Genomic DNA, 72,089 nt, shown 5'->3' with positions numbered 1-72,089 from the left:
GAAGTGTTCAATGTGGTCTGGCTAGGTTTGGTTAAATAATATTTTCAGAAACCATTCTCTGTAGTAAAATCAAATGGAACTTAAATCAAGAAATTTTTTATGCTGGTGAGAGAAGAATTGATAAATTAGGGGAGAATGAAGCAACCCAGAGATTAGTCGAAAGCCAACTTTAATTCTCCTCTCACAGGACAAATGGAGCTGTAGTTTACTGGGATCTGGAGCCCTGAGGTCACTGTCAGAGAAACTGTCAGAAGCAGAGATAGATAGAATTGCCTGCTTTTTCTCTCTTCTTCTCCTATGTTCCTTCAGTGCCTTCTGTTGGCTTAACTTGAATAGAAACCAGTAACTGGGTCTATCACTTTCCTTGCTACACACAGAAAAGCAAAGAAAAGTTAGAAGTGGATACGAGGCAAAGATACAAGAACTGACACGTTGGAGTTAAATTCAGCATTTATGTCCCACTTACCTTTTAACCCACACCGCTCTTCCTAACACCAAGTCCTCTGTAGGTTCTGCCTCTTAACAGACATCTCTAACATTCTTTTTAAGCCCATCTCAGACCTTGCCTTGTCCATCACAGTTTCAAGCAGTGATTACATTCTCTTAAAAAACCCTAAAGAAAACATATACTCTGCTATTCAACTTACAGTTACAAATCACTTTCTTAGTTTTTAAATTATCTTCTGTTTAACTTTCCCAGGTCAGTTAAAACTACTGTGAAGACAAAGTTTATGTCATAGATAATAATACCTAGAAGAGATGACAGTTTGAATATTTAGAGCATTATGGGGTTTAAAAAACTGTCATTATAAAATATTTGTTTTCTGGAAAGTGTCAGGGCTGAAATTAAAGGCTGACCTTTCGCACACAATGGCAAATTAATATTCATGGGGTTTTTGGTGCTTCAGTTTGTTAATTGTGAAGATATGCCTCTGACTTGGCAAGTTTCATTTCCTATTGTGCTAATACTATAAAGGTACAAAGCACTGCTCAAACGTAACACTAGGTTTCTTCTTTAATTTTAATTTTATTCATTCCATACAATGAATAAAGTTAATCAGCTGGCAAAAGAAGTTCTCGGAAGGATCCATAATGTAGAATCCTATGACCTAGATAAGGAGCCATTAGAAACCATAGGACAGCTCAATACCCAGGGAGGAATCATTGGAACAAATTTTTTAAAGCCAATATATTGCTTATCTTGAGAAAAGGGAGTGATAATTACATTCACAAAGACATAGAAATTGATATATTAGATTGTACCCCTAGTTTACCAAGTACAAAGTTCACTTTATTAAACGGAATGCTAAAAGGCAAGAGAAAGGCCTTCTTAACTGGGATGCTCTGTTTCACTTTAGTATCTATCTATGTCTCTGCCTTGTATAAATTAGCCAAATGTTTCTGGAACCCATTATATAGCCTACCAAGACATAGTTTGCTGTATTGTTTCCATAAGTTTATTATCCATTATTCAAGGTCGTATTTCCTCTATAAAGCAAAACAAATACACTGTCTAGAAAGACTGGGCTGCCAGATTCAAAAGATGCCAGTTTCCTTTCTTAGCTTCCCGCTTCATCTCTTCACTGTTTTCATGGGTCCTTTTTATAGGAGCTGTTGGTAAATCAAATTGATCTATTACTCTTTTCCTTTCAAGTCTATTCTTATTTTGTTTTGATGCACCAGCTGGTAATTTGAGCAGCAGCCATCAGTTAAATAATGCAAAACATGAGGCTGAATATAGAATGTTAGTCAAATTTCAGTGTACATATTTACTGATTTATTTATGAATGCTTTAAAGGTTGATAAATTCTGGCTTAAAACTTTTTGCAGGGTTATATATACAACTTTGTCTATTTACACTGTTAGTAATGGGAAAATTAGTGTTAGACTGGGAAACACAATGAAAAGGACCAGTTGTGAGAGGAAATCAAGCATTTATATGTAGCCAAGCAAAGAAAGGAAAAAACAGCCAAACCAATTAGTCCAGTTGGCTAATGCTCTTTTTAATGAGTGATCTGGGCAGCTGCACTGTTAGCTTGGGGGGCATAATCTAATGCAGATTGGGTTGAACTTTCTCAATTACGCTGAGTAATTCCAGCATGCTACATTTTATTTAAGATGATTGTGGCCTTAGTCTCCTATACCTAACTCTGGTTTTATATCCAATTGTGTATTAGTAATAGTTTGGTGTGATTATGTCTAAATAGTTAATACCATATCCTTGAATTATCCTTGATAATACCATATCCTTGCCAAAGTATTGGCAAGGAGGGCTAAAGCCTCTTTAAGGTATGTATCTATATATTTCAAAGGTGATTTGTGTAAGTTACTTACTTTTAAGAACTAAGATGGCTTAGTTGACATAGAGGAAGAATTTATTGGTTGAATTATTGAAATAAGTATTAATGTTACTTTAGGTTTGAAAAATATTCAGTCTCATTATATGATGTGAATAGAGTTATCTGCAATCACAGATGGAACTGGGGTCAAAATGAAATTCCACACCTCTGAGAACTTTGAATTCTTCTACTTGAGTCTTAATATTGAAGCTTCTCAAAATTAATCAGAATATATTAGAATATAATTATGTAGCAATCCTTTATCCAGAAAGTTCAAATGCAAATATTGCCTCTTTGCTGAGTACAGAGATTGGTTAGGTAAGAGAATTGCATTTTAACTGAGAGTACTATATTCTTACTCATTTATTCAAATTAGTGTAATTATTATCTAACTAATTAGCTGGAAACATGACTTATTCTATTATTCACTAAATGTGAAAATTCTTCCCAGTAAAAAGAACTGTAAGTGAAAAAAAAAATTATCTAGAGACTCTATAAAACTACTGATAGAAAGCTGATAATACCAACTTTATTTTAGGAATACTTTTAGTTAAGTAAAATGGCAAAAATGGAAATGGGTGGATTTTACCATTGGTGAGTTATTTAGAGGAATGTTGTTTTGATGTGAGGAAGCAGAGGTGAATATATAGCATTCTATGCTTGTCTTCACAGAAACCATTGAATTGATTTGTTGATATTGGGAGATGATACTTTATAAATACCAGACTGTTGTATTATACCTTTAAATACTATTACTATGTAGCAGCAGCACTAAAGAATTAAAAATACTTAATTAGAAATAAGAGCTCATAACACGAGGACATAAGTCATTAAGTATTAAACTCTGTTAGGCATTTTAAGAGAAAAGAAGAAGAATAAAACAGGGCCATGTGTTTTCATTCTGTAGCATATATATCTATTGTGTTGGAAATTTCTTTCAATTTATAATAAGTCCTGGGAAGTTTTATATTAAATCATATTTCCAAATGTGGGAAGAATTATTTCATATGAACACAAAAGGTGTCCTAACTTGTAAATAGCAAAAACAAGTGAGCTTTGTATTAAGATCATGAGCCCATTTTTCATGATTTATAAAAAGATAACTGTATGTGAGGATGACCACTTTATTCCCTTATATCCAAATCTTTGCTTGATTTAAAACCTTACAGTGTGATCCATGGACTTAGATGTGTCATAAAGTATTTTGTAAGACATATACATCTTACGCTAAAACAGATACCTTCTGTTTTCTGTGAGTTAAATAAGAATCTGAATATCTGAATATTCTCTACATTTCAAATAAGAAACATGTTTTATATAAAGCATGATAGAAGAACTTAAACAGTTGACACAAAATTTCAAACTAAAAGTTGGCATTAATATTAGTTATGTTACGAATACCTCATATTTGTGAATTAAAATGTATCAAATTAGTCTTCTCTGGACAGCCAAAAACAGAAGAGAAATATGAATGTGTGTGCCACAAAGGAACATTTGAGAAGAAAGTGAAGCCATCCACAGACACACACATATATTAATAATGTGTGTATGTATGTATAATACAGTTGAATAGTATAGTTGCATATAATATGTATACACATAGTGTATATGTAACTAAAATATATATAAGTAGATATAGTTATATATAATTAGATGCTGGTGTATACTTTACACATAAATGATCTACACAGGTGTGCAACTGTATACACACATTTGCATAACCACTTTCACCATCAAGATACGGAGTATTTCCTTCACTCTGAAAATTTCCCCATGCTTCTTTGTAGTCCCCTTCCGCTTCTCTCACCACTGGTAACTGCTGATTTCTTTTCTGTTAGAATTTTGCTTTTTCCAGAATGTACTTGGCCTTTTGAATCTGGATTTTTTTTTCACTTAGCATAATGCTTCACTGATTCATGCAGGTCGTTTCTTGTGTCGGGAGCCTTTTCCTTTCATTGTGGAGTAGGAGTCATTAGATGGATGCACCACAGCTTGTTCAGTCATTAACCAGTTGATGGGCATTTCCATTGTTTCCAGTTTTAGGTAGTTCTGACTGAAGCTATTATTATAAACAATTTGCAGAAAGCTTTCTGTGTGGATGTATGTTTTCAGTTGTCCAGCCGTGGGAAACTGTTCTCCACAGTGGTGTACCAGTTTGTATCCCCACCAGTCGCTCATGGTAATTCCAGTATCCTTGGTACCCTCCACCAACAGTTGATACTCTCTTTTTTCTAAGTATTTCAGTGCTCTATAATGCTATCTCCTTGTGACTTTAATTAGAAATTTCCCATGAAGACATAATGTTGAGTATCTTTTCATGGGGATATTTGTTATCCATGTCTCTGCTTGAGGAACATGTTTTGCTTGTTTTAAATATTGAGTTTTAGTTTTTCTGTTCTTACTGCTTGAGATGTTCTGGGCTTAAATTATTTATCTTATGGGTATTTTTAAAATATTTATCCTCGTAGGTTTTAATTTTCTTAAGCGTTTCTTTGAAAGAGCCAATATTTTCTTAGTACACAGAAAGTATGAGCCATAAAAGAAAACTGATAACTTGAACATATGTTGACAGTACAAAACTCACTACTTTCTTTCTCTGATAAGTATTTTATTTATTTATTTATTTATTTTAAAAGATTTTATTTATTTATTTGACAGAGAGAGATCACAAGTAGGCAGAGAGTCAGGCAGAGAGAGAGAGAGGAGGAAGCAGGCTCCCTGCTGAGCAGAGAGCCTGATGCAGGGCTCGATCCCAGGACCCTGAGATCATGACCTGAGCTGAAGGCAGAGGCTTAACCCACTGAGCCACCCAGACATCCCTCTAATAAGTCTTAAAACCAGATAGTTCAAGTCTCCCAACTTTGTTCTTTTCAAAATTGTCCTGTTACAGATCTATTATTTTCTAGTATAAGTTTGAGAATTAGCTTTTTTCTGAAACAAAATTAACAGTCAAATACTGTTTGGGATCAGTTGGGGGATGAATTGGCATCTTAATACTTAGTCATCTAGTTCATGAACAAGTTACATGTTAGAAAATTCAAAAAAAGGAAGAAAGCATCATGTACCCATGCATTAGCTTACTGTGTTTTATCTTCATTCTTTTTATTTCTTCTTTTATTATTTCCTTAGTCTTTAGAGAACTATTTTTAAGCATCTGTCTACAGTAGGTCTAATGGTCCTGAATGTGCTTGGTTTTCCTTTAATTAAGAATGGTTTAGTTTCCCTTTTATCCTGGAGTATATTTTTTTAATTAGGATATAGGTTTCTGAATCGGCAGGTTTTGTATTTTGCTCTTTGGCTCTTTTGAAGTGTTGTACTACCTCCTTAGTGCCCTCATGGCTTCTGAATGAAAATCCAGTGCCATTCAAAAATGTTTTCAGCTTTTGGTCATGTATCGCTTCTCTCTCACTGCTGTCAAGATTTCTTTACCTTTCCTCAGGTTTCAAAAGTTTGAGTCTATGTCTTGATTTGAGTATCTTTGGAGTTATCATAAGGTTTTGCTCAGCTTTTAAAAATTGGTAGTATTTTGGGCACCTGGGTGGCTCAGTTGGTTGGGCAACTGCCTTTGGCTCAGGTCATGATCCTGGAGTCTTGGGATTGAGTCCCACATATGGCTTCCTGCTCAGCAGGGAGTCTGCTTCTCCCTTTGACCTTTGACCTTCTCTTCTTTTATGCTCTCTCTCTCTCAAGTAAATAAATAAAATCTTTTACAAAGTAAAACAAGGGGCACCTGGGTGGCTCAGTGGGTTAAAGCCTCTGCCTTCAGCTCAGGTCATGATCCCAGGGTCCTGGGATCGAGCCCCGCATCGGGCTCTTTGCTCAGCAGGGAGCCTGATTCCTCCCATCTCTCTCTGCCTACTTGTAATCTCTGTCTGTCAAATAAAATAAATAAAATCTTTAAAAATAAAATAAAAAAAATAAAAATTAAAAAAAAAGTAAAACAAAAAAAAATTGGTTGTATTTTATCTTTGGATTTGGAATGATTTCACTTATTTGTGGATTTGGAATGTTTTTATCCATTGTTTCTTCTAGTACTTTTACAGCCCCACCTTCTTTCTCCTTTCCTTATGGGATTCCTGCGACATGAATGTTAAATATTTTGTTACAGTTCTACATGCCCCTCAGGCTCTGTGTTTTTGTTTTTGGTTTTTGTCTGTTGTTCCCACTGGGTAATTTCTACTTTTTAATCATCGGGTTCATGTATTCTTTTTCTGTCTCCACCATTGAGCCTGTCCATTGAGATTTTGATTAAGCAGTTGTATATGTTAGTTCTAAAATATCCATTAAGATCTTTGTTTTCCATTTCTTTGCTGAGACTCACTCCTCATTTGTTTAAGCATACTTGTAATTGCTTAAGACGTTTCTGGAATGGCTGCTTTAAAATTTCTGTCTAATATTTTTAACATGGCTGTCATCTCTAAACTGTCATCTTTCAATAGTTTTTTGGGTTTTTGCTTATTTTTTGAGCTCTTCCTGGTTTTGTTATGAGTGATTTTCTACAAGGACCTGGAGTGTTGTTGTAAGAGACTCTGCATCTTAATCAAACCTTTTGTCTTAGCTTGCTTCCTTTGACACTGTCTGGCTGGGGAAGGAGAGGTTATCCCATTAATTCATTAATACTAAATGCTGCTAGGATTCCAGGTTTTCCTCAGAGCCTCGGCCGAGACCTGAGATGGGTTCTCCTTGTCACTCCAGATAGGGGCTCCAAGTCCTTATATGTTTTCTGCTTCTACCTTCAGAAAGGAGGCGACTCTTTAACACCCAGCAGGGATGATACTCCTTGGCTCCCTATTGAGCATTCTCTAACACCATCTTGCCCATGGAGTTGAGGCACCTAGTTATAACTTGGTCTAGGTTCCCTTCTTGCTTTTTGCTGATATGGCTGTTGATGGGTCTGCAATATTTTGTGTGGTGTTTGACTAAAGTAGAGTGGTTGGTTATTGTCTACAGTCTTCTATCTTGAAATTTTTCTTGACCCTTTCCTGATTCTTTGACTAGAAAAATAGGTTGGGGGAGGTTTGTTTGTTTGTTGTATGTCCAGTTTATCTTCCTGAAGCAGTAATACCTAGGGATTATTTTAAACCAGTATAATTAATAATTATATCTATTTTTAATATCAGAATGTTGCTTTTATTTTATATATATATGCATAAATACATATATATGTATGTATATGTATATATATATATATGTATATATATATATATATAATACATATATGGAAAAATGCTGGATCTATGTCAAATACACATATGCCTTTGAAGTTCAGTGAAATAAATACATACTCAATTCTGTGCAATATCACCATGAGCCTTAAGCCTCATACAGTGGAACTTTTAATATTATGACTGATATCTGGGCCTAATATTTCTGTCAATGATTTCAAGATACTTGCGACTGAGTTATCAGTATTGACTTTACCATGTTGTCTTATGTTTCTTGGTGACCATGTTTCTCAGATCTAGGCAATTATGTAACTATTGAGTTTCAAATGTTCCACTTTCCTACTTTCCCACTTACGTATTACTTTCTTATGACTGGCTATTATGGCTACTGAGTACCTATTAATTATCTGTTGCTGAAACCAGAATTTTAATCCTCCTGGGTTGAAGCTCTATTTTCCAGTGACCCCAGAGCCTATCACTATTAATAGATTATCTATCCATCATACTGGCTTTGTGTTTACTTTCTGCAATTTTTAGTTGTAGAAATAGAAAAATTTGAATAATTTACATTAACATAAGCTAAAATCACTGAGTAAAATACAGTTAATAAATATCATAAGGGTTAAAATTTTCCCTAATTTTGTAACTAGTGATTTTTAAAAATTTTTCTGCATATAGATGAAGAGTTTTGCATGTAACTCCTGAATTAGTAAACATTAAAATATAGACTGTTAGGCCAAAAGGACTTCAGACATTGATCATTTTACAGATGAGAAAATTAAAGCCCACAATGGATACATAACAAACAAATAAATGACTGGTATTAGATTCATTCAAACAAAAAATTGATTAATACTAGAGTCTGAAGTTTAGGCCTTTAGACTCTCAGGCTGTTTGTATTGTTTTTGTTTTACTTTGCCTTAAAAGAAATGATTATTTTTAGAAATCAAGATACCAATCTAAACTAGCAGTTGTCAGTTCATATTATGAGATTATTAATTAGAGGCTTTAAAATTTATCTTTCTCTTATAACTACACAGGTGATGACTGCTTACAAATAGGACTTCCAGTTACCCAGAGACACCTTTCTTTTAGTGAGATCTAAGCTCCTCCTTCACAGATGGTGGTGTGACAGCATTCCTTGTCAGATGGAATTTGGCCTAACTTCAACATTGGCCTCTGCTTTCCTGTGAACCACTCCTCATCCCATCCCACATGTGATTTTCCTCCTCTAGTTCATTATAAAAGCCATTTAGCTCTTTTCCTATCACTCATTGTCTCCTAGAGACAAGCTCCGTGGAACTCATTTTCATTCATCATCATTTTTCCTACCTAGAATTAGATAAGCTCTGATACTTTACTATTAGCTATTTTTAATATTAGGGGTGATACACTAATAATGGCATATTTTTTCCACTACTGGGGTATAGCAATAATTGAAACAGTTCTTTCCAGAAAATACTCGTTTAGACAGCTGGGTTTTTGCTTTGAAAGCTTTCCTTTTGGTTTGGAAATTGAAGCCAAATTTCTTCCAAGTTCTTTTTGTTTATGCATCCAGTAATAACCCACCTTCATTAATGTAATCTTTCTTCCCTTATCTGATATGCATCTGTTTGCAGGATTTTTCAGACCACTTGAAGAAGAGCTTCTGTATACAATATATTTAAATATGCTCATTTTAGGAAAGTATTCAACTTATTGTATATGGTAATTACATAATAGATGTACATTTCAGTTATAATGGTTACTATATAGGGCACTTTTAAAATGCTGTTTCAAGTACTTTTACTAATGGCTTGGTTGATTTAACCTAAGTTTCTGAAAATTCCAGTGTGTAAACAGATACATGCAGATCCTCCTCTGTAGATATAAAAAATGTACTTAAATAAGATAAAAGTAGTATTTTGAAGTTGTTAGCTAAACGTGAATTGGACTAAAGATGCATACTAAGAAGGCAAGTTATGAATTTATATGAAAGCAAGCCAGAAACCAAATGAACTAGAATAGTTAAGCAATTTTGGAAAAATATAATCGAGGAATCACTCTACCACTTTCAGAACTTAGGAAACTATGGGAACTAAGACTGCGCAGAATTGGTGGAGATAGAGACCCATAGATCAGGAAGAATAGAGAACCCAGAAATAGACCAACACAAAAATGCCCAAATTGATGTTTGACAGAGTTGCAAAAGCAACTAACATGGAGATTGAATGGTCTTTTCAGTAAATGGTGCTTGAATAAATGGATATTAATAGACAAAGTAAATTTTGGTCAATACCCCAGACATTACACAACATTTATCTCAAAATGGATCATAGACTTAAAAATAAAATGTTAAAACTATAAAATTTTATAAGAAAACATAGGAAATAATCTTTGGGTACTAGATCTTCATAAAGATATCTTGCCATGGTGCTAAAAGTACGAGCCATAAAAAGAAGATTTTACACATTAGACTTTATCAAAGTTAAAAATTTCTGTCATGCAAAGACTTTATAAAGATGAAAAGGTAAGTGTGAACTAGGAGAAAATTTTTGGTGACCACAGGTCTGACAAATGACTTTTTCCAGAATATATAAGAAAGCTCAAAATTAAACAATAAGAATAAAATGAATATTCCACTTATAAAGTGGACAAAACGATCAGAGAGACATTTGATGGAATTGGATATATAGATATCAAGTAAATATGTAAAAAGGATTGAATGTCACTAGCTATCAGGGAAATGCAAATCAAGAACCACAACGAGGTTAAAGTGGGTTAACCTCGCTAAAGTGGGTTATCAGTGGGTTAAAGCCTCTGCCTTCAGCTCAGGTGATGATCCCAGAGTCCTGGGATTGAGCCCTGCACAGGGCTCTCAGCTCAGCAGGGAGCCTGCTTCTTCCTCTCTCTCTCTCTCTGCCTGCCTCTCTGCCAGCTTGTGATCTCTGTGCGTCAAATAAATAAATAAAATCTTAAAAAAAAAAAAAGAAAAAAAAGAACCACATTGAAAGTCACTACATACCTATCAGAAGAGCAAAGATTAAAAAATAGTTATAATACCAAATGCCAACAAGGATGCAAAGAAATTGGATCACTTTTATATTACTGGCTGGAATGTAAAATGGTATAGCTTTTCTGGAAAAAAAGTTTGACACTTAGACAACATACTAATCATACACTTACCATATGACTCTACATTTATCTTGGGCATTTATTCCAGAGAAATAAAACAGTTCACACAAAAATCTCTATATGATTTCCACAGCTTTTTTGGTAATAGGTAAAAGCTGAAAAGAACTGAAATATTTTACAGTAGGAGGATGATTAAATCAACTCTGGTATACCCATACCATAGAATATGACTCAGTAATAAAAAAGAATGAACTATTGATAAATGTAACAACATGGGTCTCAAGGATATGGGTGAGTGAAAAAAGGTTTATATAACATATGACTCAGTTATGTAACTTTCTTGAAATGACAAAATAGGTATCGAGAACAAATTCTTAGTTACATAGGCTTAGGAATGGGAAAGTAGGGGGAAGTTGGTGGGACTGGACAGAGTTAACATTAGGGAGATCAGATAATTCTGTACTTTGTGATGCTTACATAAATTTACCCATGTGACACATTGTACTGATTTTCTAGTTTTTTATGTTGTTGCTATAGTTAGATAAGATGGAACCATTACTGGAAATAAGGTGAAACATACATGGGATCTTCCTGTACTGTCCTTGGAGCTTCTTGTGAATCTAAAATTATTTCAAATTCTGATACTTAAAATTTAGCTAGATTTGAAATCCAGGAATTTTTTTTTTTTACAGTACACCATAAACAAGTGGAGTTTGTTTTCAAAGCCCTTGATATATTTTCATTTGCATTCATTTAGAATTTTTTCTTACTCTTTATTTGCAGATACATAAATTTGAAACTATCATTATATTACCTGTGGTTATCGAATACTACTTTGTCTCAAAATAACACTCTCTTGGAGCCCTTTGTTTCCTAATTTTTATTAGACTGATTTCTCTCTTGGCTTGTAACATTATTATTATTATTTTTTTTAAATTTACTTGACAGACAGAGATCACAAGTAGGCAGAGAGGCAGGCAGAGAGAGAGGAAGGAAAGCAGGCTCCTGCTGAACAGAGAGCCCAATGCCGGGCTCAATCCCAGAACCCTGGGATCATGACCTGAGCCGGAAAGCAGAGGCTTAACCCACTGAGCCACCCAGGCGCCCCATGGCTTGTAACATTATTGAATCTGGGGATTCTCTTCAACATTTTCTTGGATGCATTAAATGTTTTTGCATACCATTTATTTACTCCTGTTTTCAGTTCACTTTTTAATTAATAAAATATATTCTCGAGTTACTTTAAAAAGGGGATTATGAGAGAAAAAATTTAAGAAAGTATAGCATGTAAAGAGAAATCTTTTATCTGCCCTAATAATTGATTAGGGAATCTGTGGGAATTTTAACTAGTCTACATTAATCATATTTATCCTCAAAAACTCTGGAAGTGTTTCAGGACTTCTGATTATTTGTATTACTGAATTTCACTTATGATGAAAAGTATGCTTTTTTTTTCTAATTCTTAACTTCAGCATCCAGTAGACCACCCATTTATTATTTGTTTGATAATATCCTGTCATTTTGTTCCCTTTTTAATTGTGTGTTGACCATTACATACTACTCATGACATTGCTTCTGTCTGAATTTTTAGAGAAGTCTCTCACTTCATGTGTGATAAACCCTTCCCTCTATCTAGTCAGTATTTTAATTTGCATATCATATTTTTACACTTCTTAAAAACACTTTTCTGCTGTATTTTCCCTTTTTTTTTCTTGGAAAATTCTTATTTTCTGTAGATCTAGTATCTAATTTTAATTTGAATGCCTTTGAAGACAGTAGTTAAGTTGTTGTTGTTGACGTTTTATTCTTTTACTGGAAATACCATTTCTTCTTCTTCTTTTTTTTTTTTTTTTTTTTGGTCCAGGAGAAGTTTGCATCCTGTTTTATCTCCAACATCCTCTGAAATAAGACCTTTCTTTAAAAAATGGTTAATTGTTAAAAACCTACTCACACTTTAGACTGAGACACTTGTCTGAGATACTTCTGTGTATAGACGCAATTTGTTTATAGCAAGAATCTGGTTGTTAGACTTCTAGCAATCAAATCTCTGAAAATTAGGTTTTCTCTGATGTAATGGTGGATTAATTTCTAAGCCACCAATGTGGCCTCCATCTTCACATGGCTTACTCCTCTGTAACTGTGTCTTCTCTTTTTATAAGAATATTCCTTAGTGGATTTGGGGCCCAGTCAGACAATCAAGGATGACCTCATCTGAGGATAATTAACCTCATCTGCAAAGGTCCTTTTTCCAAATGAGGACAAATGCACAGATTCTGTATGCAGAACTTTACTTGCTCCAGGCAACATAAACTCATCCTTTCAAGACAATTGACTGAGATTGAGATAGTTTTCTGTTTTTCTAAAGAGAAAAATTCACTTTTTGATCTGAGCTTTGATGAGAAATGCTCTTGTTCCCATGATTTAACTGTTCATATAGACACTTCAATTTCCTCTTCTCAGCGTTTCCTCTCGAGTATGCTCTCGGTTCCATCTGCCATCCTTGAGACTGAAGCTACTCGTGCATCCCAGCCTTTGGGTCAGTATTCTTGTCCCTGTGCCCCACTCAAGTAGTTTCATGACTGTAGCTTCCTTCCTCATGTTCATCCGTCTGTGTTCCTCCATCTTCACTCTCTTCTCCAGAAAATATTCAAAGTTGGAAGTTTAATATGTTTGCTGTTTTTTAATGGATGAAAATTTCAATTTTTAAAAATATACAAACTATTATTTATTTGGGCTCTCAGGAAATAGGGATAATAATGCTTAATCTGTTTAGGACACATCAACTTTCTAAGCCTCAGTGTCATCTTCTATGAAATACAAATTAAAAATCACCTTAACAGATTAAAAATAGTCATTACTATTTGAAGATTAAGTGCTGTAGTGCATATGGAAGACTGTCCTACATCAGGAAGTATTTGATAAATATTGGCTGTTTTAGAAAAGAAATCTTTATGCAGATACTTAGAGAATTAGTAAATTAGTTGAAAATTTTTTAAAGAAATCTATTCACCTAGATCTCATAATTGATCATTCCTTTATTTCACTTCATTAAAAAAAAGAAAATATTAATTATTAGGGACAGTTTTTTTCCCACTCATTTGCTACTGGAACATAAACTAAAATGCAAGTATTTTTCTGTCTTTAATTCCAACACAGCATAGCATTAATTTCCTGGAACTCGCCAATTTAGCATTTCTCATTTCCCATCCCCTCAACTTTGAAGGGCATATACATTAATACATGAATATAATTTGTGTAGTTCTTCTTTTTTAAATTTTTCATGAATTAATCAGCTCAAAGGGAAAGTATTTGTGCAGATCATACCACTTGATACTTAAAAATTCATAACTACAAGCTGGCTTTTGAAAGACAGCCATAATTTAGTGTTATGCTTGAATAAATTACATAGCATTCAAGAAATGTTATTCTTATCATTTTAAAAATTAGGCAATTAAAGTTCCCCCTAAGGAAAAAAAAAAAGTTGATCTGTATACTGAAGTTAATTAAAATGTAAAGTTATAATCTTTTCACTCTGCTTGACAGGAAGTTACTTCAAATCTGAATCTATAGAAGTCATGTCAGAGGAATAAAAGTAATTATTGTCCTGTATTAACCAGTAGATTTTGGAATATATCTGTCTTTGAGAGAGAGATGAGAATGTATTTTGCTTTTTTCCTGTTTCCATAATAACAGTCCATAGCACAAGGTAGGCACTCAAAATATGATTATAATTTAGTACTATTTACCATCAAACTTTAGTCAAATTAATTGCAGGAAAAGTGTGTCCTTCATAAAGCAATAAAACTAAGACAGTATGTATATGTATATATAAATACATGTCAAAACTGAAATTATGTACATACCATTATTTAGCTTTGCTATGAGTATAGTACTTTTCCCCTCATATTTGTTTTCCAAGTAACAATTATTTATTAAGTCATATTAAATAAGACTCAAAGTACTTAGCATAAGATAATACCCAAAAGAGAAAAAGTCACCTTTCATCTATTTAAAGAGACTGACACTTCATTATACAGGAAGGACTTGGTAAAACCTAAGTATCCAGCAATTTGGTTAAATGAAATAAAGCAATCCTGTTAAACAAATTATGTTCACTATTAAAGTACACCATACATATATCTATTTAGTGTCATGGGACATATTTGATTGATTCGGTTACAAGTATTAAGTTAGTAAAACAATGCATATAGTACGTTGACAGTTTTGGTGAAGGAAATAGCAAAACACCATGCTCTGAAATGTTAGTACTTCTTTACCTTTTGTAGGAAGTATTTGTATTTTAAGGTATTTTTCTGCATTCCATTATTTCTTTAATTCACATTACTTTTATGTGTTTCTTTTTTTAATATGTTGGATAGCTGAACACATTACTTTTAAAATTATGTAAAATTAAAAAATTGTATTCAAAAAACCAATTCTAGGTTTAATTGCTGAATGAGTAAATTTAGGTTAGTTCAATTAAATTGTTAAGAATAATAGGAGCCATTAGCATTAATTTGAAAACAATTTATGTTTTATCATGTGAGTGTCTGCACTGCTAAGCACACTTACAAAATATGCCTTTGAATATGTCATTCTGGTACATGCGTAATAACATGACTACTTTCATGAGAAGCACCTTGATGTGGAAACACTTTGATAAAAAATTAGGTCAGTTCTGTTGAACTTCTTATTAAAATTTTTTAATTATAAAAGAATGTGCTAAACGGATACTTGCATTACATCTATGATTACCACCTAAATCACTGATTCCCATGCCTACATGTTGGGGATGAGTAGAGCACAGAAATGGAATGTTTTAGTTACACTGAAAAAACACTACTTTGATAGAAAAAATAATAATTGTGTGTTTTAATCCTCCAATATAAAATTCCATGATGGAATAACAGTGACTAGACTTACTATATGAAATCACTAGGAAAAAAAAAAAAAGTACAGAATATATGAAGCAACCATCTCCAAGTTGTGAAGCAACAGCTTTTTATATCCTCAAGAGATGGTTAATAAAAAAGAACCTACAGAAGTCACGGCTTTCTCATGAAGGTATATATCTAGCTGCAAAGCAGGGAGTATGAAAACAAGCAGAACATGATGTCTTGCTAAATTAGGGAGTTGAGGAGAGACACTGAGTCTGAGATTGAAGTGGCCAGACAGAGTTCCGAAAGTACAGGGGAAAGGCTCCAAATCTGAGTTGAGTGGTCTCCTCAATCTTTCCTGAATAGTTAGTCAGTGTGTAGGATGAACTATAAGTATGGCACACAGAGCTGGGAATCATCAGAGTTCTCACCAGCCAAAATATATAATCCTCTTTGAGCAATTAGGGTGTTTACTGCCTACTCCAGAAGGTAGCATAATGCTGTGACTAAACCATTAATAGAGTAAATGCTATGACAAATTTCCTCTTTAGGACAAGTTCTGAATGAATCAAACTGAATCACAAGTAACTTAATTGTCCACCAGAGCATAGTTTAATTCATTCAGGTAAGAAAATTCAGATACTTAACGATGTAAATCTAAAATCACGAGGTATGCCAAAAAGCAGAAAAGTATGGTCCAGGACAGAAGAAAGATCAGTCAGTAAAAACTGCTACCGAATTGAGAAAGATGACATAGAACATAGAAGACAGGGTGCTAGAATAGCTATTTTAATTACATTTATGTTTTTTTTTTAAGATTTTATTTATTTATTTGAGAAAGAGACAGTGAGAGAGAGCATGAGCAAGGAGAAGTTCAGAGGGAGAAGCAGATTCCCCGTGGAGCTGGGAGCCTGAGTTGGGACTCGATCCGGGAAGTCCAGGATCATGACCTGAGCTGAAGGCAGCCGTCCAACCAACTGAGCCACCCAGGCATCCCAACTACATTTAAGTTTTAAAGGAAAAAATGAATATATGATAACTAGGATATATTTAAGAAGCAAATTAATTTTGTGGAATTGAAAAATATAATATATGAACTAGAAATTAATAAAATAGAAATAATGGCAGTTTGGATATACTAATCACAACAATATTTATTCATAACCAGATCTCTGATAATGAGTGTTATGGAGAAAAATCTTATAAGTATCTAGAAGAAAAAGATACTTGGAAAGAAGGAATGCAGACTTCTCATTAAAAAAGTATAAGCCAGAGGTGTCTGGGAGGCTTAGTGGGTTAAAGCCTTTGCTTTTGGCTCAGGTCATGATCCCAGGGTCCTGGGATCGAGCCCTGCATCGGGCTTTCTGCTCAGCGGGGAGCCTGCTTCCCTTCCTCTCTCTCTGCCTGCCTCTTTGCCTACTCATGATCTCTGTCAAATAAATAAATAATATCTTTTTTTAAAAAAAGTATAAGCCAGAAAAAAAATTAGGAACATTATCTTAAGTGGGAGAGGGGTAGAGGGAGAGGGAAGAAAAGAGAGACTCTTAAGTAGGCTCCATGCCTAGCATGGAATCTGACATGGGGCTTGATCTCAAAACCCTGAGACCTGAGCTTAAATCAAGAGTTGGACACTTAACCAACTGAACCACCCAGGCACTCCAAGAAACATTTATAAAACATTGAAATTAGGGATGCTTGGGTGGCTCAGTCAGTTGGGCGTCTGCCTTCCACTGGGGTCATGATCTGAGCATCCTGGGATCCAGTCCCATGTCAGGCTTCTTGCTTATATAGGAGCCTGCTTCTTCCTCTGCCCCTCCCCCTGCTTATGCTCTTTCTCTCTCTCTCTCTTTCTCACTCTCAAATAAATAAATAAAATCTTCTTAAAAAATTGAAATTAGCAGTTAAGTTAGAATTCAGTATCATATGAAAATATCTTTTATTAAAAAAATGCAGGGGCACCTGGATGGCTCAGTCAGTGGAACATGTGATTTTTAATCTTGAGGTTGTGGGTTTTAGCCCCACATTGGGTGCAAAGATAACTTAAAATATATATATATTTTTTTAATTCAGAAATTCAGAAAAACAAAAACTAGCAATATTAATGAAAGTTCTTCAAGCAGATAGCAATAATAGTTGAGAACTTGGAGCTGTATGAAAAAATGGAGGAAAAAAAAGAAAAAAGTTAAATCAAGAATTTCAAATTTTAAAATTCTGCTTAAAATGCAATTGACTAAGACAAAGCAAGAATACATTAATAGTATGTTTAACATATATAGAAGTTCAGTATATGACAACGGTACTTTAGAGGATGGAAAAGGAGTAAAGGAAGTTATGTTATTGTATGGTTATGCCAATATGCATTACATGATGGAATATTATCTAAGTGGAGACCTTTCTTTTTTTTTTTAATATTTTATTTAGTTTTTTTATTTTTCAGTGAGAGAGAGAGAGCACGCAGACAAGCAGGCAGAAGCAGAGAGAGAAGCAGGCTCCCTGCCAAGCAAGGAGCCCGATGTGGGACTCGATCCCAGGACCCTGGGATCATGACCCAAGTAAAAGGCAGCAGCTCAATCAACTGAGCCACCCAGGTGTCCCTAAGTGGAAAGCTTTCTTATAAACCTCAGAGCAATTCCTGAAGAAAGGAGTGAGGATATACAGCTAATAATAAGTTAACCTAGAAAGGTTGTTTTAAAAATCCTTAATCAAAAAGAAGGCAGAAAAGGAGGGGGTAAAAAAAAATTAAAGGATTGGACAAATAAGATGCATACAGGCATACCTTGTTTCATTGCACTTTGCAGATACTGTGTGTTTTTCACAAATTGGAAATTTGTGGCAGCCCTATGTCCCTCAAGTCTGTTGGTGCATTTTCAACAGTATTTGCTCACTTTGTATCTCTGTGCCATTTTGATAATTTTTTTAAAGATTTATTTATTTATTTGAGATAAAGAGTAAGAGCATGAGCAGGGAGACAGAGGGAGAGGGAGAAACAGACTCCCCACTGTGGAGGGAGTCCAATATTGGGCTCAATCCCAGGACCCTGAGATCATGACCAAAGCGATAGGCAGCTGCTCAATCAACTAAGCCACTCAGGAGCCCCATATTTTGATAAGTCTTAAAATATTTCACACTTTTTCAGAATATTTGTTATGCTCTGTTATCAGTGCTCTTTAAAATATTACCATTGTAGTTGTTTTGGGGCACCACAGACCATGCCCACACAGGACAGCAATGTAATTGGTACATATTGTATGTGTTCTGACTGCTCTATCAGTGGGCTGTTCACCTGTCTCTCTCCCTTTCCTCCTGCTTCTCTGTACCCAGAGGCACAACCATATTAAAATTTAGCCAGTTAATTATACTACAGTGGCCTCTAAGTGTCCAGGTAAAAGGAAGAGTCTTACCTTCTTACTTTATTTTTTAAAATTATCTATCTCTCTATGTATCTATTAACATATAATGTATTATTTGTTTCAGGGGTATAGGTCTGTGAATCATTAGTCTTATCCAATTCATAGCTCTCATCATAGCACATACGCTCCCAAATGTCCATCACTCAGCCACCATATCCTTCTTCCCCCAAACCCCCAGCAACCCTCAGTTTGTTTGCTAAGATTAAGAGTCTCTTAAGGTTTCTCTCCCTCCTTAGTCCAATCTGGTTTCATTTTTCCTTCCCTTCCCCCCATGACCCCCCACCCTGCCTCTCAAATTCCTCATATCAGACAGATCATATGATAATTTTCTTTTTCTCTGATTGACTTACTTCACTTTTAGTTTTTTTTTTTGTCCTGGAAGTTTTTTATCTTCCCTTCTATTTTCAATGATAGCTTAGCTGGATATAGTATTCTTGGCTGCATATTTTTTTCATTTAGGGTCTTTGTGGATAGTCTGCTGACAATCTAATTCTACCATTGTAGGTTACAGACCTCTTGTCCTGAGCTGCTTTCAGGACTTTCTCTTTGTCATTGAAACTTGTAAGTTTTAATATTAGATGATGATGGGGTGTTGACTTATTTTTATTGATTTTGAGGGTGGTTCTCTGTGCCTCCTGGATTTTGGTGCTTGTTCCCTTCCCCAAATTAGGGAAGTTTCTGCTATAGTTTGCTCCAAAATACCTCACCCGCCCCTTCTTCTTCTTTTGGGATCCCAATTTTTCCAATATTATTTTGTCTTATGGTGTCACTTGTATCTCAAATTCTCCCCTCATGGTCCAGTAGTTGTTTATCTCTTTCTTCTCAGTTCTTTATTCTTCATCATTTGGTCTTCTATATCACTAATTATCTCTTCTTCTTCATTTGTCTTAGTGGTGAGAGTGTCCATTTTTTATTGCACCTCATTAATAGCTTTTTTTATTTCAACTTGGTTAGATTTTCATTCTTTAATTTCTCCATAATGGGTTTTTATTTCTCCAGAAAGGGATTCTCTAGTATCTTCTATTCTATGCTTTTTTTCAAGTCCAGCTAGCAACTTGATAATCATCATCCTGAACTCTGGTTCTGACATCTTGCTAATGTCTGTACTGATTAGGTCCCTAGCCATTGGTACTGCCTCCTGTTCTTTCTTCTGGGTGAGTTTTTCCACCTTGTCATTTTATTTAGATTAGAATAGATGAATGATAAAACAAAATACCAAAATGGTAGCAGTGACCCCAGAAAAAAATATACAGTAACCAAGTCAGACCCAAATCTGGGAGGAGATGATAGGAAGGAATAAAATATATATACATATGTGTGTGTTTGTGCATGTGTGTGTTTGTGTGTGTGTGTAGTTATTTATTCACACTGGTGAATAAAACAGAGCCACACACTTGATTTTGGATGTATTTTGGTCTGTTAGAAAGAAAAACATATATCTACAAAAATAAGGGTAAACCCGATGAAGGGATGGAATATGACTATAAAGACGAAAATTTAAAAAAGATTCTAAAAATGAATTGATAGGAATTTGGTTGAAAAAAGAGGGAAGAAAAGGAAAAGGAGAGACTGTGATTAGGCTGGAGACTAGAACAAAGCCATATGCTAGATTGAGGGTGTATTTTGATCTGTTAGAAGAAACTATAGCCCAAAGTTTTAAAGAGAAACTTAACTGTATAAAAAAAAATGTTAAATACAATGAAGGGATAGAATATGACCACAACAATGAAAATTTTAAAATATTTTAAAAGTATTAATAAAATAGTTTAAAAGTTTAAAATAGGAAAGAGGGAAATTTTTGAAAAATAAGAAAAAAATAAAATTAAGAAAGTTTAACTTTGAATGACTAAAGAATCAGGGTGAAAGAAGCCCTGAATCCTATGTGTTTCAACCCCCTAGCTCTGGAGTTCTGCAGTTATCATTGATCACTGAACTCGGTCTTGGCTGGATGTTCTTGTTGATCTTCTGGGGGAGGGACCTGTTGCAGTGATTCTCAAGTGTCTTTGCCCAAGGCAGAATTGCTCTGTCCTTTCCAGGGGCCAGGGTAAGTAATCTGCTAGAATTTTCTCTTGGTAGCTTTTATTCCCTGAAATATTTCCATACAGCTTTGAGGACAAGAAGAAAATGGTAGTCTCCCAGTCTCTGGCCTCAGAGGAGCCAGGAGCTCAGGGCCCCACCCCTCAGTGCACCCTCAGAAAAAAAGAGTCAATCACTCCTCTGTCCCTGGTCTCTGGCCACACTCCAACCTTAACCAGCCTATTACTAAGCATTTCTATCTCTGGCACAGGAGTCTCCCAACCCATCAGATTCCTGCTGCATGCTCCCACATCATTCCTCCTGGTAGAGAAAGCATGGGTTCTCCCTGGATCTTCTACTTGTTCAGTCCCTGCTCAAAGGGCAGTGGCCCGACAGTGCCTTGGATCATGATTTAAAGTAACCCTGAGCTGAGAGCCCTGTCCTTTGCCCTGTCTCTGCATCTAGCTTCTCTGCTCCAATACCTGAGAGGTTTGCCACACCTAAGCACCCCTGGTCTTTTTGTGATGCCAGGGGTCCTGAGACCACAGTGCCCCAGCGGGGGCTCCAGCCCCTGCTTAGCTTCTGGAGTGATGTCTCTCAGTGGAGCAGACTTCTAAAAATTCTGATTTTGTGCTCTGCTGCTCTACCACTTGCCAGGAGCCAGCCCCTCCCTCCTGCGGTCTCTCTTCCCATATATCGCCATGGATTCACTTCTCATGTCCTACCTTCCAGAAAATGGTGGTTTTTGTGTTCCTAGAATTGTTGCTATTCTTCTCTTTGTTCTCCTATTGAGTTTGTATGTATTTAGAATTGCTTGATAACTATCTACTGAACTCCTGGGACCTGATGATATTTAGGTCTCTTTCTTCTCTGCAATCTTGCTCCTCCTCCACATCTCTTACTTTAAATCAAAGCTAGCAATGATTAAAGTTAGCTATGGAGGCATATTGAAAGCCAAGACAGGCCAAAAGCTAGGTCTCCTATACAAAATATTTGGCTAAGTTGTGAATGCAAAGGAAAAGTTCTTGAAGAAAATTAAAAGTGGTTTCCTAGTCAACACACAGTTAAGAAAGCAAAATAGCCTTACTACTGATGTGGAGAAAGTTTGAGCAGTCTGAATATAAGATCAAACTAGCCCTGACATTGTCTCATACCAAATTTATTGCAGAGCTAGGCCCTAGCTATCTTCACTCCTATGAAGAGAGGTGAGGAAGTGGCAGAAGAAGTATCTATAGCTAGGTTAAACCAAAACATCCAAGGTGAGGTAACAAGTTATCTAGAAGATAGAGCTAAGATAATTAATGAAGGTAACTAAACTAAAACAACAGATTTTCTGTGTAATAAAACAGTTTTATTCAGAAGAACACACCATCTAGGACTTTGATAGCTAGAGAGGAACATTCAATGCCTGGCATCAGAAGACAGGCTGACTCTCTAGTTGGGAAGTAATGCAGTTGGTGACTTCAAGTTGAAGCCAATGCTCATTTGTCATTCCAAAAATTCTAGGATCCTTAAAAAGCATACTAAATCTACTTTGTAGATTGAAGATGTAGACTGTACTCTGTAAATGTAGATCAACAAAGGCTAAATAACAGCACATCTCTTTATAGTATAGTTTACTGAATAATTTAAAACCTAATCTTGGAACCCATTGGTCAGAAAAAAAGATTCCTTTCAAAATACCCCTGCTTATTGACTATGTACCTCATCACCCAAGAGCTCTGGATGGAGGTGGATAAGATTCATGTTGTTCTCATGACTGTTAACACAACATCCATTCTGTAGCCCATGGATCAAAGAGTAATTTCCACTTTCAAGTCTTAATATTTACAAAATACATCTTGTAGTCTATAGCTACCATAGATTGTGATTCCTCTGATGGATCTTGAAAACCATCTGGGAAGGAGTCACCATTCTAGATACCATTCAGAGCATTCATAATTCAGGCACTGGGGTGGCTCAGTCAGTTAAGTGTCTCTGAATTCTGCTTGTCTCATGATCCCAGAGTCCTGGGATGGAGTCCAGTGTCAGACTCTCTGCTCCACAGGGAGTCTACTTCTCCCTCCTCCTTCCCTCCCACTCATTCTCTCAATCTCTCTCTCTCTCTCTCTCTCTCTCTCAAAAATAAATAAATAAAATCTAAAAAAAAAATTTCCTTATAATTCAACAATGGCACTACTGGGCATTTACCCAAAGAATACAAAAAACAGTAATTCCAAGGGAATGCTTGTATCGCAGTGCTTATATCAGGAATATCTGCAGTAGCCAAATTATGGAAACAGCCGAAGTATCCATTGATTGATGAATGGATAAAGAAGAGGAAGTAAATATACACAATGAAATATTACTCAGCCAGAAAAAAAAAGAATAAAATCTTGCCATTTGCAAGGATACAGATGGAGCTAGAGAGTATTAAGTGAAATGAATCAAATACCATATGATTTCATTCATATGTGGAATTTAAGAAACAAAACAAATGAGCAAAGGGGGGAAAAAGGCAAATCAAGAAAGAGACTCATAACTATGGAGAACAATCTGATAGTTATAGAAGCGAGATGGGTGGGATAATGGGTGAAATAAATGATGGAGATTAAGGGGTGCATTTGTGATGAGCACCAGGTATTGTATGGGAATGCTAAATTGCTATATTGTGCACCTGAAACTAATATTCCACTGTTTGTTAATTAATTAGAAATAAAAACTTTGTAAAAAAAATCTAGAAGATGAAGATTTGTGACTATGATAAGCTTTATGACCCAAGCCTGAAACATCTATGTTTTGAGCACTAGAATATTTCTTCCGAGTCAGATTATTACTCTAAGACAGGATACAAAATAGGGTTTCAAAAGAGCTTCATCCATTTAGAGGAAACTCCAGTTGAGAGCGGCTACTTCAGAATTCAGCTGTCATTATGCAGTTAGGCAGTATTGAATGCCTTACTCTAAATTGTGTTTCCAGACTTTTATGTCTGTTTTATTTTCTTTCATTTATATATGCTTTGCCCTTTTTCTATATTAAATTGGCAATACACACATAAATCTAAACATTTATATTTTATATGCCTACCTGTTGGAGTCCATGAATTCACCTTAATGTCAGATTGATATGATCAGTCTTGTTGACTTTTCAAGTACATATCAGGAAATTTCTCAAAGGATCCAACTCTAAAACCAGTCCTTTAATATTTAGATGAGAATGAACACAAAGATTTTCAAGCTATTCTTGAAATAATATAATACCTTGTTTTAAACAAAAAATTGAACAATGCATTTGTAACTATTTGAACTCCTACTCATTATCTATTTCGAATAGTCGATCCAAATTTATATGAAATGTTTTCATTCACTCATCTAATGGTTTGATTATATGAAAAAGCAGTTGAATGTTTTAATGTAGCAATCCTAAATTATAAATATAGTCATAAATTCAACAACACAATCATTTATGGGATAATTATAATCATTTTAGAAAACACAATAACTTTTCACTACATTAAGTAAATAATTAAAAATCCTCATTTGTGAAATTTGTTATGGTTTGTGATCATAACAACAGTTTATGACATGGACATTGTCATTATTTTTAATAGCTAAAATTATTCTACTTACAACTTTCATTCCCTTTTATTGCAAAACATCTTTATCATAGAAAATGTTCAGATATAATCTATTTAAATTGCTTATCAGGTTATATATTTTCAAACATTTTAATCTTACCATTGTTGTGGCAATCAAGCCTAGCAAATTTCTTTCTTAGATACAGTGTTTTATGTATTCCTATTTTGATCATGAAAGTACTTCTACAGTAATAATTTAGTTCTTTTTCAGATGCACTCTTCATTATCATAGCCACATTTTTCCCATGAAGTATTTTCTCTTTCATTATTTAAGAACATTTTTTTTTCCCTTTGGGGTATCTTAAGTTCAGTAAACATTAGTATATAAATTTCTCATTATAGCTAACTAGGTCAACTTCATAATTACTCACTTTAATCCAACAGAAGTTTTTTTTTTTTTTTTTTAATTTTTTTCTGGAACAGGCTATGAGAGGTATACTTGTGCCTCCTAAACTAGCACAGTTTTATAAATATTGGTGCTTTGGTCTCTATTTAATCAATATCTCTGACTTTTGTGTAGATAGAATAGATAACCATTTTGATATCCTTCTGATTATTCTGTTTTAAAATAGGTTTTCATTCTGTGCAGGCAATTATCATGAATACTTCATTTGTGATTAACATTTTAAAATCAAAAGTAAGGATTTATTCTATTATATGATAGTGTCCTTTGCATAAAACAATCTGTAGAAAGCTATGAAACTATGCAACTGAATGATGAACAGGAGGAAATCAGTCTTTGAATTTAAACAATTGATGTTGATTCACAATAAGAGTAATCAATTGAAATATATATTCCATTTCTTCTCTCTTTATATGTATCTAAGCTGTAGCATTTTTTTTTCTGTAAAGATCACACAGTATTTTAAACTTTGGGTGCCACATGTAGTCTCTGTTCTATTCATTAAAAAAGTCTTTAAAAATGTAAAAATCATTCTTACACAGAGAGTAATTGAAAAGTAATGCATGTGGCTTAGCCTATTAGCAATAGCTTGCCAAACCCTGGTCTAAATACCACAAGAATAGCCAGATTATTTCATATCTTATCATATGCTTTGTATTCAGGTATATCAAAAGTAGATATAACAAACCCTCTACATGAGGTCCAATGTACCAGTATGCTATGGCCAGAGTTAAACCATGGATAGGGTCCACAGTTGAGACACCAACATGAGATATATACACATATATATACCATATATATATATAATGTATTACATATCATTGTATTACTGTGGGAAGCAGTAATATATATAAACAGAAATACATAAAATATATATAAATATATATAAAAAGTATGTAAATAAGTCTGCAATAGATTATTCAGCTATGGCAACATTTCCATGTAATTCATTTGAATATTGACATATGTAGATGATAAGAATCATTAGTTATGTGAGAATGTCTACATTAACATCCTGGGTTGTTAATAAAAAACAACAGAATACCTGTATCAGACTTAAATATATGCCAGAGACATATCTGCATGTGTAAAATGGAGGTGTTAGTTTCCCTTTGAAGATTAGTGGAGATAATGTAAAGAAAAGTCATTCAACACAAAGCCTTACTTGCATACTGTAGATAATTGAAAAATATCAATTTTGCTTTTCTTCTAATAAAAGTAAAATCTTGATGGTATGAGTTTAATATCCAAGTAAATCATTTTTGTTGAGTTTTATGTAATAAAACTTTAATGTTCTTCTTTTACATGCAAATTTATATAATGCTGAAATATTTGCAAAATGTTCTTTGATTAGTTACTGGAATTTGTTGTTGTTGTTACTGGCATTTTAAACCAGAGTCAAATAACCATTGATCCTTCTATTTTAGGAATAATGTCAAATACATCCTACCAGTGCACCAAAAGAAGTACTTACTAAAGGCTTCAGTCTATCCATTTGAATACATATACATAGACCTGCTTTTGATGAGAAATCTAAGGCTGGTGCATGTTGTCAGTGAACCATTACAGCTAATATTCTGTAATAAAAGAACAATAATATACAGGCACAACATACACATACTGAAGACAACAGGAGGAGTAGAAGGAGCACAAGAAATAGAAAGAGGGGAAAGAGAAGGAGAAGAAGATCCAATAGCCAGGCAACATTATTAAATTTTGCATAAATAAACATTCAAATAATGGGCCAATCTTAAGCTGAACATACCAAGAAAGTCTTAATGAAGGCAGTGAACTGAATTTGGGCCTTGGGTGGGGGGGGAATACCTAAGAGGAACATTAGCCTGTAAATGCAGATTGGAAAGCATAAGGAGAAACTACTACAAAGAAAATGTGTGTGGCAGCAACAGGGTGATGAGTAAAGAAACCTACCAGGCTTTCAAAGATGGGAATTTAAGAAGGGAATCATGGAAAAATTAAGATTCTGCTGTCATTCTAAAACATGAAGGGTTTGAAGTACTAGTGATGAAGACCAGACTTTTTTTTTTCCCACATGTTCTAGGAAATCATTAGGGAAAAGAAAGAAATCTTTATGTGTAGACTGATGGAAGTTCCCTGGCATACTAACAATAGTAGAAAATCAATTCTAACTTATTTCTGATTTCAACTGAAATGTGTTAGGATTATATAAATTTGGATAAGCTAAATTTGGGACACCAATAACCTTTAAAATGTCCTGGGTTTCAAATAACAATGTTAGCCATTGCCAACCATTAGTCATCTGAAGCTCTTCTCTGCATCCTGCTCACTGTGGGTTCAGATAGAGCAGCCAGTTTATAACATTGCTCTTCACTCTAGCAGAACTTGAAGATGAAGACATATTTTGTTAAGACCACTCATAAAGATCACTTTCTACCCTTGTGGTTACCAAATATTGGCTCATTCTTTTTCCTTCAAGTGAGAGAGACTCACCCTCCCCCCAAGTGAACCAGTCTAAAGGTTTCATACAAGAATGGAATCAAGTTGAAATATGAGGTCTCTTGTAATAGGTGGTAGTTTCTAAATTTGGGGCTGTTAAATAACAAAAATTCTACAGAGTGAATTTTAAAGATCTAATCAGCTTCTAATAATCAGTTCCTAAACCAGGCAACAACCCTTTCTGGCAAGTACAGGGGAGTTCCAAAGGGCTACAGAAGAAGAAAGGTTTTCAAAGGGAGACAGGGCATGGTAAAAGAAATGATTTGTGGAATATCCACTGTTTTCGGCAAGGTTACCCTCCTAAAGGGGAATGGAAGGCAACCTATTAGCAGGAAATTATCATGTTGACTAGCTAAAGGTAACATTTCTGTGGGATTGAAACTACGGTTAGGTATAAAGTCTTGGTTTATTGACTTGGAGCCTTAAACTAAGTGACACCATTTTGGACCTGTGGTATTTTTAACAGAAATAAAGCTGTGCTCCTGGTTTGGAGAGCTAGAAATAACAGAGTATGTTAATTGTCCTTTAGATACTCAATTGTATGATATTGGAACAGGAACTATATAACCACAAAAATATTCTCATTCAGAAATGGGAAGAAGGGCAGACGCTGACAGTCATTTTCTTTTCAGCAATTCTAAGATCACACTTAGTAGATCAATTCAGGGCACTTCACTCCAGCTTTAGTGCACTTCACTCCAGCTTTATTGTTAGACTTAAATTCTATTCCCTGGGAATATTTTCACTCCTTGTTGGAAATTTGACTGGCATTGTGTTGAATGTGTGGGTCAAGTTGGGAAGGACAGATATCTTGACAATTCTGATGTTCATTCCATAAATGTGGACTATTTATCACCATTTAGTTCCTTTTTATTTGTTTGTTTATCAGAACTGTAGCTTGCTCATGTGGATCTTGTATATATTTTGTCAGATTTATATCTATTTGACTTTTGGCAGTCCAATATAAGTAGTAATATTCTTTAGTTTCAAATTCTACTTGTTCATTTATGGTATATAGGAAAGTAAATACCTATTTTTTATATTAACTTTGTATTCTGTCTCCTTGTTGTAGTCCTATATTAGTTCCAAGAGGGTTTCCTTGAAGTTATTTTGGAGTTTTTGTTTGGACGTTAATGTCACCACAACCAAAGCCAGTTTTATTTCCTCCTTCCAAATGTGTTTCCCATTTATTTCCTGTTCTTGTCTTATTGCATTAGTTTGGATTTCCAGTATGATGTTGAAAAGCAATGGTGAGAGGGGACATCTTTGCCTTGTTGCTCATCCTAGGAGGAAAGCTTTGTGTTTCTCATCATTAAGTATTATAATGTTAGTTGGAAATTTTTTGTAGATATTCCTTATTTCTACTTTGCTAAGTAAGAGTTTTTATATCAGAATTACTTAAAAGTTTTATCATTAATAAGTGGATTTTGTCAAATAATTTTTCTTTAGTCTATTTATGTAATGGATTACATAAATGGATTTTTAAATGTTAAATTATCTTTGCATAGCTGAGATAAATCCCAGTTAGTTGTGATGTATAATTCTTTTTAGTGTTGGATTCGATTTGCCAGTATTTTGTTGAGGAGTTTTACATCTATGTTCATAAGAGATGTTATTCTGTATTTTTCTTATTATCTCTTTATATGGCATTTCACTATTCAGGTAATTCTGGCCTTATAGAATAAGTTAGGAAGTATTTCCTTTGCTTCTATATTCTGGAAGAGATTGTAGAGGGTTGGTATAATTTCTAACGAGTTTTAGAAGAATTCACCAGTGAACGCATCTGGGCTTGGTGCTTCTTGTTTCAGAAGGTCATTTATCATTGACTCAATTTCTCTAATAGATATAATCCTATTAATAATTCTGTTTTTTCTATTGTGAGTTTTGGCAGATGTGTCTTTAAAGGAAATCATCTATTTCATATGGATTATTAGATTTCTGGCCATGAAGTTAATAGTTTAATTTCTGTGACTTACTATAAATAGTTTCTAATTCTGTATCTTTAAACTCTTTGATCTTCCATTTCTAGTGTCTAATCTACCATTAATCCTACCCAGAACTTTTTATTTTATTTATTTATTTATTTATTTGTCAGAGAGAGAGAGGGAGAGAGAGCGAGTACAGTACAGGCGGACAGAATGGTAGGCAGAGGGAGAAGCAGGCTCCCTGCTGAGCAAGGAGCCCGATGCAGGACTCGATCCCAGGACGCTGGGATCATGACCTGAGCCGAAGGCAGCTGCTTAACCAACTGAGCCACCCAGGCGTCCCTACCCAGAACTTTTTAAAGTTTTGATAATAAGTTGGATAATTTCTAATTTTTCATTTATCTTACATCATGCTTACATTTTCTCTTCTTAGCCAGAAGTATCTTGGCTGTATAAGAACCATATTATATCCTTGTTTGCTAGTTGCTGTTTTTTGGTTCCATCATTTTTTTTTAAGATTTTATTTATTTATTTGACAGATGAAGATCACAAGTAGGCAGAGAGGCAGGCAGAGAGAGAGGAGGAAGCAGGCTCCCTGCTGAGCAAAGAGCCCGATGTGGAGTTCGATCCCAGGACCCTGGGATCATGACCCCAGCCGAAGGCAGAGGCTTTAACCCACTGAGCCACCCAGGCACCCCGGTTCCATCATTTATGGAATTTCTGGGTCTTTATATTTATTAATTTTCTTCCCATTTATGGATTAAATTTTCCTCTTTCTGTGAATGCCTGGTGATATTGGACACTAGATATTGTGATTTCTGTTATGGGTTTCTGGATTTGTTTTTGCTTCACATCATTTTGGATTTTGTTCTTGCATACAGTTTTACTATTTTCAGATAAATGTTACCATTTCACATCTTACTTTTAATATTTGTATGGCATGTTTAGAGTAGCCTACAGTGGAGCCTTAATTTAACCTCAAATAAGATAGTAATCTTCTGATAGTGAAGACTGAACTTCCACTCTAGAGAAAGCAAAGACTTGATGGAGAATAAATAAGTCACCTATGTTTAGCAATATCACATGTGTAATGCTTAAATTTCAACCTTGGAAACTAAATTTTATCCAACTGGCATTAAAAAATCAGGAATACTGGGAGGGGAATCATATGTTTGATGGAAGCATGAACTATAATTATAACTTTATTTGAAATTTTGCCTGTTAGCAATGATCAGAAAATGGTTGAGATAGTAGCAGAGAAAATCTATGAGGTTGATAGCAACTTTGGAAAGATCAAGGAAAATTATACTGTTAATGGATTATATAAATTTACTTCAAGCAATCCTAGGAGTGAGGGGAAAAATGCAAAGCTTTTAAAAAAAAAGTCTATTACTCTGTTAGTGGGCTGATTTTCCAATACAAATAAAGAAAGGTTCTGCTTTCAGTTTCTGTTAAGGTGGAAGCTCAGCAAATGAAATTACAATGCTACCTGGAGATAAAGCTTTAATATTGATAGGTTGCTTGTGTCCTACAGCAAAATAAAAACTAGCATGTAACAATGCTGTTTTCAGTATTTGGCAATATTGTGCTGTTTTTTAACTGGCAATTGGGAAATATATTTTTACCCACTAATAAATTATTATTGTCTTACATGGAGATCTGATACACATTATTGATATGAAGCCCATTTCTGTGTCATAAACTTTACTGTTCTAGGGACATGGTTTGTGACTTTATGGAAACCATCAAATTAGTATCCATAAGTGCTGATGGTTACATTTTTCCCTCGGTCTCTTTGAAAAGGACATCAATTAAATTTGATTAACTCATTTATATGAAAATAAAATTTGTGTTTAAAAAAAGGATCATATAACAACTGACTTGATCGTAATCCATTTAATTTACTTCATCATCATTCCATTTCTCATTAATTTAATCAATATCCATCATTTTGCCAATAACAAATGTAATTGCCTATTTCATAAAAAAATTGATACATGCTTTAGAGTTGGACTGGAAGAAATTTGAATAATTGAAACAGTATAAAAATGAAAACAATACTGTGAAAGTAAGAGTGGGTAGATAATTGATTGCAACCATAGTTTCTTTGGTAGTGTAATTAATGCTAAGTATGCTGAATCTCCAGCTTCTATTAATTAGTAACTATTTTTTTAAGATTTATTTATTTTAGAGAAAGAGAGCTATAGTAATAAGTGGGAGGGGCAGGGAGAGAGAATCTTAAGCAGACTCTCCCCTAAGCATGGAGCCAGATATGGGACTCAATCTTAGGACCCTGAGATCATGAACTGAACTGAAAACCAAGAGCTGGACACTCAGCTGACTGTGCTACCCGAGCAGCCATAAATGATAATATGCTCAGCCCACTACAGAATGAATTCATGTTACCAGGTTTGGTAATATAAATACATTTTTAAATACCTAACTTTTGTTTGTTTCAAGTATATTTAAATTCTAGTTAGTTAGTTAGTGATGCCTGGGTGTCTCAGTTCCTTAAGCGACTGCCTTCACCTTGGGTCACTTTCCCAGGATCCTGGGATTGAGCCCTGCATGGGGCTCACAGCTCAGTGGGACCATGCTTTCTCCTCTGCCTCTGCCCCTTCTCCCTGCTCATGCTTGCTTTCTCTCTCTCTCTCTCTGACAAATAAATAAAATCTTAAAAAAAAAAAATTCTAGGGAGCCTGGGTGGCTCAGTGGGTTAAGCCGCTGCCTTCGGCTCAGGTCATGATCTCAGGGTCCTGAGATAGAGTCCCACATCGGGCTCTCTGCTCAGCAGGGAGCCTGCTTCCCTCTCTCTCTCTCTCTGCCTGCCTCTCTCTCCGTCTACTTGTGATCTCTCTCTGTCAAATAAATAAATAAAATCTTAAAAAAAAATTCTAGTTAGTTAACATTTAGGATAATACTGGTTTCAGGAATAGAATTTAGTGATCCATGACTTAGATTTCACACCCAGTGCTCATCACAACAAGTGTCCTACTTAATATCCATCATGCATTTAACCTATTCCTCACCTACCTCCCTTCCAGCAACCCTCATTCTCTCTCAGTTAAGTCTCTTACATTTTACTTCCCTCTTTTCTCCACCCCCCATGATCATCTGTTTTATTTCTTAAAGTCCATATATGAGTGAAGTCATATGGTATTTGTCTTTCTCTGACTGTTTTGCTTAGCATAATACACTCTAGCATCATCCATGTCATTCAAATGGCAAGACCTCATTCCTTTTAATAGCTGTGTAATAGTACATTGTATATATTTACCACTTCTTCTTACCCATTCATCAGTCAATGGACATTTGGGCTCTTCCCATAATTTGTGGTGTTGATAATGCTGCTATAAACATCAGGGTGTATGTGTCCTTTAGAATCAGTATTTTTTATCCTTTGGGTAAATACCTGCTAGTGCAAAAGCTGAATTATAGGGCAGTTCTGTTTTTTAACTTTTTGAGGAACCTCCATAAAATTTGTCAGCACGGCTGCAGCAGTTTGTATTCCCACCAACAGTGTAAGAGGGTTTCTATTTCTCTGCATCCTCACCAATATCTATTGTTTGCTATGTTGTTCATTATAGTCATTGTGACAGGTATGAGTGGTATCTCATTGAGGTTTCAATTTGTATTTCCCTGATGATCAATGAAGTTAAGCATGTTTTCATGTGTCTGTTAGCCATCTCTATGTCTTCTTTGTTAAAATGTCTGTTCATGTCTTCTGGCCATTTTTTAACTGGATTATTTGTTTTTGGGGTGTTGAGTTTGATAAATTCTTCATAGATTTTGGATACTAACCCTTTGTCAGGTATGTCACTTACAAATACCTTCTCCCATTCCAAAGGTTGTCTCTGAGTTTGCTGATTATTTCCTTCACTGTGCAGAAGCCTTTTATCTTGATGAAACCTTTTATCTTGCTATTGTTTCCCTTGATTCTGGAGATGTATATAATAAGAATTTGCTATGGCTGATGTCAAAGAGGTTGCTACCTGTGTTCTATCTCCTTTACTTTCTCACATTTAGGTTTTTTTATCCATTTTGAATTTATTTTTGTGTATGGTGTAAGAAAGTGGTCCAATTTCATTCTTCTGGATGGGACTGTCCAATTTTCCCAGCACCATTTGTTGAAGAGACTGTCTTTCTTTCCACTGAATATCATCTCCTGCTGTGTTGAAGATTAATTTGACCATAGCTGTGGGTACAGTTCTGGATTGTCTATTCTGTTCCATTGTTCTACATGTCTGTTTTTGTGCCTGTACCATACTGTCTTGAGGACTACAACTTTGTAATATAGCTTGGAGTCTGGAATTCTGATGCTTCTAGCTTTGCTTTTCTTTTTCAGGATTGCTTTTGGTACTTGAGGTCTTTTTTTTTTTTTCCTTTCCTTTTTTTTTTTAGGATTGTTTTAGCTCTGTGGAAAATGCTGTAGGTATTTTGATAGGGGTTGCATTAAATGTGTAGGTTGCCTAGGGTAGTATGGACATTTTCACAATATTTGTTCTTCCAACTTGGGAGTACCCAAGTATATAAATCAGTTAATAACAAAGATAGACTCACTGATAGTAATATAATACCAGTAGCATACTTTAACACCCCACTTACAGCAATGAATAAATCACCTAAACAGGAAATAACAAGGAAACAATGGCTTTGAATGATACACTGGACCTGATGGACTTAACAGATATATTCAGAATATAGCAATCTAGAGCAGCAGAATATACATTCTTTTAAAGTGCACATTCACCAGAATGGACCACATATTTGGTCACAAATCAGGACTCAACAAGTACAAAAAGACTGAGATCATACCATGTATATTTTCTGCCCATAATGCTGTGAAACTTGAAGTCATTCACAAGAAAAAATTGGAAAAGACCACGATTTTATGTGGTTAAAGAACATCCTACTAAAGAATAAATACCTAATTTTATAGAGTGCCATTGTAGTGGAAATAGTCTGTCATTTCTCAACTTGAAAATCTGAGGAATGTCACTTAATCAACATTTAGCTAAAAAAGTCTTAAATGCAGCAACATTACTCCTTTATTTCCTTTAAATACTTTCATCATACAGATTCTATTACTGTATTAATAGATTGACTATACCAACTTTTATGAAAAGGAATACATTTTTTAAAAATCAGAACAGGAACAAGAAATGGTCAGTATATGCCCTCCATCAAAATTATAAGCAGTTGAGTTAATTCATTGACGGTCATCACTGTGTACAGGCTTAGAATGTATAATAGTTAATTTGTATGCCTAATTTTCTTTCAGCAATAGTGACCTTATAGAATGAGTTAAGAAGTGTCATCTATTTTCTAAAAGGATATGTCAATATTTGTTCTTTAAAAAATATATATGTATATGGTGGTGGCTATCCAGTGGTCTGAGCAATGAAATTTTAAAGTATGAATTTGGTATCTTTTTGTTATGGATCTATGCAGACTTTTTTCTTTTTGAATCAGGGTTAGAAATTTCTAGAAATGTTAATTTGTTGACATAAAATTATTCATCATATTCCCTTTTAATGACTAGTAAGCTTTACATAGCAATTGGTGTCCTCTTATAGTCCTACAGCCCTCATATAGTCCTACATTAAAATGCAACAGCTAGTTAGGAAAACTGACAGTTCCATATAGTTATGCAGTAAATCTACCATAGAGTCCAGAAATTCCACTTTTAGTAATCTAGGGAAGAGACATTAAACCATATAATCACACAAAGTCTGCATGTGACTGTTGATAGCAGCATTATTCATACTAGTTAAAATCTGGAAGTAAGGCAAATACCCATTAACTGGTGAATAGATAAATTTCTCCACTGAGATACTATTCAATAATACAGACTAACAAGCTCCTGATACATACTTTAATATATATGTACCTTGAAAGCCATGTGCTAAGGAAAAGAAGCTAGTTGCAAAAGATGATATGCTGTATGATTTTATTTCCATGAACAAATCAAAGAGGTAAATTAATTATGGCAAATAGCACATCAGTTGTTTCCTCTGGATTGAGGAGAGGAAACAGTAGAAATTGACAATAACCAATCTCCAGGGAATTTTAGAGGATAGCAAAAATTTTAAAGCTGGATTATTTGGTTATATACAACCATACAAATTTACAAAAAGCCATGAATGCTCCCAATTAGTAAATTTTATGGAATGTAAAATTTACCTCAGTGAAGCTCTAAAAAAAAATTGAATTGGTGGTCTAAATTCCAATTCTGGAATCCTTTGCTCTGTTGTATTCCGATGGAGTGATGGGACTCTTGGATTGAGCACGATGCTAAAGTATGGAAGAAAGAAGGTCTTTCTCCTAATCTCTTACCATGAAGCAACTGCTTAAACATACGGCAGATATACTGCTGGTGTGCAACTAGTGCTAGGACCTATTCATATAGTTTTTACCCTAATTCTTATGTTGTCTCAGTAGTAATATGACTTTGATCCTCTCCAGTGTGTTTTTTGGAGTCTAGGATAGCCTCTTGCCTTCAATATCATTACTATTTTGACCCTTGTAAGGACAGGATCCTGTTCAGCACAAATACCTTCATTTAAATTATCTTTGAAACTGCCAACTATTTGCTACTAATTTCTGTTGCCTACACATTCTTAAAAATGGACAACACTAAAGAAGGCAATGAATTTGATTTTTGAATAGGATGGTATGTTCTAGAAAATAAAACTTTTTAAAAGATAATGTTGAGTAGCATTCATATAAACTTATTTAAAGTATACTAAATGAGGAGAATAAACATAAATGCAAAAGCAGTGCCGTGTCCAATATGAAAAGATTTCAGCCACTCTTGACCTCTGGTATTTAATAAATACTTACTTTGTATGAAGAGTTATAAGGGCTGAGAGTAGGTTTATTGTCTTTTTTAATCTGCAAATGAATTTGAAAGTGAAAAAATCTTATTTATGTAGGTCATCTTTCTCATCATCAAAGTGGTCCTATTCAATTAGATGCAGTTGTTAAAATGAGCGTGACACTTAGCAGTTTCAAGTTGCCACCTGGGAATAGGATTCAGTGATTGTTTCCATTAGGTAATTTAGCCTGCTTGCTTCTTGACGTCTTACTATCCAGGTAGAGAGATCAGGGTGATGAAGCAGTACCTTTGACAAATGTTGTCCACAGCATGGTCAGGCTTTGTTTGTGTCTGAATCTGCTTGTAATTGTTAATTATTTTTTTCAATTTCCACTCTCTTGCTAGCTGATCTCTAATGGCTACAGATTAACCATACTTGAAGGCTGGTGCATAGTCCATAATAAATATGTAATGTCTTTCTGAAATATAGTAACATATTAAAATGGCATGTTCTGCTTATTTTGCTCATATTCTTGCTTTATTCAGATTTAAGTTGCCATTGGTCTTAACCTTTCATCACTTCTTGGTTTTTGTCTCTGTTTTTTTTTTAATTTTTTTATCCTAAACATGATCATAAACTCCTTGATCACCTTTATTACATAACTCATTCTGCCTTAGCCAGCAAGATCAAGGAATCCTTGATTTGGAAGGAAAGATGAAGATCTCTGAATTCTATCCAGTGAGGGAATTTGCTGAAATCACTGGAGAGTGTTCTTATAGTTGAGGCTAAGAAAAAGTAGCATATGTTCTAACTTAACTTAATTATATCTTCAACAGTATTATGAGGTAGGGAGGAATTGTAGTTTTAATATAACCTCTGTGATGTAAACAAAGCTTAAAAAACTTTAAAAGGCCATTCCTCATTGACAGTGGCTTCATTTGAAGGAACATGGAAGTGAATCATGAGATTTCAATCAAATTTCAATCTTAAGGAGTACAGTAAGTGTTAATTCTTATTTTTTTATTTAAATTCAATTAGCCAACATATAGTACCCCATTAGTTTTAGATGTAGAGTTCAGTAATTCATCAGCTGCCTATAAAAATAAGTTTTAAGAATGCACAAAAGGCTGTTAGAACAATTTTTAAATACTGGGAAGCAAGATGACTCTTAGATTAGGGTGTCAATATCTGTGGGTGATAGGCATGCTTCCTTTTTAAAAAGATCTTATTTATTTGAGAGAGCAAGTGAGAGAACACAAGCAGAGGGAGAGGAGAGGGAGAGGAAGAAGCAGGCTTCCTGATGAGCAGGGAGCCTGTGCAGGGCTTAGTTCTGGATCATGACCTGAGCTGAAGGCAGACACTCAACAGACTGAGCCATCCATGTACCCCAATAAACATTCTTCTTATGCATCTCTTAAATATCTAGGAAAATCTTTGCCTTTAGCAACCAGCAGGCTGTCTCATAGTTTATGTCATTTTTTTTTTTTTTTTTTTTTTTTTTTTTTTGCTAATGTCTTGAATTGCATGACTTAACATGCTTAGGAAGTTTGTTTAGTTCATGTCAGACCAAAAAATGTCAAGGCTAAGAAATAATATAGACATTTAGTGTGAGGTAAATTTCTTGGATATATAATTATTCAAGGAATATGAATAAAGAAATGATGTTTAAAATCTTAAGAACAGATGATAGGGGAAACCACAGGCAGGCGGCAGTAGATTTTAAGCAACATCAAAAGCATTTCCAAATAAACAGGTACTTTAGCGAACAATCGGATCTGAGAAGACTGCTGCCTTACTACATAGCACCTCAGATGCTAGACTTTCAGGGAAGTACATAACGTAATTTGTCTATGGTCCCATAAAAAATAAAGGCCCTCTTTATTTAAACTGCAGTTTGTGCACATTGGGCATGAGTGCAAGACTGCCCAGTCCTTAGTATCCCAGTAAATTCTCATAGGGATTTATTTCAAATCAAAATGACAGAAGATCAACAAAATTCCAAATATGCCAGGGATTTTCACCACAGAGATATTTCAGGATTTCAGTCTCTGCAATAAAGATACTTCAGCCACAGTGACAAGGAACGATGATCAGAATAAGATCAGTAACAAAGCAGACAGGTTCAGAAGATGACCTCTTGATATAGAACATCTCTTAATCCCTTATCCTATGGTCTAGAGCTCTGTCAGTTCAGATGGGTATCTGGTGAATGTAGTCATGAATGGAGGAAATCTTTCCTGGAAATAGGCAGGAATACCATTACATCACCTGTACTACACTGAGCTGAAGACAGTGGCATTGTGTACATAAACCTTACAGTAAAAGCTAGTTATATTGTGTGTGTTACATTCTTGGCTTTTGATGTAGCACAACTATTTAAACTCTAATAGCTCCACCCTCCTAAAAAACTTCCTGCTTTCTGTTTCAAGGAGTTAGCACCAGCATATTTATTTATCTAGTTTACACCTCATTAGAGTTCACTGGCTAATGAAGCTAACCTACAGCATGAAACAACATTTCGTGACTTTCAAGTATCAGCAATCACAGAGAAACAATCTTTACCAGATTAAACAATGTGTTACATGAAGTTTCTGGACCTGTGGGTCCCATTTGCCCAGAGCAACACAGATACTTAGTAGGCTATAGATACTTAAGTTATTCTTTGAGGAAAAACTCTTTTAACTAATGTATTCTATTTGAGGCTCAACAAACTACCCAGTGTATAAATGTTTGACAAAAATCAAGGGAGTCAGCTTTATAGAAAAATGTTTTGGATGAGAATCTCAGGCTTGTAATTTATTGATTTTTATATATTTGCTCTGTTGCTTGTCAACTCTGTCCACCTTGATAGTAAAAAGTTGAGTCATCCCTATTCAATAATATTTAGATGGTTACCTATTTAGATGGCTTGGTCTCATTAAAAATGAAAATCCAGAATTCTTTCAAATTCATTTGAAGATGTGATTTGCTGTATCTTATAAATAATGAGGAAAATATTTTCCTCCTATATCAGAACCTCAAACCTAAACCTATTTACCTATTTGATATTCCTATTTTCACTTCTGCCATACTAGGCCATGTTGATTCATCTATACCAAATGATACAGCGCAGTTCTGGACTCAAACTACATGGGTTCTAGTCTTCACTCCTTACTCCAGGTACTTAGTCTTTTGGATCCTTAACTTCCTCTCTTATAATTAAAGATCAAGTAGCATGTACTTGTGGGGTTGGTCATTCATTAGTCACTCATTTATTCGTTCACTGCATCTATATTGAATGCCTGGCTTGTGATGGGTATGTTCATAGGTGATAATAATAAGAACAGGACATACAAAGGCCCTCTCTCATTAGCTCTTTAGCTTACACTCTAATATGTATGTGTGTAAATATTTATTACAGTGGTGGGCGGGGGCTTCTTTGAGCAGCCAATGAGAGAATGCATATAAAGTTTAGCAATAGGCCTGGTACTAGAAAGTACTCAATAGGTAAATGTGGTCATTACTGTTGTTATCTTCCCCTCTAAGTAATTAGAACATAATCCTACCCTTAATTATTTTCTGTCCAATATTGTAATATCTTAAATATTAGACCCTTTAGATATCATCTAGCTTTAAAATTACAAACCTATGAACATAGCTAGTATTCAATAAATATGTCCAAAATTGAGCTGTAAGTTCCCTTTCAGCTCTAAAATATTGTGAGTCTCTGAATGGTATTGAACTAGTGGCTTGTGATCTATACTCTGAAAGCAAGTCATTTAGGGCACCATAGATATTCAATTTATCATCAGAGCCTCCTGACTGAATTGTGTCAAGGGTTTGTTTATTGACAGAGGGGTAGATAGTGTTTACTGGTTTTCAGAAGGTAGATTGTGCTTCAGCGTAAAGCTCAAAATAACTCCAGCAGTTTCAATGAAACAAGATCACTCTCCTTTTAGAAAATAAAGCAATAAAATAGGTAGGGTTGCCACAAGAAGAGACCTCAACCTAACATAAAAAGGGGACAAATCTCTGCTGATTATTAAGATTTTGCATGACAGTTGGTGGACCTAACAGTTATTCTCTAAGCCATATTTGGAGATAAAACTAGATTTGGCTCTGTTTTACCTACTTGGGAGCTATGTGTTATGAACAGTCCTTTGAAGGGCTTCCTGTCTTTGCCATCTCTGTTTTCCTGTACTTGTAATCGTCACTTGATAAACTTAGTCTCTCTTTATATCTCCCAAAACATGTATTCTCTTTGTTTAGAATAGCTCTCTTTCAAGGTTAATCAGTGAAAACCTGATCCTGCTCTAAAACTCAGAGTTTCTTAGAGATTAATTTCAAAGCATTACCTTGTTTTGAACCTCAAGAAATCTTTAATTCTAACTGTCTTTAATTATGTTTCTTCAGTGGCGAAGAATAAGAATTCAGATCTAAAGTGGCTTTTACAGGCTTCCCCACATATTTTTATATTTTTTATATTCTACTCTGAATTGCTAATTTCTTACAGATATGATCATACCTTAGTCTTACTGTTAACATTGCAAACAAGTATACTGCCTCAATTTATTCTATAAATAACCACTAGTTGATGAATCACATATTATTTACTAGACCAATTCATTCTTACAATTCATAGTGATATTTATTTTTTTTTAAAGATTTTATTTGTTTATTTGAGAGAGAATGAGTGAGAGAGAACATGAGAGAGGAGAAGGTCAGAGGGAGAAGCAGACTCCCCAAGGAGCTGGGAGCCTGATGCAGAACTGGATCCTGGAAGTCCAGGATCATGACCTGAGCCAAAGGCAGTCACTCAACCAACTGAGCCACCCAGGCGCCCCATAGTGATATTTAAATTACAATAGTTCTACCTAACAGGGATTCCTAAGATTAGGAATGGGTGGGGTAGAGAAGTTGTAGAAGCTAGTCATCACTGACACGATGATAATAAAGTCTCAAAGATGTGATGTTGTAGTTTGGGTTTCTATTCTCTTGTTTGTTATGATCAAGATGGCCATATATAAAATTTTTCCAGTACAATTCCAGTCTACAGCTGTTACCTAGAATAATTATTATTACTTCTTTCACTCTTAAAAGAGTTGTAGAGGTGATCCTTTCTATGGCAACCCAATATAGACCACTCAAATGGAGGCAGATTTCTCTGTGTTTTGTTGGATCAACCATATGTCCCCCATTCTGCTAAGTGCTCTAGAAACATGTACTCCATGAAGAAGAGGATTTCATTTACTGTCAACTATAGTTTTGATTATGGTCTGTTAGATGTAGTTGTAAGTCCAAGGGTGAAAATGGATTGAAATGAGAGTGATAACATCAAATACCTGGTAGTCACACATTTCATACTGAGTTTCTACTTCCAAAGAAAGCTATTAGTACATAATTAACATTGACTTAGAGGAGACAAAGTGACAATAGAATACAGAAGTAGGAAGGAATGTGAATGTTTCCCTTTCCATTTGGAGAGCAAACTAAAATTCATCTGAGAAAAATAAGAAAAAAAACAAAAGTATTCGAGCTATGTATTAGAAAAATTTTCTCTGTAGAATGATGCTTCTACTTTATGCCTACCTCCTAAAAAGTAATGGAGATACCTGTGTCCTTCATGCTTAAGGCCAGAAGTTTCTAAGTTGGTGCTTTAAAGATTGAATTGGTTTTCAACAAGGGTTGAGACATAAACGGATTGGATTTTACTATCAATAATCTCATAAATGAACAATTTTTGTATTGAATTTTTTAAATCATGAAACTGGATATACTGAATAATTTTTCAAACTTTAAAAAAAAAGCTTTATGGTAAATACCCAATAGTGCAATTGCTGGGTCATAGGGCAGTTCTATTTTCAACATTTTGAGGAACCTCCATGCTGTTTTCCAGAGAGGTTGCACCAGCTTGCATTCCCACCAACAGTGTAGAAGGGTTCCCCTTTCTCCGCATCCTCGCCAGCATCTGTCATTTCCTGACTTGTTGATTATAGCCATTCTGACTGGTGTGAGATGATATCGCATTGTGGTTTTGATTTGTATTTCCCTGATGCCGAGTGATATGGAGCACTTTTTCATGTCTGTTGGCCATCTGGATGTCTTCTTTGCAGAAATGTCTGTTCATGTCCTCTGCCCATTTCTTGATTGGATTATTTGTTCTTTGGGTGTTGAGTTTGCTAAGTTCTTTATAGATTCTGGACACTACCCTAAAGATACAAACGTAGTGATCCAAAGGGGCACGTGTACTCGAATGTTTATAGCAGCAATGTCCACAATAGCCAAACTATGGAAAGAACCTAGATGTCCATCAACAGATGAATGGATCAAGAAGATGTGGTATATATACACAATGGAATACTATGCAGCCATCAAAAGAAATGAAATCTTTCCATTTGCAACAACATGGATGGAACTACAGCGTATCATGCTTAGCGAAATAAGTCATGCAGAGAAAGACAACTATCATATGATCTCCCTGATATGAGGACGTGGTGATGCAACATGGGGGCTTAAGTGGGTACGAGAAGAATAAATGAAACAAGATGGGATTGGGAGGGAGACAAACCATAAGTGACTCTTAATCTCAGAAAACAAACTGAGGGTTGCTGGGGGGAGGGGGTTTGGAAGAAGGGGATGGGATTATGGACATTGGGGAGGGTATGTGCTTTGGTGAGTGCTGTGAAGTGTGTAAACCTGGTGATTCACAGACCTGTACCCCTGGGGATAAAAATATATGTTTATAAAAAATAAAAAATTATATTAAAAAAAAAGCTTTATTAGCTTTCTATAAAACCATTACTTTTAGAAACTATAAACCAATTCAAATTAATAGTTGAGAAAGAAAATTCAGTTTAGCTATCTGATTATATTATTGTTAAAGAATAAATTATTCTGAAATTTTCTTTAATTAATTGCACTTATTCATACATTCTTTTGGCATGTTGAATTAACCATTTTCTTAATTACCAGGTTAAAGTTATATCATGTTTATCCCTTTAAAAACATAAATGCTGTTTTTATTACGAGTGATTACTTTTTGGTATGCTCTAGGTAGGCTTTAGCTTCTTTGAGTTTGTTGAATGTGCCACTATCTTACTTCAAGTGTCCTATTTTATTCTTGAAGTCCTTGTATCAGCTCTTCAATAAGCTAAGTCATACCCATCATTCAGGTTCAGCATCACTTCCTCAAGGAGGGTTTGCCATTTGGACCTGTTAGCTTCCCTCATTATATGTAAATAGTCTCATGTTTGCAATTCTTTTTCAAAGTTTGATTTTCCCACCAGAATGAAAGCTCCATATAGAGCATGACAAGCCTCTTGTTTGTTGTATTTTCAAAAGTATTTTTGTTCCTTTAATTATATAATTAAGATTATAACATGACTTTTCACCATTAAATGGCTTCTATTAAGTAGTAAAGATTCTCGAAAACTCAAAAACCAAATTCCCAGCATTCTCTCTCTCCCATGATTCTACTCAATCTAGAACACCTACCATCATTATTCTTCACCATCATTGCAATTTTTTCCTCTTTATTGCCTTCAAATCCTCCTGTTTCCTGTAGAAAAGTAGGAAAGTTGACTGTAGAAGAGTTGGCTTGCTTCCAGGTTAGAGGAGGGGAGGAAGACATGGAGAAAATGAAGTCAAAATTAAGTTTAGTAACTAAACATGAAACCAGGATATGATTCTCAGTCATATACCAGTTCATTACTATCAATCATCCTGTTTATTTGGAAAGAACATAACACTTTTTTAAGGACAATAAAAAGCATAGGAAGGTAATGTAGACAGGAGAAAAGGACCAAGCATTGTTACAGATGATCACAAGACTTAATTTGACCACTTACTATGTGATGTTGAGCAAGTTTTATAACCTTTTAAAAGCTCAGATTCTTGGGGCACCTGGGTGCCTTCCGCTCAGGTCATGATCTCAGGGTCCTGGGATAGAGCCCTGCATCAGGCTCTCTGCGCAGCGGGGAGCCTGCTTCCTCCTCTCTCTGCCTGCTTCTCTGCCTACTTGTGATCTCTTTCTGTCAAATAAATAAATAAAATCTTTAAAAAGAAAAAAGAGCTCAGGTTCTTCCTTTTTAAAATATGTATGTTGTCTTTGAGTCATAAGAGGTAGAACATACAACACACTCTATAGTAGGTTTTAGAAAAAAGAGGGAGAAACAGAAAGAAATGCTCAGTATTAAATGAGAAAGTTAATTTTCAAAATTCATAATTCAGCCATTACATGATCTGTTATGAACATTCCAATAGCTCTGTTTGACATTATTTTGCCCCCAGCAAAATAAAATTCTGCATTTGAAAACATAAAATTGAAAAGGACTAGAACAAGACTGAGTAATTCAAGGACTAGGTCAACACCTGCTTTTTATTTATTTCTTTATTTTTGGCCTTGAAGTACAATTCCAGTTGTTAAAGAAGAAAGTTGCCTTTTGTTATCTAATTTTTGGACTACAAACCTCCTTAGAGATAAGACTTTATTCTTTCACCTTTACTCCATCATTTCTAGTAGACTCTTTTTTGAATAAATTTTTTTCTAGATATTCATTATGAGATTATTTGAATCATGTGTATTTGAGCCGGGTGACTTCTTTATAATTTACTTCAGAAATTATAATTCTATCAAATATTCTGTTGACTTTCTTAACACTAGTTAGCATTCATAAATAACTTTTTAATTTGGTTAGTACTATACAATGATGCATTACTGAATGCAAACTTAGCTCTTGTCAGCTGATCCTTCCTTATTCTATAGTGAGTACTTTTTAGGAAAGCCTTTCTATTTCAGGTGCTCTATTTCAACAACATGTATGAAGATAAATTTTATTTTATTCTATTTTTTTAAGTTTTTATTCATTTATTAAAACACGCATGTCTGTGCACATAAGAGGAGGTAGGGGCAGAGGGAAAAGCAGATCCCCCATTCAGTGGGGAACCTGATACAGGGCTCAGTCAGAGGCCCCTGAGATTATGCTCTGACCTGAAGTCAGATGCTTAATTGACTGAGCCACCCAGATGCTCCTGAAGATAGGATTTTAATAAAACCATTGCTTCTTATGCTAAATTAAACTTTATATTCTTCATTAAGCAAAATTTTTAGATACCTCAAAATGAGAAAAATCACATTCATAGGTAGATGTTTATATAACACACAGACATATATATTTATATATCTTCTTGATACCATCAATGTCCTAGTACATTTTTCAACTTTGTTTGAAAATGATTAAATGCAATTAGATCAAAGGTTTAAAGAAAGAGAAAAATCTTTCATGATAAATACTTCTCTTTCCTTGATGATGACTAAGAATTTTCTGTTGGTCATATAATCAGCACTGGAATCAGAGACATTGCTCTACGTGTAGAACTCAGTTATATTCTCTGGGTAGAAAAGTATCCTGTAAGTAGTTCTCAACTCAACATTGTGAGATGCATTAAGCAATTTAACTTACTCCAAATTTTACCTACTGTTAGTTGGGAAAATATAGGACAATGCCCAGCTAGTTAGTATTTACTAATGTTTTAACACCTAACACATAGTTTTTGTTAATCCTGATTATAAATAAAGTAATGCATTGGGTGCCTGGGTGGCTCAGTGGGTTAGGCCACTGCCTTCGGCTCAGGTCATGATCTCAGGGTCCTGGGATCGAGTCCCGCATCGGGCTCTCTGCTCAGCAGGGAGCCTGCTTCCTCCTCTCTCTCTGCCTGCCTCTCTGCCTACTTGTGATCTCTCTCTGTCAAATAAATAAATAAAATCTTTAAAAAAAAAAAGTAATGCATTAACATTAGAAGTAAATTTCTTAATTTTAAGTTTGTTGTTTCTTTAAAAAATCAAAAGCATGAATATAATTTTCATCCTCTTTGGGCAGAGTGGCCTATTATATGTATGTACATATGTAATTATCTGCATGTATGTAGATAACAACATACTCCCATTATTTCCCCTAAAAATAAATAATATTTCACTATCTAATCCTCTCCATTTGCATACCAGGAAAATGTTTGGGTATATGATACTGACTTTTTCTGTCACCAAATATTTATTGAATATTTATCATGTGCCACACACTGTATAAGACACCAAACTTAATATATGTGTTTGACTACCAGTTTCATACATACACACTTTCATAAGAAATTGGGGGGCAACATCATCAACAAAAATATGTGAAACCCTCCAGTAAAAACTAGGCAATTTCAAATTAAAATAAAAACAAAAAACTGTTGACTTCTATATTTTGTTTGCTCTGTTTGCTTTCTGATCACTGGCTATTTGATTACACAAAAAGACTATTGGTAAGTTAAAGAAAGGGGTTGACTAATGGTGATTAGCATTTTAAAGATGAACCTAGAATCTAAATTTAGTAGGCTTTCTCTAACTCCTATCATGACATTATACAAACTTCCATAAAGACTTGTATAAGTCCCTGAACAAACAACCTGTCCATTTGGCTATTTTCTCCTTCCTGCTTATTCCATCCAATATGATGGACCTCTCCACTTACTGACTAAATTTGAGGATCATGTGTGTGCAAGAATGAATTAATGCTTACATTTTCTCAGTCCATTTCAGATTAATGTGGTGTGGAGTGGTCAGGAGAGATTTCACTGTCCCTCTGATGGTCTTCCTCCTGTTCAATGAATTCTGTTAAATGATCCCTGTAAGACACATCCTTCATTCCTGGCTCACAAAAATTGAGTTCTGAATAGCATTGTTTTTAGTATATGGAATTCAACAGATGGTACCAAATGGTCAATATTTTAAACTACTTCCTGAGGGTAGATCTCCAGCTGAGCCTTCCTATCAGCCTCATTCTCATTGACTTTCAGTGTGTTCATTCATTTTAACACTATCATGTGAGCTGTACTCCTGTTTCCCTGGAAGATGTAATTGTGCATATTAGCAACTATGAAGCTGAAGCATGTTTCATACTGTCTGCTCTTCTACTTGTGTTATCTTCAAATAATGTCTTATTTTTAAATGATTGTATCCCATTTAAAATTCTAAATGGTGACGAATCATCTTGCAATTCAGTTCACCAAAGAAAAAATTATAAGTAGTGATTTGTCATGGCTATCAATACATCTTTGACAGACACCCTGATCTTTGTTGTCAGACTGAAACATTCTGTTCTAGAATAGAGCAGAAGCATTACACACACGGTACTTACTGAGTCTCTGAAGTCTTATTGGTACTGAGCTCACCTCTACACCTTCATGAGAAGAAAAAGTAAATTTATATTAGAAACTATGTTGAAAAATGTCTACTTCAGATGCACTCAAAGGACTCTGTAGTTGTTTTATTGAAATTCCACAATACTTTTATGTCACTGAAATAACTTGGGCTAAGCAAGGTAGACATATTTCTAAATTTGTGCGAGACTACCTTGAAAAAGATGATGGGAAAATAAATAGGCTATATTCTGCTGTTGTTATTCATGTTAGAGTTAGAGCTCTCTAGTAGTAAGTTACTACTGAGTAGGTGTAAATATCCAAGTAGCCATAAAAGATGAGTACTTATCATATATCTGTAACCTGCAACTCAAAACTTAACATTCAAGCACAAGGTCAATAGGCCCAAGCACATAAATACTCACATTTTTCTATATAAAGTATATAGAAAAATTTTAGTAAACAAACTTTTGGTGCCATGTTAAATGAAATAAAGTCTTACCCTTTGTTTCAAATAATGGTAAAACTAGAAGTTAACTTCCAACAAGAAATGCTTGTTTTAAAACTTAAAAAGATACTAATTTTGTATTAAAATTAATATGAATAATCAAGAGTAGTCAAGTATTTTCAGATGGATCACCCATTGCCATATCTGAGTTCTGAGTCCCGTCCACTTCTTTGGTTAGCTGACTGAGAATAGGTAGGTGTACCAGGCTTCACTTAGGTGTATATTCATATTTCTTACTAAACTACTTGCCTACATGGGACGTAAGCACAGACAGAGTCTCAGGCATTACGATCGAGCATGTATGTACACACATCAAGTCTGTGGCACATACTCTCGGCACCATCCTTTTTACAAACAAATTCAATTTTATTTGCCCATAACCGTAGCTGTGGCTCCCTACAACAGATGGGAGGATATAGTGGATATGACTTCAGGGCTGCTGGATATAGATCTGAGCGATGATGTTTTGATGAGCTGAATCTTTTGTTTGGTAAATGAAAAGAGACCTTTGTATTGCAGTTTAATTGTTCTACCTTCTCTTTGCCTCAGAAGTTCCTTTTGCTTAAAGAGAAGGAAATAATCATTGTATCCTCCTAGAGATGTCTGGTGAACTCTTTATTTTGTCGCTTAGAAGACAGAGAAAATAATCGGCCAGGACTGGATCCAGTTGTGAAGTAGGAAAAGATTGTTCTTGATGTCCTCCTCCATCTGTTCCTACATCAACCTTCTAATCTTTTCCTGGCCTTTTCTCGTGCCAGTGTGCTGGATCAAGGGAAAAGCTCAATAAAAGGAATCAAACATGATGCCAAGATAGAGGAAGCTGGGCATAATATGCTCATTTAAGTGTTTATGAAGTAAAGCTAAGGCCAGAAAGAATCAGAAAATTACCAGAAACTCATTCCAAGTAATAACAGCAAATGTTTCCATACAACTAAATACTTGCCAACATTCTAGCTGTTTTACATATATTAATTCATTTAATATTCATGGCTATTATTTTCACCCTTACTTTATAAGCGAGGTAAATAGCAGAATAGTTAGCCAACTCATGCACAGAATAAATGAAGGAATTGGGATTTGAACTCGGGGTAGCATTAGGGCCCTTGGGCTTACCCACTATACCATGTTGCCTCTCATGCCAAGGAGTAGCCAATATCAGCATAAATATTAATATATAGAATATGGTCAGATACAATCAGCAACATGGAAACTCAAAAACCTGTAGTATTGAAGACATAAATAGAATAAAAACATCATTGTACAAGCACAATGCCTGCCATAATAATTTTTTTCTAATTATTAAATTAATAGTGATTGAAAAAGTAATTATCCAGGCAGGTTTTTTTTTCTTTTTTTTTTTTAAAGATTTTTTATTTATTTATCTGACAGAGATCACAAGTAGGCAGAGTGGCAGGCAGAGAGAGAGGAGGCAGCACAGAGAGCCCGATGTGGGGCTTGATCCCAGGACCCTGGGATCATGACCTGAGCCGAAGGCAGAGGCTTAACCCACTGAGCCACCCAGGTGCCCCTTAGATTGTTTTTCAGAGTCCATAGTCTCTCATGGCTCATCTCCCCTTCCAATTTTCCTCAACTTCCTTCTCCTCTCCATCTCCCCATGTCCTCCATGTTATTTGTTATGCTCCACAAATAAGTGAAACCATATAATTGATTCTCTCTACTTGACTTATTTCACTCAGCATAATCTCTTCCAGTCACATCCATGTTGCTATAAAAGTTGGGTATTCATCCTTTCTGATGGAAGCATAATATTCCATAGTGTATATGGACCACATCTTCCTTATCCATTCATCCATTGAAGGGCATCTTGGTTCTTTCCACAGTTTGCAACTGTGGCCATTGCTGCTATAAACATTGGGGTACAGATGGCCCTTCTTTTCACTACATCTGTATCTTTGGGGTAAATCCCAGTAGTGCAATGGCAGGGTCATAGGGAAGCTCTATTTTTAATTTCTTAAAGAATCTCCACACTGTTCTCCAAAGTGGCTGCACCAACTTGCATTCCCACCAACAGTGTAAGAGGGTTCCCAGTTCTCCACATCCTCTCCAACACACGTTGTTTCCTGTCTTGCTAATTTTGGCCATTCTAACTCGTGTAAGGTGGTATCTCAATGTGGTTTTAATTTGAATCTTCCTGATGGCTATTGATGATGACCATTTTTTCATGTGTCTGATAGCCATTTCATATGTCTTCTTTGGAGAAGTGTCTCTTCATGTCTTTGGCCATTTTTTGATATGACTATCTGTTTTGTGTGTGTTGAGTTTGAGAAGTTCTTTATAGATCCTGAATATCAGCCTTTTGTCTGTATTGTCATTTGCAAATATCTTCTCCCATTCCATGGGTTGCTTCTTTGTTTTGTTGACTATTTCCTTTGCTGTGCAGAAGCTTTTGATCTTGATGAAGTCCCAAAAGTTCATTTTTGCTTTTGTTTCCTTTGCCTTTGGAGACATATCTTGAAAGAAGTTGCTGTGGCTGATATCGAAAATGTTACTCCCTATGTTCTCCTCTATGATTCTGATGGATTACTGTCTCACATTGAGGTCTTTTATCCATTTCAAGTTTATCTTTGTGTATGGTATAAGAGAATGATTGAGTTTCATTCTTCTACATGTAGCTTTCCGATTTTCCCAGCACCATTTATTGAAGAAACTGTCTTTTTTTTCCACTGAATCTTTTATCCTGCTTTGTCGAAGATTATTTGACCATAGAGTTGAGGGTTCATATCTGGGCTCTCTACTCTGTTCCACTGGTCTATGTGTCTGTTTTTATGCCAGTACCATGCTGTCTTGGTGATCACAGCTTCATAGTAAAGCTTGAAATCAGGCAAAATGATGCTCCCAGTTTTGTTTTTCTTTTTCAACATTTCCTTAGCAATTCGGGGGTCTCTTCTGATTCCATACAAATTTTAGGATTATTTGCTCCAGCTCTTTGAAAAATCCAGGTAGAATTTTGATTGGAATGGCATTAAAAGTATAGATTGCTCTAGGCAGTATAGACATTTTAATGTTTATTCTTCTAATCCAAGAGCATGGAATGGTCTTCCATCTTTTTGTGTCTTCTTCAATTTCATTCATGAGTGTTTTGTAGTTCCTTGACTACAAATCCTTTACCTCTTTGGTTAGGTTTATTCCCAGGTATCTTATAGTTCTTGGTGCTATAGTAAATGGAATCGATTCTCTAATTTCCCTTTCTGTGTTTTCATTATTAGTGTATAAGAAAGCAACTGATTTCTGTGTATTGACTTTGTATCCTGCCACATTACTGAATTGCTGAATGAGTTCTAGTAGTTTTGGGGTGGAGTCTTTTGGATTTTCCATAGAAAGAATCATGTTATCTGTGAAGAGAGAGTTTGACTTCTTCATTGCCAATTTGGATACCTTTTATTTCTCTTTGTAGTCTGATTGCTGTTGCTAGGACTATGTTGAACAAGACTGGTGAGAGTGGGCATTCTTGTCATGTTCCTGATCTCAACAGAAAGGCTGCGAGCTTTTTCCCATTAAGGATGGTATTTGCTGTGGGTTTTACAAATTTAGATAGATTTTATGAGGTTCAGGAATGTTCCCTCTATCCCTATACTTTGAAGCGTTTTAATCAGGAATGGATGCTGGATTTTGTCAAATGCTTTCTCTGCATCAATTGAGAGGACCATGTGGTTCTCTCTTCTCTTATTGATTTGTTCTATTACACTGATTGATTTGCGAATGTTGAACCATCCTTTTAACCCAGGGATGAATCTCACCTGGTCATGGTGGATAATCTTTTTAATGTGCTGTTTGCTAGGATCTTGTTGAGAATCTTAGCATCCATATTCATCAGTGATATTGGTCTGAAATTCTCCTTTTTGGTAGGGTCTTTGCCTGGTTTGGGGATCAGGGTAATGCTACCTTCATAAAAATATTCTGAAAGTTTTCCTACTGTTTCAATTTTTTGAAACAGCTTCAGGAGAACAGGTGTTATTTCTTCTTTGAAAGTTTGGAATTCCCCAGGGAATCCATCCAGTCCTGGGCTCTTGTGTTTTGGGAGGTTTTTGATCACTGCTTCAATTTTGTTACTAGATATGGGTCTATTCAGGTTGTCAATTTCTTCCTGGGTCAATTTGGGGAGTTGATAGTTTTCCAGGAATGCATCCATTTCATCTAGGTTGCTTAACTTATTCACATATAACTATTGATAATAATTTCTGATAATTGTTTCTACCTCCTTGGAGTTAGTTGTGATCTCTCCCTTTTCATTCATAATTTTAGGAATTTGAGCTTTCTCTCTTTTCTTTCAGATTAGTGTGGCCAATGGTTTATCATTCTTATTGATTGTTTCAAAAAACCAACCTCTGGTTTCATTGATACATTCTACTTATCTCTAGTTTCTACCTCATTGATCTCTGCTCTAATCTTGATTATTTCTCTTCTTATGTGTGGAGTTTGTTTGATTTGTTGTTGATTCTTGAGTTCTTTAAGGTGTAGAAACAGCTGGTGTATTCTGGATTTTTCAGTTTTTTTGAGGGAGGTTTGGATGACCATGTATTTCCTCCTTAGGACCACCTTTGCTATATCCCATAGGTTTTGGACCAAAGTGTCTTCATTCTCATTGATTTCCATGAATTATGAATTGTTTCAGTTCTTCTTTGATCTACTGGTTGATCCAAGCATTCTTAAGCAAGGTGGTCTTTAGCTTCCAGGTTTTTTACTTCCTTCCAAACTTTTCCTTGTGATTGAGCTCCAGTTTCAAAGCATTGTGATCTGAGAATATGCAGGGAATAATCTCAGTCTTTTGGTATGGATTGAGTCCTGATTTGTGACCCATATGTGGTCTGTTCTGGAGAAGGTTCCATGAGCACTTGAGAAGAATGAGTATTCTGTTGTTTTTAGGGTGGAATGTTCTGTATATATCTATGAGGTCCATCTGGTCCAATGTGTCATTCAATGTTCTTGTTTCTTTATTGATTTCCTGCTTGGATGATCTGTATATTACTGAGAGAGGTGTGTTGAGATCTCCTATTAATGCATTCATATCAATATGACTCTTTATCTTGATTAATAGTTTTCTTATGTAATTGGCTGCTCCCATATTGGGGGCATAAATATTTACAATTGTTAAATCTTCTCAGTGGATAGTCCCTTTAAGGATTATGTAGTGTCCTTCTGTATCTCTGACTATAGTCTTTAGTTTAAAATCTAATTTATCTGATATGAGAATTGCTACCCTGGCCTTCTTTTGAGGCCCATTGGCATGAAAGATGCTTCTCCGTCCCTTCACTTTCATTCTGGGTGTATCCTTGGGTTCGAAATAGGTCTCTTATAGATAGCATATGGATGGGTCCTGCCGTTTTACCCAATCTGCAACCCTGTGTCATTTTATGGGTGCATTTAGGCCATTCACATTAACAGTGATTATTGAGAGATACGTTTTTATTGATACTGTGTTACCTTTGAAGCTTTTCTTTCTATAGATTGTCTCCATATATTTCTGTTCAATGATATTCTTAGGATTTTTCATCTTTTATATAACCTCCCTTAATATTTCCTGCAGTGTCGGCTTGGTGGTTGCATAATCTTTTAAGCCTTGCTGGTCTTGGAAACTCTTTATCTCTCCATCCATTTTGAATGTCAGTCTTGCTGGATAAAGTATTCTTGGCTGCATGTTCTTCTCATTTAATGCCCTGAATAAGTCTTGTCAACCCTTTCTGGCTTGCCAGGTTTCTGTGGACAGGTCTGATGTTATTCTGATGGACTTTCCTCTGTACGTAAGGAGCTTCTTTGTCCTAGCTGCTTTCAAGAGATTGTGCCTACAATTATGATTTCTCAATTTTACTATCATATGCCTGGATGTATTTTTTAGATTCTATAATCTTGGGGGGAGACTGTTCTGACTCTAGTACATGAACGCTGGTTCCATTTGCTAGATTGGGAAAATTTTCATGGAGAATTTATTCCACTATATCTTCTAGTCTTCTTTCTTTCTCCTCCCCCTCAGGGATTCCAATAATCCTAACGTTGGAACGTTTCATGGCGTCATTTATTTACCTAATTCTGTTTTCATGGCTTCTAAGCTGTTTGTTCCAGGCTTCTTCCTTCCTGATCCTTTCTCTCTATCTGTTTGTCCTCCAGATCACTAATTCTCTCTATCTGTTTGTCCTCCAGATCACTAATTCTCTCTATCTGTTTGTCCTCCAGATCACTAATTCTATCTTCTGTCTCAATTACCCTAGCTTCTAGAGAATTTAGATAGGTTGGAACTCATTGAGAACATTGTGAACATCATCCCTGGTGGCTTTCAGTTCTGCCCTAACACTGAGCATCATCCCTGGTGGCTTTCAGTTCTGCCCTAATCAATTCAATTTTGTCATCCATGGCTTTCTCCAGCCTAGCTACTGCCTCATCCAGGCAGGTTATTAAAATGAGGTCATAGCTTTTTCTTTTATTTTCTATGAGATTTTCACTCCTTAACTATAGAATTGTTACTCCATGTGAACCAATCCTGAGTAGCAGATCCTCAAAGAATCACATACCTACATTCATGTCTGGAGACTAAAGCAGGTGTAGGGTAGGACAGAGGGTGCTTCCAGTAATCTTCTCCATTTACATCATTACTATTCCTCCTCTACGCCAGACCCCCCAACCCTCTGGGTATTTATGTGGAGTCTTTAGATGCCCAGTACTTATATTACTCCAGTATTCAAAAATTCTGTCAGCAAATATCTGCTGTGCCACTGCCATGTGCCAAACTCTGCTCTGGGTGATGACAGTTTGTGAACAAGACAGAATCCTGCTCTTGCCCTTTTTATTCTACTGAAGAGAAAAAGACAATGGGGTGTCAGGGGAGAGGAAAGGAAGGTATAGATTAAATGTTTCAAATACTGGTGAGTATTTTTTTAAAGATTTTATTTATTTATTTAACAGAGATCACAACTCAGGGGCAGGCAGAGAGAGAGAGAGAGGGTAAGCAGTTTCCCTGCTGAGCAGAGATCCTGATGCAGGGCTTGATCCCAGGACCCTGAGACCATGACCTGAGCCCAAGGGAGAGGCTTAACCCACTGAGCCACCCAGGTACCCCTCAAATACTGGTGAATTTATATAGATGATAGACATTCCGATGATAAGAATAAGGAAGGATTGGAAGACTGACTTAGCGTAATTGAAGAAGGCCTTTGTGAAGAAGTGAAATTGAACTCTGGCCTTAATTTTCAAAGACAGCCATCTAAAGATCTTGAAAGTTTTCCAAAAGGAAGAAGTCACTGATGCAAAAGGCCGTTAGACTGAGTAATATTTTCAGGCTTATTAGCATATTTTGAAGATTCTTGCTCTGATGGGGAATTTCAGATTAATGAGCTCAGCCTTAAATAGTAACCCAGGAAACTCCTTTCCAACTTCCTTTACATCCAAACACAAGCCAAGTGATTGAACCTCACAAACCCAACACAGGCACATGCGTGGGAGGCTTTGGTGCAGAAGTGCTCAAGTCAAGGAAACAGGCTATATGTAGGGTCTTCATTTAATGGCACAGTTTGGGGATGGCGTTCATTGATAGGTGGAGTCCCTGCTGTAAAGTGTTACTAGTGCTTGCCAAAGGAGCAACTTGAATGCAGTTCAGTTTTGGGGAGCAGTGTCAATAGTCACATCACTGTGGTTTCCCCATTATGTCACTTTTCAGGCATAGTTTCTAGGATTCTTTTTCAAAGTTTAGGTTTAATTCTGTGTGTACATTCTAACAATCAGTAAGCCCCGTACCATTTTTAATTGACCAGAGTCAAATTCCATTGCTTATCATTAAAAATCCTCAATGTTACGTAAAGATTGGGCCTGATTAAGGAACAAAATAGTTAACAATAGCAATGTTTTTATTAATAATTTTTATTAATAAGTCATAACAATATTTTATATTATATAATATAAATTACTATAATGAATTATGATAATTACTGTTAATAAATAACATATTGTTAATAAATAACAATATGGTTCCTGTTTCATCTCTAGCCAGAGTATTCTAACTGGTTCTGTCTCTTTCTGTAACTTTTTTAGATCTGACTTTACCTTTCTAACTTTCCTTGCCCCCTAATTCCTTTAAGATTCTCAGTTTCTAAACAAAATGTAAGAAACTTTCCTATAAAATATCTTTCATGTTTGTACATTCCCCACCATACCTCATTACTAATCTAGTACAAAAACTGTACTTTTTTCTGTATTGGCCTTTCTCAGCCTCATGTTGTCTTGGGTTCTAACTATTAGCTATATTTCCATCTTAAGTGGACAGAAGAAAGATCCGTAAGAGTTGCTTTCTCTTCTGTACATACAAAGTAACCCAGGTCTCTTTTTCTGGGGTGGAAAAAGAGACATGACACCACTCAGTTGGTAGTCCCTTAAATGTCTGCTTAGAAGGTCCTTTCCTAAGGTGTAGCCTTTTTAATGTGATGTTTAGCCAAACTAGGAAACATGTTGTCCTTAGGCAAAATGGAGCCAGAGAATCATCCTAACTCCCAAGTCCCTGAAGAAATATACTGGTGTGACCATTAGCCAGGATGGCTACTGATCTATTCACCACTTATGGAGAAATAGAGGGTTTACACATTTGAGGCCCTGAAGTGACAAAGAATGACATAAAAAAGATTAATTCCCATAAACATCACCTAAACCCAGAAATTCTTGGTTAAAGTTGATAAACCCCCCAAAATAATAAAAGTTTTTGATGTCCATTTGCTTACTACTTGCCTTTGATGCCTAATTATTACAGAGCAAAATGACAACTATTTGTAGAAATACATATATAGAATCAACTTTCAAGTTTTTGTTGGAATGCAACTCCATATGCAGTCCATGCTGTTTATCTAGCAGAGCCATAGATGTTTAAATATTTAAAAATAGTTTGATGGATACCAATTTTTCTTTAACTGTGCCAGGAACAGAATTTAGACAGAGATAGTTAATGGCTTTTACCGAATGCCTAAACCAGTGATTTTCAGATTTTTTGGCAGTGATTCACAGTATAACACATTTGATTTCACAACTCCCAATAGGCAAAATGTTAAGCACATAGACACATATTATAGACACATTTATAAAAATAAAACAAAAGTGTCACAAATGGTCCCTTACCCTCAAAAAGTAGAATTTATTTGATATATTCTATCGTTTTCACTTGGGAAAAAGATGGCTATTACCTATTTTAATTCCAAAGCCACTAGTGAAGTCATGTTCTGCAATCTGAAAGGCATTGGTTTAAACTTTGGTTCTGTTATATAGTACAGGTAAAATCTATTTTCAGACTGGTCAAGGAAAGAAATCTGATGATTATGATTTTGAGGGCAAATTAAAATGTTTTCCAAGTTTTAAATAATTACTGTGTAAACAGCTTTCACAGTTTAGTATATTTGTAAATTGTAAATATATTTTCTTCAAAATGCCCATTTTTTGACTGATGTATATCCACAGTTTTCTACATTTCCACAACACTCAGACTTGGAGAGTAATTTAAAACAGAACCTTTAAGCTTCTGTATTCAGTGTCACACTAAGGTTAAACAATTGTGTATGTTTCTGTTCACAACATTTCTTTTCTGGGGCATAAGAACAGAGAAAGTGAAATCTAACATCTGGGGACACACTGCAGGAGATTTAAAAACCACTGTAGGAAGACATTTTTAGAAATTCACTTCTAAAGTGTGATAAATTGTTTTAAAATAATTTAAACCTTATTTAATGACATTTTTGTACTACTTTACACCTACTTTTAGTAGCAAAGGAATTAACAAAAACATTTATTCTTAACTATACAATATTCATTCAGTAAACCTTGTAAAATGCTCATTAAAAGTCTCACATGTTTAGAAACAACAGTGCATTAATAGGAATGCAATTAAGTACTTATTGCTTTTGTCATTTAAAGTAAGTTAACCAGATGGCATGAAATCCGACAAAAAAGATTTTAAACAAACAATCGAGATTTAATTAATATGCACCAGTTAACTCATTAAATATATAGCAACTAACTCATTAAACTTAAGGTAAATACTTGTTTGAGATAGATTGTGTATTCTTTTTTACATTTATCTTCATTTTGCTTGCCTGGTCATAACTTACTCTGAAAGTAGAACATTTTAACGTATAAATTTTTTGTAGTTCACATATTTATTCTTCAGTGCTGAAATGGGACTTGCCATTATATTCACAGAATATAGAGAATTCAGTGACTCCATAATAATACTAGCAAACAAGTAAATAATTTTAACTTCATTTAAACTTAGATCTGAGATTAAATGCACTTATTAAACTAAGATGTAAATGGCAGTCCTTTCTTCATCTGCTTTTAGTACTGTAATGTGGAAATAATATTCCCAGTTAATTTTTTTTTAATTTTTAAATAATTATCAAATTTCCTTCTGTTTTGGTGCTACTTAAAGTATAATTGAGTTATGGACCTTTAGCCAAGGAATGATTATTCTTTATCTGCTGAAGTCATCATCTTTGTCCTTTGATTAAAATAAATGTGGAATGGAGGCTGTAGATGTAGCCACACTTAGCACTCAGGGTTATATGACCAGTTACCATGAAGCACATCTTGTGGCCAGAGCACTTCACATCCATAAAGATAAGACTGCCTATGTCCATAACTTTTAAGACTTTGATTTTGTTGTTGTTGTTTTCAATGAACTTAAGGTATGAAGCTTATATATGCTATTTGAAGTTATCTGCTTAAAATATGTTATTACAAATAGTTATGTAAGCTTCATGGTAACCACAAAAGGAAAATACCTATAATAGTCATATGATAAAGGATTATGATAAAGGTGTCAAAACAAACTATGCAAGAAGTCATTAAATCATAAGAGATGGCAGAAAAAGATGCAAGGAACAAAATATCTGCAAAACAGAAAATCATTAACAATTTTAACTCCTTAACTATCAATAATTACTTTTAAACATGAATGAATTAAATTCTCCAGTCAAAAGACACAGAATGGCTGAATGAAGTAATATCAGCAATAGCAGTAGCAACAAAGATTCAACTATATGCTGCCTGCAAGAGACCCACTTTAGCTTCAAAGACAGATTTAATCTGAGAGAGAAAGGATAAGAAGATATTTCAAACAAATGATAACCAAAAGAAAACAGGGCAACTATACTAGTATCAGATAAAATAGACTTTAAGCTAAAAATGGTCAGAAGGGACAAAAAAGAGCATTATATAATGATAAAGGGATCAATTCATCAAGGTGATGTAATACTCATAATTATGCACCCAACATTTCATTACTCATATATAAGTAAGCAAATTACAAATGGAACTAAAAGGAGAAATAGGACAGTAATAGCTAGAGACCTTAAAACCCACTCTTAATAATGGATAGATAATCCAGACAGAGAATAAAGGAAGAACCAGTAGATTTGAATGACTGTATAGCCAGATGAACCTAAGAAACAAATACACACACACACACACACACACGTGGCAGAATATTAATAAAAAGAAGGATGAAATCCTGCCATTTACAACATGTATATGGAACTTAAAGTCATTATGCTAAGTGACATAAGTCAGAGAAGAACAAATACTGCATGATCTCACATATATGTGGAATCTAAAAATCTGAATTCAAAATAGATTGATAGATTTGGTACCAGCTCCCACAAAATGCAGGAACATTACAAGACACATATATTAATAAGTTTTCCAGATAACAAGAGTGGTTTAGAAAGTGTTGTGATGGACACAATTAGAGTGGTCAGTGTTCTCCTGCTTATTAATCCATGGCATAGACTTAATTTTGCTACCATTAGCACCTTAGTCAATCTTTATTAAGCATATTAATGTCAAGAAGCTAAAGTACAATGCTTCTTTTCCTTTTTCTATTCAGAAGCACTTCCATGAAATTTAAGGTACCTACAGTCTTAAAGCTTGGAAGCATCACAATTCCAGACTTCAAGTTATATTAAAAGCTGTTGTGCAGCTTTTAATGTGACTCAGTGGGTTAAGGCCTCTGCCTTTGGCTCAGGTCATGATCCCAGGGTCCTCTGCAGGCTCTCTGCTAAGTAGGGGGCCTGCCTCCACCGCCCCCCCCCACCTGCTTCTCTGCCTACTTGACAGATCTCTGTCTGTCAAATAAAAAAAAATAAAATCTTTTAAAAAAAAAGCTGATCAAAACAGTATGGTATTGGCATGAAATAGACATAGATCAGTGGAACAGAATAGAAAACCCACAAAAGAATCCACAACTATGTGGTCAACTGATCTTTGACAAAGCAGAAAAGAATATCCAATGGAAAAATGTCCCTTCAACAAATGGTTAGGCAGAACTGGACAAGAACATGCAAAGGAATGAAATTGCACCAATTTCTTATAGTGCACACAAAAATAAATTCAAAATGGATGAAAGACCTAAACGGGAGACATGAAACCATTAAAATCCTAGAGGAGAACACAGGCAGTAACCTCTTTGACATCAACCATACTAACTTCTTAGGTATGTCTCCTGATCCAAGGGAAACAAAAGCAAAAATAAACTCTTGGGACTTCATCAAGATTAAAAGCTTCTGTACAGTGAAGTATACAGTCAAAAAAACTAAAAGGCAATGCACAGAAGGATAAATGGTTAGTCCCCAAAATATATAAATAACTTATTAAACTTATCACCCAAAAAACCCAAATAATCCAGTTTTTAAAAATGGGCAGAAGATATGAAATCTTTACAAAGAAGACGTACAGATGGCCAACAGACACTTGAAAAGATGCTCAACATCACTCATCATCAGAGAAATACAAATCTAAACTACAGTGAGATATCACCTCACACCTATCAGAGTGGCTAAAATAAAAAATATAGGAAATAACAGATGTTGGCAAGGATACAGACAAAGGGGATCCCTCTTACACAGTTGGTGGGAATACAAACTGGTGTACCCACTCTGGAAAACAGTATGAAGTTTCTTCAAAAAGTTAAAAATAGAGCTACCTTATGATCCAGCAGGTATTTACCCAAAGAAACAAAAAATACTAATTCAAAGGGATACATGCACCCTGTGGTTTACAGCAGCATTATTTACAACAGTCACTTTATAGAAGCAGCCCAAATATTCATTCACTGATGAATGGATAAAGAAGAGGTGGTACACGTGTACATACAGACCACACACACACACACACACACACACACACACACACGATGGAATACTATTCAGCCATCAAAAGAATGAAATCTTGCCATTTACAGTGATGTTGATGGAACTAGAAAATATTATGTTAGGCAAAAGAAGTCAGAGAAAGACAAATGCAATATGCTTTCACTCATATGTGGAACTTAAGAAACAAAACAAATGATCATAAGGGGTAAAAGGAGACAAACCAAGAAATAGATTCTTAACGATAGAGAACTAACTGATCTTTTCCAGAAGGGTGTTGGGCAGGGGGATGGGTGAAATAGGTGATAGAGATTAAGGGGTGCACTTACTGTGATATGCATTGGTTGCTTTATGGGAGTGTTGGATTACTAAATTGTACACCAGAAAGTAATACTTCACAGTATGCTAACTAAACTGGAAATAAATAAAAACATAAAGAGACTTAATATTAAAATGACATATAAAGGTAATATCTGGAATCCAGAGGTAGTGAGTTCATTCAAACACCTCTCTGACATGCTCAGTTCACAGGAGCCACATTAAGTACAGAAAAACATGGTTGCAAGATATAGGTGAAATTCTCACTTATTGTTTAGATACCTAGAAATAGGTGCCCAGAATGCTTCCATGTCTTCCATTCTACAGGTTATAGATATAACCAGAATTATCCTTAACATGATACTATTAAATTTACTACTGAATTCTAAGAGGAATAACCAGAAAATAAGTAAGACATCAGAAAAATCTACTGCAAAGAATATATACAAATAAAATCTGCATTGACAGCATATAATGAAAACTCATTGTTTCTCTCAATTTCAGTGTTTTAATAAATCATACTAAATTGTAAAATCTTTCTTCTCAGAATAAGTTTTTTCCTTATTTATAAATATTCCTCATTAAACTTCAGAACTGGGTTTGAGGACTCACTGATGTGCTAAATTCACCTCAGTTTACTAAGAGACCTAATCAAAATAGAAAAAGGAGAGTTGCATTTTGCAAAACTTTGACTAATTTGACTGCCTAGGGGCTTAATTCAGGCCTGATTTTTTTGTTACCATGGCAACTAAATGAAAGTGCTGCATCAATTGAACAATATGCTATTTAAAAAAAAAAAGGAGTAAGTAGAGTCTTTAAAAACTTAAAAAGGAAAAACAATTTAACTTATCAGAAGGACATTCTCAGCCGCTTGCTTTAAATATCCTACAGTGGGAGAGGAGTTATTTTACAGTATATTGTATTAAAGATAATCTCCTTTCTAAGCAGAGGCCTCCTACATTTTCTTAGCTGAGTTTATTCTAGCTGTTTGTTTACATAATTTTATGTACTGCATTTGCTGAATAATTAGTTAGTTTAATTTGTTATTTTTTAATTCAAGATACAAGCAAAAATAGAATCTAATGATCATGGTTTCCTGCTTCAGAAATGGCTAATCAATCTTACTTACCCAAGAAACCTGCCCTTCAAAAGGCCATCTTCACTCCAAAGTAATTTGGATGAGTTAGGAATAAGAGTATTTTATTAGGTCAAGCTCATTCTAGTAAGCAGGAAGTAATTAATAAGAAACAGCAACAATGTCCTCATAGCTATTAAGAAACAGATGACAACCAAACATCCAAGATAATTTATTATCTTGTTCAATATTACATTCTAAAACATGTCCAGAGCCAATGGCTTTGGTGGCAAAGGAGCCAGAAATATAGTTTCAAAGAGTAGAGTCTGCCAGTTAATGGCTTAGAAGCAAATGCTAGGGCCAGGGGAGGAGCTAACTCCATCCTCTGGCACCTTGAAATGTCTCATACTGTGAAAGCTACTATTGCTGCATAGAAGAAGGGCAGGGTAGCCATCCTGTAAGAGGGTTAAGGAATAGAGGGGAGGAGGAATAAGAAGTCCGAGAAGGAGAACATTCCTTCCCTTTACTCCTGGGACCATTCCCAGGCCAAACACACAAAGTACTCGGTGTTTAAGATGTTTCTATTTTTTATTTAATTGCCCATATTACAATGTTTGAGATTGTATTCTTCAGTCGGACCCCTGTTTTGCCAATACAATGACATGTCGTAGTGACTCAGTAAATGAGTGTTCAGTCAAACAAACAAATCAACCCATGTGAAAGGTAAGAGAGGAGCTCTAGGTTGCTATTTCCTTCTCTTCACCTGAATAAAGGAGAAACGTGAACAAGAGAGAACTTTTCAGAGACCACTCTAAGGATCCCAGACTCAAACTCTTAAAGGTCCAGAGGGTTTCTAGTTTAAAAAAAATACCTCCTCTACACTGCCAGAAAGCCTCCTAACTATAGAAATTAACAGTGGCTTAAGTGGATTGAATGCATTGGTGAATTCTTAAGTCCTCTGTTCTGCATATATACTCACATAAAACATATACCACACACACAACACACATCCATTCATGCACACCTTAGATGAATTATGACCTTTTAAAATAGTTTTATTTTGGGATAATTGACCCAATCTCTGAATACTGGAAGCATATGGTCTGATGAGGACCAATTACCACAATCAATATCATAACCTAAAATTTTCTTATATGCTTTTGTTAATCTGTGCCTCTTACCCTTCCCTTCTCTGTCTCCCCAGACAGCTGATTAATTTTCTATAACATAGATTAATTTGTACTTCTTGTTATATAAACTGAGCCATCTAGTATGTAATCTGTTTTACAGTGACATCAGTAGAGTTTCATTTAGGCTGTCTTGAGGATCATTTTTTTTCCCAGTTTATTATTTTTAAAATTATTTTTTATTATGTTCAATTAGACAGCATATAGTACATCATTAGGTTGTGATGTAGTGTTCAATGATTGATTAGTTGCATATAACACCCAGTGCTCATCACTACACATACCCTCCTTAATACGCATCACCCAGTCCCTCCTTCCCCCAGCCCCTCTCTTCTGTAACTCTCAGTTTGGTTCCCAGAGTGTAGTGTCTCTCCTGATTTGGCTCCTCCTCTGAATTCTCCTCATTCAGTTTTCCCTCCCTTCCCCTGTGTCTTCCGTTCTAGTCCTTATATACTACGTATGAGTGAAACCATATGATAATTGTTTTTCTCGGCTTGACTTAATTCACTTAGCATAATCCCCTCCAGTTCCAACGATATCAATGCAAATGGTGGATATCCATCCTTTCTGATGGCTGAGTAATATTCCATTGTATATATGAACCACATATTTATCCATTCATCTGTTGGAGGGCATCTCAACTCCTTCCACAGTTTGTCCATTTTGGACATTGCTGTTATGAACATTGGGGTGCATGTGCTCCTTCTTTTCACTATTTCTGTATCTTTGGGGTACATTATACCTAGTGGTATAATTGCTGGGTTGTAGGGCAGCTCTATTTTAAATGTCTTGAGGAGCCTCCATACTGTTTTCTAGAGTGGCTGTACCAGATTGCATTCCCACCAACAGTGTGTAAGAGGGTTCCCTTTTCTCCACATTCTCACCAGTACGTTTTGTTTTCTCTCTTGTTAATTTTGGCCATTCTAACTGGTACAAGGTGGTAACTCATTGTGTTTTTGATTTGTATTTCCCTGATGACCAGTGATGTTGAACATTTTTTCATGTGCCTGCTAGCCATTTGTATATCTTCTTTGAGGACATATCTGTTCATATCTTCTGCCCATTTATTGACTGGATTATTTGTTTTTCAGGGTGTTTTGAGGATCATTAATAGTATTGTATATAGCCATTTATTTATATTTCTAAGTAATATCCCATTGTATGTATACACCATAATTTGTTTAACCATTCATCTGTTGATGGACTTTTGGGTTGTTTCCCAGCTTAGAGCTATTAGACATAAATCTACAAATATTCATGCACAAATCTTTGTATACCCATTTGCTTTTATTTCTCTTAGGCAAATGCCTAGGAATGGAATGGCTGTGTCATGTGAGAGGTATACAGTAAACTTTATAAGAAACTGTCAAACTGTTTTACCATTTTATATTCCAAACAGCCGTGTTTTAAAACTCCAGCTGATCTTTATCAATACTGAGTATGAGTTGTATTTTTAATTCCAGAAATTCTACTGGTATGTAATGTTATCTCATGAGGGCTTTAAATGCATTTCCCTAATGACTAATTATGCCAGATATTTTCTCATTTGCTTATACAGGGAAAAAAAAAAGCAAAAAATACTATTTATCTTTGATACTTCAAGCTTTTTTTATTGGTCCCATATAAGATTTTAGGCTGATTTTTTAGCTTCATATATCTTATTCTTGATGATAGTTTAAGTTTCTGATCTCACACATGCATGGTGTAAGATTTCTACCATGTATGTGTCATTCAGTCTTTTCTTGAGCAATTTTAAAAATGGGAAATTTAAACTTCAAAAAACAGAACATTTTAAGGACATAACTAGGTTTTTATGTCTTCTCTGAAGCTCATATTTTCTTCTTAATTCCATATTCAGATTCTACTTCTGTCATCTAAAGCAGCATAATATAAACATTTTCTCAACATTTTGAAACCTTTGGAGACACCATTAATTTTTCCACTTATTTTTTTTTTCTTTTTAAGTTTAAAAGCCCTGTATATTTTGAATTATTTCTGTATCCATCTGCTGAATGACAACATATTGCTCCTCTTGTACTGTGATATCCAGAACCAAAATCAGAACTCTAGAATCAGTAAGGATTCTGTGAAATGTGATGGGACAAATATATTTCTAGATTTTGGTTCTACATTTGTGTTAGCTTAATGTAAGATTTAATTATGTAAAAGTAACAATGTCTTTAAGATTTTACTAGTTTTTTTTAATATAATTTTTTATTTTTTATAAACATATATTTTTATCCCCAGGGGTACAGGTCTGTGAATCACCAGGTTTACACACTTCACAGCACTCACCAAAACACATACCCTCACCACCTAAAATATGTTAACTGATATAAAGTTTATGTTCAAAAAAAATTTTTAAAGATTTTATATATTTATCTGACAGACAGAGATCACAAGTAGGCAGAAAGAAGGGAGAGCGAAGAGGAGGCAGACTTCCTGTTGAGCAGAGAGCCCGAGGCGGGGCTTGATCCCAGGACCCTGAGATCATGACCTGAGCCGAAGGCAGAGGCTTTTACTCACTGAGCCACCCAGGCGCCCCTATATTCAAAAATTTAATTTTTTTTTTTTTTTTTGAGTTTTTTTTTTTTTTTAATTTTTTATTTTTTGACACATGAAAAAGTGCTCCATATCACTCGGCATCAGGGAAATACAAATCAAAACCACAATGAGATATCACCTCACACCAGTCAGAATGGCTAAAATCAACAAGTCAGGAAATGACAGATGCTGGCGAGGATGCGGAGAAAGGGGAACCCTCCTACACTGTTGGTGGGAATGCAAGCTGGTGCAGCCACTCTGGAAAACAGCATGGAGGTTCCTCAAAATGTTGAAAATAGAACTGCCCTATGACCCAGCAATTGCACTATTGGGTATTTACCCTAAAGATACAAATGTAGTGATTCAAAGGGACACATGCACCCGAATGTTTATAGCAGCAATGTCCACAATAGCCAAACTATGGAAAGAACCTAGATGTCCATCAACAGATGAATGGATCAAGAAGATGTGGTATATATACACAAAAATTTAATTTTAATTTGGAAACCAAACTGCTAAAATTATTTTCATTTATTTATTTATTTTTATTTTTTATTTCTTTGTTTTTAAAATTATTTTTAACATATAAGTATTATTTCCCCCAGGGGTACAGGTCTATGAATTATCAGGCTTACACATTTCACAGCACTCATTCTAGCACATACCCAATGGTCATAACCCAACCACCCTATAATTATTTTTACTTCAAATGCATCATTTTATATTAACTCCTTGAAATTTTATTTTGTATTTGGAAATTTTACCCCTATATCAGACTACTACAATGCAAGACACTTAGAATCATTTTCCCAACCAACATATGAGCAAACCCCTGCTGTTTGTTTTGAACCTTCTATCTTTTCTGGGTCTCTACTCACAATATGTACACACAAGTTAAAAAGTATACATTGTGAAGTTAGTCCTGCACTTTTTCAGAAATGGTGTGTGTGTGTGTATGTGTGTGTTTCCAAGTTTTCATTTAAATTCAGTTAGTTGACATACAGTATAATATTAGTTTAAGGTATAGAATTGAGTCATTCATCACTTACATACAACACCCAGTGCTCATCACAAGTGCTTTTCTTAATATCCATCACCCATCTAGGCCCTCCAGCAACTCTCAGTTTTGTCTCCACAGTTAATAGTTTCTGGTTTGGCTCTCTTCCCCCCAACCCCCACCCCATGTTTATCTGTTTTGTTTCTTCAGTTCCACATATGAGTGTAATTATACGGTGTTTATCTTTATCTAACTTATTTTGCTAGCATAAAACTCTCTAGCTCCATCAAAGTCATTACAACTGCCAAGAATTCTTTTTTTTTTTTGATGACTCATATTCCATTGTATATATACGCCACCTCTTTATCCATTCACCAGTCAATGCCTGTTTCCATATTGTAGATAATGCTACTATAAACATCAGGGTGCATGTATCTCTTCCAATCGGTGTCTTTATATCTGTTGGGTTAAATACCTAGTAGTGCCATTGCTGGATCATAAGGTAGTTCTATTTTTAACTTTTTGAAGAACCTCCATACTGTTTGCCAGAGTGGCTGTACCAGTTTGCATTCCCACCAACTGTGTAAGAGGGCTCCCCTTTCTCTGTATCCTTGCCAATACCTGTTATTTTCTTTAGTTTTTATTTCAGCCACTGTGAGAGGTGTGAGGTGATATCTCACTCTAGTTTAGATTTGTATTTCCCTGATGATGAGTGATGGTGAGCATCTTTTCAAGTGTCTGTTTGCCATCTACATGTCTTCTTTGTAAAGATTTCTGTTCATATCTTCTGCCCATTTTTTAAAACTGGATTATTTGTTTTTTGGGTGTTGAGTTTGATAAGACCTTTATGTATTTTGGAAATGAACCCTTTATCAAATGCAAATGTCATTTTCAAATATCTTCCCCATTCTGTAGGTTGTCTTTTAATTTTAAAATTTTATTTATTGTTAACATATAATGTATTCTTTGTTTCGAGGGTACAGGTCTGTAATTCATCAGTCTTACACAATACATAATTCACACCACAACACACACCTTCCCCATGTCCATCTCTCAGCAACCTCATCCCTTTCACTCCCCACCCCTCCAGCAACTCTCAGTTTATTTCTCATAGTTAAGAGTCTCTTATGGCTTTTCTCCCTCTCTGGTTTATTCTTGTTTCATTTTTTCCTCTCTGATTCTATGATCCTTGGCCTTGTTTCTCAAATTCCACATATCAGTAAGATCTTATGATAATTATCTTTCTCTAATAGACTTATTTCACTTAGCATAATACCATCTACTTACATCCTTGTTGTTGCAAATGGCAATATTTTATTTTTTGGGTGGCTCGATGATACTCCATTGTGTGTGTGTGTGTGTGTGTGTGTGTAGCATATATTCTTTATCCATTCATGTGTTGATGGACATCTAGGCTCTTTCCATAATTTAGCTATTGTGGCCATTGCTGCTATAAACATTGGGGTGCAGGTGCCCCTTCAGGTTACTACATTTGTATCTTTGGGGTAAATATCCAGTAGAGCAATTGCTGAGTTGTAGGGTAGCTCTATTTTCACCTTTTTGAGGAGCCTCCATACTGTTTTCCAGAGTAGCTGTACCAGCTTGCATTCCCACCAACAGTGTAGGAGGATTCCCCTTTCTCTCCACGTACATCCACACCAACATCTGTCCTTTCCTGACTTGTTAACTTTAGCCATTCTGACATGTGAGGTGGGGGTTGCCTTAATAGTTTTTTTAATTATTTCCTTCCTTGAACAGAGGCTTTTTATCTTGATGAAGAAGAGATAAAGAGTTTTATAGACAAATTAAAGGAGTTCATGACACAACCCTGCAAGAAATATTGAATAGGACTCTTAGAGTGGGAAAGAAAGACCAAAAGTAACAAAGACTAGAAAGGAACAGAGAAAATCTCCAGAAACAATGACAAAACAAATAATAAAATGGCACTAAATTCATACTTATTAATAATCATTTTGGATGTAAATGGACCAAATGCTCCAATCAAAAGACATAAGTTATCAGAATGAATAAAAATACAAGACCCACCTACTGTTGCCTACAAGGGTCTCATTTTAGATCTAAAGACACCTGCAGAATGAATGTCAGGGGATGGAGAAACATTTGTCATACAAATAGACATTAAAAAAAAAAAAAGCCAGAATAGCAATATTTACATCAGACAAACTGGGTTTTAAACCAAAGACCATAACTATAGTTTTAACAAAGAATCAACTAACATTTTAGTTATAACTGTAAAACCAATTACAAGATCTACATGTAATGTGTTCCAGCCCGTATTTTTATACTGAGGCCATAAGTAAATTGTGAAATATTTTTCTGAATACATTCATAAAATGTACACAAGATACTCAATTTTCTTTTAAAAAAGAAGCAGAATTAACTATGTTTTTAAAACACACATAAACAATTGATTTAAAATTTATGCCCTCTGATTTTTCAAGACAAGAATTAGATAAATTCTGTTGTCATTACTGATTCCTGCAAATAAGCTTGCTATGGCAACCACTGAAAAATTTTATAATATTTCCTGTGGATTTTCATTAAATATGTTTAATATAGCACTTGACAATTTATGTCTCATCTCCCCATCTGATTGTACTCCCTCAAATGGAAGGATGTTTTTCTTGGTTCACTATTTTGTTCATGTTCTTAGCATGGTAGCTAATAGATAGTAAACAATAAATGTTTAATGTTTATAATAAACATTATATAAACCATTCTGTAAGCCATAATGTTTGGTTTTGGTAAGATGAATATTCTAGGATCTTTTTGTGATCACAAAACCTGGTTTGTGGTTTTGGAAATCACATTTTGTCACATAAACAAAAAACTTGTATTGATCATAATCCTTAGTGAATTATTTTCTATCTCTATCAATCCAATAAGGTGTTGTATAATTTTATTTTAGTCATTTTATTTTACTTTATATATTATCCTCTTTCTCTCCAGTAACCAATTCAATTTCTTAACCACTCTTTTTGGATATTAGATATTAATTTTTTTCCCTGAGTATGTACCTTTGACATTAATTCTCTTTTATAATATTTATTCTTTTTTAAAAAGATTTTATTTAGGGGTGCCTGGGTGGTTCAGTCATTGGGCATCTGCCTTTAGCTCAGGTCATGATCCATGATCTTCTTTTTTTTTTAAAGATTTTACTTATTTATTTGACAGACAGAGATCACAAGTAGGCAGAGAGGCGGGCAGAGAGGGGGTGAAGCAGACTCTCACCCGAGCAGGGAGCCTGATGCAGGCCTCAATCCCAGGACCCTGGGATCATGACTCGAGCTGAAGGCAGAGGCCCAATGACGGAGCCACCCAGGTGCCGCTTTAATATTTATTCTTACCCCAGTCATCAGGTCATTCTTTATTGTAGAAGAAAAACCCTCTGAATGTACAAAAAGACTTCTGTCTCTGTATGTTCTATTTATATTAATTTCAACTATCTCAAATAGGGCACTGTCATTTCCTTGTTCTTCCTGCCTTTAACAAAGCAGAGAAAATTTACCGACATTAATAGAATTTGGGAAGGAGCCTATGCATTCTGGGTTTATTATTTCTTACACTACTTCTAAAATTTTGAGATATTAAAAGATTAGGCATATGCATGTGAGAAATACAACTGACTACTGTCACCTTGTATGGTGTTTCTTGTATCCTGTCACCTTAAGCCACCAAAATTATGTCAACATGCTTTATCCCAAAAATTTATTTTTTGTGAACAAAAATGATTTATTTTTATTCTTCTCTCTTTTCTGTATGATTATTGAGGCATTAACGTTATCTGTGATTATATTTTTTAAGCAGTATATTTTGCATATTTTTTGTGTGAGAACATTTTGAAAAATATCCCCATTTCTCTAATCCCTTAATGGATGTTTCCTTGGGTAATAGACATGTTCGGTGCTAAAGGGGTAACATAATTGTATAATTAGTTGAAAATAATATTTGTAACTATAATATGCTTCAAACTCAAGCACATTTTTAAAAACATTTTAATCAAACTTGAAAGCAACAGCTATTATTTTTATAACAGTTTTAAATGAATTAAAGATAAATAGTAATTACTCTCTTCTTACCAAAAGACAAAAAAAAAAAAAATCCTAAAAGATAAAATGTTACTGATTCACATAAAATATGTCCCAGGCTGTTTTAAAGGGTTCATCTTAATTGCCCTGCTTCATCCCCACAGTGTAGGTAAATGTTTGTTTTGTGTTAATTAAGAAGTCATTTAAACATCTGCCTTTATTTTATGGACTGCCTTTAAAGTGTAAAATGTGTTTTTCTCATGAGAGCACTTTATGTTCCCAAGTGGCAATTTTAAAATAAAGTGTCTCTTTTTCAGATATAAAGTCTAATGTGCAAAGGTTTTGCCATCTGTTCTATGTAGTTGTACTTGTAAGCTCGTTGTTTCATTAGAAGCAACAAATGCGCAGAAAACGTGTCTTCACTCTAAAGAAAACTACAAATAGTGTACTGTCTGCTTTGACGATTCCTTTTATGAAATGTTATTTTAAACTTCATTCAGTATTAGTTGGATCTCTTAAAAGAGAAAGATTATCATTAAATTTAATTTTATATAATTTGGGGGAAAAATTCAATTCTGTTTTTTAGAGCACAGAGAGATCCTCATCTCAATACAGAGCAAATAAATGAATATATGCTTCTTACCATGTCTACCAATAAAGAGTTATGAATTCAGAAATAGTTTCTCAAGCAGTTCATGATGCCCCAGAAAGTAACTCCTGTCTATTGAGATAGAAGTCAAACTCTTTTGTTAGAACTAGTCTTTTAAGAACATAAGGAAATAGTGTTCAATGTAAAAACTGAGAGTAGCTACCAATGATTTTTAAAATTCATCAGTGATTCCCCAGTTTAGATATTTGGACACAAGCTTATTTTATCTTTTTTTTTTTTTAATTTTAAAATTTTTAATTACTTTTCAGTGTACTAGAATTCATTGTTTATGCACCACACCCAGTGCTCCATGCAAT

Source organism: Mustela putorius, unplaced genomic scaffold (assembly GCF_011764305.1).
Source record: "Mustela putorius furo isolate JIRA1106 unplaced genomic scaffold, ASM1176430v1.1 tig00000281_pilon_pilon_pilon, whole genome shotgun sequence".
Lineage (NCBI taxonomy): Eukaryota > Metazoa > Chordata > Mammalia > Carnivora > Mustelidae > Mustela > Mustela putorius.
This window is presented reverse-complemented; position numbering follows the sequence as displayed.